Source organism: Sorex araneus, chromosome X (assembly GCF_027595985.1).
Source record: "Sorex araneus isolate mSorAra2 chromosome X, mSorAra2.pri, whole genome shotgun sequence".
Lineage (NCBI taxonomy): Eukaryota > Metazoa > Chordata > Mammalia > Eulipotyphla > Soricidae > Sorex > Sorex araneus.
In genome coordinates this window covers 247,834,906-247,895,853 of record NC_073313.1, presented here as the reverse complement: position 1 = coordinate 247,895,853, position 60,948 = coordinate 247,834,906, and the positions used below count along the sequence as shown (strand labels likewise).

Genomic DNA, 60,948 nt, shown 5'->3' with positions numbered 1-60,948 from the left:
ACCAAGCACGGATTTCAAGCTGACCAGGTTGCTAAGAGACCGTGATCCCGTGTTCACGGAAAGGAGGGCCAACGCTTCACGTAACAGAGAACGGAGTATGTGCTGGCACCGACTCCTCTCAAAGGTCAATGCAGTTCATCGCCCGCCAGGTTCCAGTTTGTGGGCTGTGGACGGCTGTTTGTTCAGGAAATTAAGGGCCAAGCTTTCCATAGCTGTGATCAGAAGAACCTCATGCGGGCAGACTCCCCGAGAGGGAAGCCAGGGGACCTGAGGCAGAGAGCTCCTGGATTTGGTAGTAACGTGCAGTGTCGGTCACTTGCAAGCAGTGCTTCCGAACTAGGTATTATATCGACACCCCCCCCTCCAGATACTACGATGTCACAAGGAGCCATAAGTGAAAATTCCATCAACAGGGAGAGGGCTATAACACAAGATTAGAGTGTTAACCAGTAGAAAGAGAGGGTGGGGGGGGGGGCACACTAAGGAAATGAAGTCAGAAAGGGACACAGTCGCAAAAATGTTACAAAGCGCTGCCTCAAACACCTTGTATCTTAGAGACGAATAAAAATACAAGTCACACCCTGGGACCAAGATGATCAATATTTACTGTTTCTTAAAAACAAAAATCAAAAAAATATGTTATTATTTTTTTTCTCCTACACGGAAGCAAAATCCCCTACAAAAGGCAGGTTGAATCAGTGGTGGAAGAGCCGAAGGCTGGTATGAATAAGGACTATGCCCAACTCGTCGCAAGCTTCAATCACAACTTGGTCAGCCGCGGAGCCGGAAGGAGCAGCGATGTAGGCCACGCCGCTCTGTGGGGAGAACAGACAGCGCCGGTCAGAACGGGAACATCAAGGGACGCCGTCAAGGAACAAGACCGTGTCCCTTGCAACACCACGGAGAGGACATGGTACAACCACGCTATATGAACAAAGTCGGGAGGGGATACGATTACAGGGTAGTTTCACCCATGGCTGGAACGTGCACGACCGAAGAAAGGAAACTGGCAAAACCCAAGAAAAGCAACTCAGACTCAGGGGGAAAAATTAGTGGCTGCCAGAGGCATGAGTGGAGCATTAGCTTGCCTGTGTGACACCAGAGGTCAGCTGTGACATAGCACATGCCACTTGTGCTTTCCAAACCTTTTGATTTTTATACTAATAGCAGGGTCACTTTTCTTTTTTGGAAAAAAAAAAAACCCACAATTTTATGCTAAAATAATAAAAATCAATCCCCTCCCAACAACAACAAAAAAGCACAAGCTGATTAATTCACAGTGCAGACTGCTTCACTCTTTTTTTTTTTTTTAAAAAAAAGCAAAACAGGATGTGGGTTATCTGCACATCAAATGTAAATGGGGAAGTCAAAATAATTCTCCAAATCAGTGTGCATCCATCTTTTTTACACCTGCAGACTGGAGAAAATTGGAGAACCACCTCAAGGACGGGCTGACAGCTAAACCGGAAAAACCAATGTAGGTAGGATTTTATTGATTAAATTTTAAAGTTTAAAGTTATAAAATTACCATGTTCAGGGGCTGAAGTGATAGCACCGCGGGCTGGGCGTTTGCCTTGCACGAGGCCGACCCGGGTTTGATTCCCAGCATCCCATATGGTCCCCTGAGCACTGCCAGGGATAATTCCCGAGTGCAGAGCCAAGAGTAACGCCTGAACATCACCGGGTGTGACCCAAAAAGAAAAAAAAAAAAATTACCATGTTCAGCTAGTGTGTCATCTGCTGCTTAGACTGGAGTGAAATTTGTGGCAGCGCCGGGCCACAGGTTAAAGAACAGGACTGTGACTAATACTGGTATCTGCACAGCCAGAGCTTGGATCCATTAACTCCCAGTGTTCTGAGGCTCCCATTCCGAGGGCTGTGCCTAGGCTTTGTGTGCAGAAGGCTTGGGTTTGATCCCTGGCACTGCACGGGCCTGTCCCCCAAACACTGCCAGGAAGAGCCCAAGTACCTCCCCCAAAAGTCACGCTTGTGTCCAGAGAAAACACAAAGGGGTCTTGAGAGACCCCAGCTCAGGAGCCTGGTAGTTACCAAACTTCCTGTTCCAGCAAGTCACGGGAGCATGCTCAGAACGGAACCCTGACCTTGTTCCCTGCCCTCCCCAGCCCCCACACTGCAGTCCCCAACGCATCTTAGCTTAGATGTTAATGATACATAGAAGACACATGCAGGCTTGTGGTCTTAGAGATACATGCACGACTTTAGTACCACCCCCATTACATTACGTATACACAATCCTTTAGACACGTCCTTCCCTTTTCAGCCCTTGAAAACCCTTGTTCCAAATCGGGGGAGTACTGCCATCCCTTCGGAGTACCCACGTCTCTGGTGTACCCTCTCTTTCACCCATCTCTCTGCTGTCGTCTACACTGCCTTGTCCTTGAATGCTCTTTCGGACAAAGACAGAAGCTGTCCTTCCTTCTGTCTTTGTCTGAGGGGAACCCGAGCGGTAACATAACGAGCAGGGCGCTTGCCTTGTGTGTGTCCAACCTGGGTTCCATCATCCCGGCCTTCCACTTGGCGCCCGGGCACCACCAGGCCTGGCCCCCAAACCAAAACCCAAACAAAGCAACCCATTGGGGGTGAGGGGGGGGCTTTTATCCCTTCTGCTAGAGCTAAATCTCGAGCCACTCTCGGACCCAGGACAGCAGGGATTCAGTAGCAGAAGTGAAGAGCCAGGCCCAGCAGACCAGGCCAACACAGCGTGGCCAGAGCACCCGGGGGACGGGCAGGGCAATGCAATCGCCCGCATGAGGTAGGCCCTCCCAGGGCGCCCCCTTGTTTGCCTCGAGGTTCGTTCAGGTGAGCTCACATGACTCTTCTTTCTGTGGTCTCTGAGCCCGTTCTCTGGGGACAACACGACTTTATGCATGAGAAGAATTTCTGAGACACATTCTACACATGGCCCAATTTCATGGAAATGCACCCAATTTCAGACATACCCTTTTAGCTCTGTCTACGTTATCCCTGAAAGGGAAGAAAGCATCAGAGCTGACGACAACATCACGGAGTTTGGCGATCCATTCCTTCTTCTGGGCTTCGGTCAGCAATTCGGGCACCTCCTCAAAGAGTGCCTTCCACTTTACTAAGTCTTCATCCTTTCGAGGGGGGAAAAGGGAAAGGTAGATGCCATCTTTAGTTAGTTCTATCCCATATAAATCAGAATGCCCAAGAGAATCTGAATCTATGTCCCAGAACTCATAAATAACTCATCGGCTACTTATCTCTAGATTTCCTTTCCTTTCTCGTTTTGATGTGGTTAATATTCATTGAGAAAGAAAAGCTCAAAGTATATCAAATGAAGATTATACCATTTATTTTCTAAATAAGTCATTCTGTATATACTTTGCTCTTTAATCTTTACCTAAGTTAAATCAGTACTCAATTTAGTGTTAAGCAAGCAAACAGATAATGGAGCATTTTATTTCGTATCTGTGGCTTCAAAACAAGTACCTTACTTGCTATACTAGCTCTCGGCCCCAGATGACAGAAAAGTCCAAAACTACATTTATGTAACAGTCCTTTGTGTATAGTAAGACTCATGGATAAACCAGAACAGGATTCACAGAATTCCTAGCTTAAAAAAGGTACTTTCACTCTGGATAAATATCATGGTTAAAAAGATACTTTTGTTTATTTAATACATTTAAATTTTCGTTAACTATAAAGACTGCTGGGAATATTATCAGATTTTTGGTGGATAATATCATATGGGAGCCCTTAAGTACTGCAGTAAAATGAAACATTTTAACAAAGGTAAATATTTGTTGCACAGAAAAGGATGAACAAACCAACACAGACGACCCACAGCCTCGTACCTCACCGATGGTTCCAGTAACGTACTGGTCGATGGCATTGGTGATTTCTGCTCTCTTTACTCCAGCTTTGAACTTCATTGAAAGCACCTGTGGGTGGTGCCGAAGCCACCAAGCGTTTGCCTTATCCCCCGCAAGGCGAGTACAGTGTATCCGAGACTGCTGTCCGGCTCCCATGCCGATAACCTACAGATCAGGCACAAATGTCAGGAACACATTTTTCTCAATACATCCTCAGCACATTCCATTCTGCGGAAAAAACAGTATCAGGCCACACAGCAGGAGTCATTTTAGTTGTTAGCAGGTATGGACGACTCAAACTACCACCTGTACGATTTACCCTGCGTGGGAAGTTTCTACAAGTCCTGGATATATCAGCAGTGAAGCACAGTTTGATGAGGGTTTAGGAGAACCTGAGCTTGGGGCAGTGACCACATTCTGCCAGGTAGTTCTTATCAGAGACTTGCAGCCGTCTTTTAACAGCGGAAATCACAGCAGCATCAAATGTGAAAGGGTCTTTGGGTCATAGATTAATTAATATTTACTCTTAAACTCCCACTTATAGGCTGAGTGATTTAACAGATGCCAAGACAAAAGGGTTTCCGCCAAAGCTGCTGGAGACCCAGCAAAACCAGACCCTAGAGCAGAGGGCTTCAGTCCTACTCTGGATAAGCACAGTGAGCCGGGAAGGAGACCAATCACCTTGCTCGACATCAGTTAAGATAATGTTCAGTATCTCAACTGCAACCATGGATACAATCATGTAATAGGAACACTGATGAAAGCTTTTAAAAGGGGGCAGATTTAACTGTACACAACTTATGCCTCAGTAACACAATTAAAACAAACCATTAACTCCTCATCCATGAATTCTGGGTAAAATAGCACAAGAAAAAAAAAACATGAAAATACCCCACATGCTGCAAAACTAAGGGTGGTGAGTGGAAATCCTCCTTGATCTGGTATGACTAGCGGGAGTGAGGGGAGGATGGGGGAAGAGGTGAAAAGTCAGTTACGTAGAAGCCACTCGAGTCCCCCTGATGCAAAATATGCCACTTCACCTAGGCGGCAGGCAACTACCAAGACACCTGCTCATCATCACTGGCGCTATCAACAGTGAAACAGTTTCAGATTTACTGAGAGCCAGAAAACACCCTCTTTCCAGCATCCTGGGACTCCAGGCAGACGGGTGTTTGCAGACCCCTGTACAGAACAACCGTCCCGCGGGGGAGAGGACCAGGGCGTTACCTGGCCGTTCTTGACGTAGCACACGGAGTTGGACTGGGTGTACTTGATAGCCACGGTGCCCACTATGAGGTCTCTGAGCGCAGACGCTGGCAACTGAAGAGAGAGGGAAGCGCCAACTGGATCAGTCATCCTGGAGCTCACGTTACGCGTTTTACGTATCACTTATTGTAGAAGACCGAGAATGCCGTTACAACCCTCGAAAGGAAGTGAGTGAAAGGAACTATCCAGGCTAAGACTAGGGTCCATCGAGAAGCTCGACATTTCAGGAATCTGCGGGGGACTCAGGTCAAGCCGAAGAGACTCAAAGGGAGGCCATCGTGTGGCTACTGAGTCTGTTTACGTGGTACACAGGAGATACAATGACCACTCCAACATGGACAAACCGTGTTTTCTTTGCTATGGTACTAACAAATATCAGGAGACATAACATACACGTTCAGGGAAAAAAAAAAAACCTCAAAGACAGAAACAAACAAAAAACACTTGAGAATCATTTTTAGACATTAGAGGCAACTGGCAACTGTGATATACCAAAGTCCTTTGGGTAGAAAATAAAATCAGGACATTTTGTTGTTCTGCTTAGAAATATTCTAAGTAAAAACTACTGAAAATCACACAGTAAACAACTAGCTCACTGTATCACTGTCATCCCACTGCTCATCGATCTGTAACAACTAGCTCAACCAGAATAAAATAGCAAATGTAACATTCTTGAGGCCCAAGTGACAGCACGGTGGGTAGCATGCCGCTCTATAGATGGCTGACCCAGTTTCGATCGCTGGCACCCTACGGGGTCACCCGAGCCCCTCAAGAACAATCCCTGAGTGCCGAGCCACTAGTAAGAAAAGATTAATAATGAAGGCCAGTCTCCTATCTTGGGACTGTGAAGTGATTAACATTTAGTTTTATAAATGGCACAAACAGTCAAACATTGGGGGAGAAAGAGTCTGTTTCATGGGAACACACACTCTTTACACTTCTGTTCTCCTGGTTCAGGAAAGTGTTTTAACCTATTAAGACATTCTGATCACTTTGAGGTCAGAATGGTCACAGGTGTCTAAGTTAAAGAGACAAGAGAGGAGGCTGGAGCAATAGCATAGTGGGTAGGGCATTTGCTTTGCACGTGGCCGACCCAGGTTCGATTCCCAGAATCCCACATAGTCCCCTGAGCACTGCCAGGGGTAATTCCTGAGTGCAGAGCCAGGAGTAACCCCTGTGCATCTCCCGGTGTGACCCAAAAAGCAAAAAAAAACCAAAAAAACAAAAAAACAAAACAAAACAACAACCAAAAAAAAAACCAAGAGAGGGCGGGGCCAGGCCAGAGAGTGAAGCTCTTGCTTTGCACACAGCAAACCCAAGTTTAATTCCTGGACCTGCAGAACCAGGATTAAACAATGAGCACAGCTGATGTGATGCAAAACTGTAAAAAATGCACCCAAATTGATACAGCCACTGGCACGAGATCTACCAAATACAAATGAATTACTTACCAGTCTAACACGGACAAATTTTAGTAAGAAAAAGATCTAAAGATTTTTAATAGCTAAGTACAATGTTTAACCTGGAAGAATGGAACCTAAAAAATTACCTTTATTAAAGTGCTTAAAAAAAAAAAACATTAGCCCAAGTTAATTTGGGGTGCTTGAGAGAGCATAGGAGCTTGGGCACTTAGCTTTTTTTGTATGCTGCCTATCAAGGACTTTTTAAAAATCTGAGGCATCTTTTTTTTTTTTTTGCTTTTTGGGTCACACCTGGAGATGCACAGGGGTTCTCCTGGCTCTGCACTCAGGAATTACCCCTGGCGGTGCTCAGGGGACCATACGGGATGCTGGGATTCGAACCCGGGTCGGCTGCGTGCAAGGCAAATGCCCTATCCACTGTGCTATCACTCCAGCCCCCAAAATTTGAGGCATCTTTTATTTCCTTTTTTTTAAAAAAAAAAAACTAGATGATAGTGAATTACAAAGTTACCAAGATACTTCTGATTGAGTTTCAGGCATATAACATCACTTCTTTCACTGGTGCTAACTACTCTCCACCAATGCCCCCAAATGCCCCCAGCTTCCCTCCCCTCACCCCTGCCCTAGTGGCAAGCTCCCTACAGAAGGCCAGTGCTCCTGCTCTTCGTTTCTATGGCCACAGGGCATTAGATGTTCCCCCAGGAAGTTTCTTTATATCCCATATTCAGAGTCTGTTCCTTTCCCTCAGACGGATTTCACTCTACATGATACCCTGATCCCCAGAACCACACTATGGTGCCCGAGCACCGCCAGGACTAAGCCCTGAGCATTACACCCAGGCCTGCGGAAATCCCAGTGGCTGGGAGGAGACTCAGGCCTTTCTAGGAGCAAACAGAAGCCAGAGGCAGCTTCTTAGGGGTACAGATCCCAGAGATAAACTGGAAAAACCAGCCTCCAGGCACTTTCTAAGCTGCAGGCAATAAAACCAGCGCTGCGTGATCAGTGCAGATCTGGGCATCCCTTTGGGCTGAGGGTCAAAGCAGGGTTCAGATGATACAAGGGGAAAAACCTGAGCCCGACAGACACCCAGGCTTTCCCGGGCCCAAAAGAACATCAGGCTCCACAAAAACCGAAGCTTAAAATCCCATCAGTTCAGCTCCTGTCAGGATGAACATGCCTCCTAAAATGTAAGACCACTCCTTGAAGGAGAAAATAAACATCATTCAAACTCTCGAAACAGCTCCATGTTTTATTCATACCCAGTTCCCAACTTTCGATCAAAAAATAGCAGGCACACCAGCAGACAAGAAAACAGTGGGGTGACACGGCTGAAGTACTGGGAAGAAAAAAAGTATGGACAGGAAGCAACATTAACTGAGCAAAAAAATTCCCCCCAACTATGGCATTTCAAAAAGCCAGCAAAAAAAAAAAAAATCATCCATTTCCTTAGCTCTGTTACCTATGCCACAAATCTTGGCGTCTTTAACAACAGAGACACCCCCCGCCACACACACACCCCATCTCCTTTGCAATGTTGTGTTTTATATGATCTAATTCCTGTAATTAAAATTTTAATTTGGGACATGAGATAGTACAGTGGGCAAGGTCCTTGCCTTGCATGTGGTCCTGTACCCATGAGGTCCCCTGAGCACAGCCACGAGTGATTCCCAGAATTCGGAGCCAGCAATATGCCCAGAGCATTGCAGGGTGTGGCCTCGGGACAAATAAAACAAACAAAAAAAAATCAAAACAAAAAAAGCCACCTTATTCTGGGAATAGCTCCTTTGTAAAACACAAGGAAAATAAGAATAAAACATACCTACACAGGAAACCACCCAAATATCCATCCTGGGACCTCAATCTATGAAGATTCAGGTGGCTATCCATCACAGTACCAATCTACACAGCGACCCAAAGGGTCTTTGGACAGATACAAATCTGTAGTAATTAATGTAAAAATATACCAATAGCTTGGGGTGTGAAAAAAAGGGCATAAAAGAGAACATAATTATTTTCAGAAATGATCCTATTTATGTTCACTGGATTTTTCCTTTTCTTCTTTTTGGGTCACACCCAGCGATGCTCAGGGGTTACTCCTGGCTCTGCACTCAGAAATTAACTCCTGGCAGTGCTCAGGGGGCCATATGGGATGCCGGGGATTGAACCTGGGTTGACCCCGTGCAAGGCAAACACCCTACCTGCTGTGCTATCTCTCCAGTCCCCTGGATTTTTTCATACAGTACATATGCACAGAACCCTCTATTATGGCTTTTTCTTATTTTTTTTTGCTTTTAGGACACACCGGCAGAGCTCGAGGCTTATTCCTGGCTCTGGCCTCAGGGCTCATGTTGGGGGGTGCAGGGCCCACACGTGGTGTTGGGGATCAAACTTGGTTTGCCACAGAGATGGCAATCGCCCTGCCCACTCTATTATTACTCTGACCCCGTATGGTTCTTTCATTTGTAAGCTTTCAAGTTTACTTGATGACTTAATGCATATTAACCACTAAAAACTGGGCTTTGAAATCAAACAAAATGACTCCTATTTGAACAGGCCTTCGGAGTCACTTGCATTTAGGTGCTTACAGATTCAAAACTTACGTCTTTATTCTTGGTAACAATATTGCTAAATAACGACTTGTCGATGACACCGTTATTTCTTTTCTGGCTCAAGCGAAGACCGAAGAGAGTGCGCTCTTCATTCTCATCTGGCTCATAGGATGGGTCCATCTAAGGAACAAATTTACAGAGTAGAAACTCAATTAAGCTGTTTTGGATGGGAGTTCTGTGATTGACCCTACCATTAGTATGGCTTCACAGGTACGTAATGCCAACCCCACACCCATCAAACGGGGCCCACGTCCCACTCTGCAGAGCCCTATAGCCTCACCCCCGAGCAAACCCCTTTCAGGTCCCCTCACAAATTCAGGTGCGTTCTGTGGGGAATCATTCCCCCTAACAAAACACTCAAGACTGGGCTAGTCCCTGGGTAAAACAGTTTCTGTCTTTTCGGATATAATCCAGGCAAGCAAAAACTGCAACCGGGCAAGAAGAGAATATTTAGTCCAGATGTGGAGGGCAACAGAGAACAGAAATTTTTCAGGGCCTTATACTGGACGGTGCCTGCTGACTAAAGGATGCTGGAAGCTCTGCTCGTCAAGCAGCTATTGTGTGTGGATGCACTTACTAATTACCTTCAGCAACGTACCCCCTGCAGGAGCCAGGGTGGGGGAGCAACACTGTGCTAATGACAGCCATCAGGAGGCACCCACCAGGCTGCCCAGGTGCTGGGCAGTCCCTATGTACTTGTCTTTTCTGGACTAACCCTCCCTCCCTCCCCCCCCATGGAGGTCGAAGGCCAACCACAAGTCCTCCTGTCGTTCCGCCTTTGGCCCTTTGTTGCAACCTTGTTGTGTATTGAACAGCACAAATTTAAAGTATAAATGAAAGGAGAGAGAAGAAAAGGGAATGTCCTGCCGAAGAGGTGGGGAGAGGTGGTGGGGGATGGGATGGGGGTGGTGGGAGGGATACCGGGAACATTGGTGGAGAGGGATGGGTAAACGATCACTGTATGACTGAAATGCAAACATGAATGTTCCTAAGTTTGCAATTGTACCTCACGGTGATTCACTAATTTAAAAAAATTACAATATAGGTGGAACTTCTGTAAAACAGCAATTAAGTGATATTCTAAAGAATAAATAAATAAATAAAGTATAAGTGAAAAGGAATGTGTCTACATCCCTCAAAAACCTTATCTCTGTGTGAGATTTCACTCTAAGTGCATGTGCTTTTCTAATTTAAGCACATGTAACAGAATCACCAGGCGCCAATATTTTCCTTCGAGATATTTCATAGATCTTATTATCACATGAGGCGTTTGAATTTAATATATTCAAACAAATGGTCCCAGCGAGTACATCAGTTAAAAGTACACTAACTCAAAGGACCATCTTCGTAACCCTTTCAAAAGAGCAATTTTGAAAAAAAAGGTTTGCTGAAAACAAAGAAACTAACTTTAAAAAAGGTCACTGGTACAAAGATTAGATTCCAATTTCCGGCTCTTTCTACAAACCTAAAATGCCTGGCTAACATTTGATTTCAAGAAAGTTAAAGGGAGGTAAAGAGGATTCATAGCCTGTGTCCATTTTAAAGGGAACAGTTGATGTGATGGATCCCTTCCTCCTGAACTGTGAACTCCAGAAATATGAAGGGCCAGAGAGGTCTGGCCGCAGAGGCTGGGATGGAGGTCCGGAGGCCCCAGCAAACTGCAGGCACACGAGGAGCTGTGTGAGAGGCCCCAGGGCCTCCTGAGCACTGCTTATGGGGCTCCCTTCCATTGTTAGGACAGAAATGTGGGGGCTGGAGCAATAGCACGGCAGGTAGGGCATTTGCCTTGTACGAGGCCGACCCGGGTTGGATTCCCAGCATCCCATATGGTCCCCCAAGCACCACCAGGAGTCATTCCTGAGTGCAGAGCCAGGAGTAACCCCTGAGCATCGCCGGGTGTGACCCAAAAAGAAGGAAGGAAGGAAAGGAAGGAAAGGAAAGGAAAGGGAAGGGAGGGAGGGAGGGAGGAAGGAAGGAAGGAAGGAAGGAAGGAAGGAAGGAAGGAAGGAAGGAAGGAAGGAAGGAAGGAAGGAAGGAAGGAAGGAAGGAAGGAAGGAAGGAAGGAAGGAAGGAAGGAAGGAAGGTGTGAGAGTGCCTAAGTACACCCTCTCAGACCGGGCATGTTTCTAACAGTTCCTTCATTCATTCTGCAGCTGAGCCGAGTCAGGATGCACTGGGTTGCAAGTCTGTAAGCCAGTCACCCTATGACTTCCACGCAGTTCATTTTTTCCTTCATTCTAAAACATTCCCTTTGTCTCTGGATCACAAAGTTTCTGCAAGTGTGATGTCTCCATTAAATGTGGCGAACCAGCCCCAAGACAGGCAGAAGAGGATTAAGCGGCCTCATGGTGGCAATTATGTGTCCCTGTGTCAAGAAAAATTCTCAAAAAAAAAAAAAAAAAACCCAACCGCCCAAAATAAGTAAAATCAAGCAAAAATCAATACTGGACAGAGCAGCCCAGGTAAGTGTTTTGACATCCTTATGTATGCGACTGTCGGGTGCTGAAGAGGCAGAGATGAATGAGGGATCTGAAACACACACCTGCCCCCGCGCCCCTGACAGCCCACGTAATCGTAAGCACGCCATTCTCCTAACAGCGGCGGGAACTGCACGATGAAGAAACTGCGGAGTCCAGTGATAACAAACGGACTTGGGTAAACACGTGGTCACGTGTCTTTAAGACAGCCTTTGTGTGCCTCCCGTATTCTTAGTTTGGGATGGGAGGCCTCTCAGGCAGTGCTTGGGGAACTCGGGGCCACTCCTGGCCGCTGTCGGGTTTGGCTGTGCGGGTGCTGCTTATAGTCACCTAGTCACCACTACTGCAGTGCCCACGTGCCACCAGGGTACACATTCTGTGCACACAATGCCCTGCACGTGCAGCCTGGACTCCAGCCCTCCGACGCCCTGGATCTCCCCCGAACGGTATTTATATTCAGTGTGAAACGATTTGCTCTTTCCTTGGAAAGCCAACTCGGAATCCATAACACCCACCCCGGGAGTGAGAGCCTGCGATAAAGGCCGTGTACCTATTAGCTTCCGCGCTGCAAAGCTGGAATCCCAGACGCTCCAAGGCCCCAATTACCTTCTGATAAGCAGCATTATGAATGTTTACTTTCAATTCAAATAGTTCCTTTCTTTATCCGTCTTTATCTTAAGATTACGTAAAACACAAGGATTTATGAAAATGAATAAGGAAATAATCTCAACAGTTAGAAAAACAGGCAAAGAACATGAATAGACTGGGCACATAAAGGAAGTGAAAAATCCCCTGAAATGTAAGAGGGCTCCACATACATAGCGAGATAGTGAAAGCAGAGATCCCATTTCGCCCCTTTCGTCTGGGCCACGACTCACCGTGTTCGGGGCATACCCCTGGCTCTGTTCTCAGGGATCCCCTTTGGTGGGCTCCTGGAATCATATGGGGTGCTGGGGATTGAACCGGGGCTGGCCACACTCAAGGCAAGAGCCCCACCTGCTGTACTAACATTCTGGCCCCTCATATACCTTAGTGTTAAGCTTACACACTCCTAGCAATGGTGCTTGGAAATAAAAAACGAGCTCCTTTACACATCCTAGACATAAAATGCACTGCACAATCTCTAGGGGGCGGCATCCAGCAAAATTACCAACACCGTCTGCAATGGAGTTCTAATTTCACTCCTACAACTTTCCCCCTGAGTTATTCAAGGAGAGGATATATGTGACCACTAACACCCAGTGATGGGTCACCTAATTGAAGACAGATAAAACAACAATAGTGTAGCTGTGTGCACGGGTGCCACTGAAATAAGGGGGTGTTGGGGTGGGAACCCACAAATGAAAATACTTACTGAATCTGGGTAGAGAATTTAAGAAGATAAGTGAGAAAAGTATCCAAAAAGGGAAGGGGTGGGAGAAATGCTACCAGATTTGCATAAGGGAAAGACAAGAGAGGTTTTGATCACATTACCTTTTGGATAGCAAAAAAAAATGTGATTAAAAGCATTTAATGAAGGGCAAGAAAGGCACCCTGATCTTAAAACAAAACAAAGCAAATGCAGGTTGGGGAGTGTTTGTGGCTGGGGTGGGAGTGGGTGGTCTAAGAAAGGTTACCATAAGGGAAAGATGGAATGGGGTGGGGGGGGAGACACCCCACACCAATGTAGGCGCACACCTCCTTCAAATCACACTAACCTGAAGAACACAGTAGGCCCCTTTTTTCTTTTTGGAGAGGATTTGCAAAGCTTCCTTTTCATAGCCGGGGGCGATGATACCATCGGACACCTGCAAACATATCATCAACGTCTGTTTGAGGAAATGCAAACCAATGGCGAGGGACAAGAGATGAGCTCAGAGATGACCTCAGAGGCACACGCCTTCGGTGCCCAGTGGTGGTGGTGGTGGTGGTCGGGGAAGGGGAGGGAAAGCCCTGGCTTATCCAGGACACTGCGAAAGAGAAACCAGCGAACATCTCTTCAACAGCCTAGAGAACTAAGTGCCCTCAAGGCTGTGAGAACCTTCCCCTTCCCCCCCCTAACAGAGAACACAGGCTCTCTCTCAGAGCTAAGGCTGTGCAGCAAACGGCTTTCTCTTGACCTCACCCGCCACCCTACCTGCTTCCTTTCCTTCGAGGTTTAACTGCATAGAAGCAAGCAGCGAGCCTGAGTACATGTTCCAGGGTAGGAAAAAACAATCCCCTCGGCCCCCTTCCATTCCCTTGGCGAGCGCCCCTGTCATCATCAGTGTGTTGGGGGTGCTGGGTGGGGGTGGGGTGGGTGGGGGTCACACACCCGGACGAGGTTCTCTCGGGGAGGGAAGGAGCCCCGGGGCTCTGCCGGGATGGGGGGGGGGGGCTCGGAAGTGGCGTGCCACATAGCTGTGCCCGCTACTGGCAGACTAATAACACTGGGAAATCAACAGCACTGAAATACTCTTTTTTTTTTTTTAAAGATTCATCATGCCATCCAAGGTGGTATCCCTAATTCTTCAAAACAGAGTTAACACTGGCATTAAGAAAACTACTGTGGGAGATAAGAGAATGAAATATATAAACTAATTCATATTAGTCAAATACTCATTTGGAATATTCACTAAATCACATAATGCCACGCGGTTGGTAATTCACAGTCTAGAGAAAATATGAGCACTCTACAGAGCACACTGAGCGAATGAATCTGCTGGATGTATATGTATAAAGGTTCTGAACTCAATAAACGTCTTACTCAGTTATGAGACGATCAGTGATCACTGGATTCCTCTTTTAGGAGGTATGTGTGTGACAATAACTGCCGTGCGCACGGATGGATCACCATGGGGGTTGGGGGAGGGGTGTGTGTGCAGAGGACGGAGCCCAGGTTGGCTCCACACAGGGCAAATGCCCCAAGTGCCGTCACATTTCTCCAGCCTAATCCATGGAATCCTGACCCATGGCTCACCACTCACCTCTCTGGAGATAATTTTGGCAGTAGGAACATCGCAGACTTCAGATAAGGCGATAAAATCCCCAAAAGAAGACATCCTATCAGCCCCTATAAATAAAAATCAAAATAAGATATTCATCATACATTACCTTTCAACAACAACGGAAACAGTTTAAAAGCTGCCCAGTATGATCTATCTGAACACATTTCTCTAAAGCTAACATTATTATGGAAAAAGACAAATCACATGTTTAGGAGTCATTTCAACCGAAATAACCACTTGGAATATATTTTAATTTTACCTTCTACAGTAGCACTCAGCAAGCTTTTTCTGTGACAGTAGAAAAATTTGAAACTTTACAGTCACTTATCTGTGACAGGAACTCAGCTCAGCGGCTGCAGGGAATCAGTCACTGAAGATATATAGCAGACTATATTCATAAAAACAGAATTCAGAACTATATTGATAAAAATAAAGTCCCAAACTATTTAAAGGAGTAGGTGGCAGACGACATTCAGCCCATGAGTCAAGTTTACCAAACATGTGTCAAAACATTTTACATGTTAAACTCATGAAACAGGTATTTCTGAAATACACATTAACTCTCACTATAAATTTGCAATTCTACGCACCAAATTCCAACTACGCTTCCGTTTACTGGACCAAAATACATTTTACAGATGAATTTACTTCTAAGCATTCACGTGATTATTCCTAAGTACTAGAAAATAACCTAAAGATCTGCAGCCTTCGACTGAAACCGAGGACAAGTTATTGCACCTAGGCTAACACACCGCTCTTGCTCCAAAAACCAAACCCGAACCCGCACCCAGAGCCCTACTGCTCTTCTGACCTCTCGCTCTTGCGTACGCCGTGGCTATGGGCGTGAGGGTCTGGAAGATGTCATCGACCATGCAGACTTTGGCCTCATCTTCACTGAGTGGGATTGCAACAGCAGCTCCTGTACAGAAAAACCACAGGACACGCCCCAAACCTCAATCACTGCCTGTCGGTGCCTGAGCCAAGACATCCCCCCCATAACATCTATCTAGTCCCTGCAGCAGTATCTCGGGGGCCGGTTCCGAATCAGACAGAGGTCTATTTCTTTTGGCTGGATGCATACCAACAGCAGAACTAGAGGGAAGGCTGAGAAGCGGGGAATCTCTGCTCCCTCGCCGAGCCCGGGCCTGGCTATCACTCCAGCCCCTAGATCTTGACTGACTATTGAAGTGATCTTGGATAGTGATCTGAGAGACAGATAAGCGCTGTGTGCCAGTAACCGGGACTTTGCAGAATCAGCACGAAGGGACCTGGCCTTCACTGAGTGGGATTGCAACAGCAGCTCCTGTACAGAAAAACCACAGGACACGCCCCAAACCTCAATCACTGCCTGTCGGTGCCCGAGCCAAGACATCCCCCCCGTAACATCTATCTAGTCTGGAACGATAGCACAGCCGGTAGGGCATTTGCCTTGCACGCGGCCGACCTGGGTTCGATTCCCAGCATCCCATATGGTCCCCTGAGCACCGCCAGGGATAATTCCTGAGTGCAGAGCCAGGAGTAACCCCTGAGCAGAGCCAGGTGTGACCCAAAAAGCAAAAAAAAAAAAAAGTCAGTCAAGATCTAGCCCCACGTGGACGGTCCGCAGAAGGCGGGAAATTCGGCCCTGGGAGGGGATGCCTTCCACGAACGCATGGAGGCTCTACGGCTGCAGCATCCTTGGCACAAGCTCCCTTCGTCTGCTCCGTCACGCTGTCTGGAGGAAGAGGACCGGGTCTAATCGCTTTCATCCACGTAACTCTCTAAAGTGCCGTGCGTTTACTCCCCAAACACTACCCGGCCTTCCTCTCTCCTCGCGTCACACAAACCTACGTAGTAGGGAACCGTGATGCTGCTGAGATTTTCCTCAGGCTACTCCCGTGATGCTGGCTCCCGACCCATCTGGCTTCCAATTCCATAACCTGGCAACAGCGGAGTCGGACTCCGCCCAGCTCCTGAGAAGCCCCAAGACAAGAGCCAGGCAGCCCGTCCCGCCGCTCTCCTTACCTGCCGGGCTGACGTGCTTGAAGGAGGCGGCGGCAGGCATGCCCAGGGCGCCCTTGAGCTCTCTCACCAGCTGCCAGGCGTTCAAGGCGTCGCACAGGTTGATAAAGCCGGGGGCTCCGTTTACCACTACAAACGAGAACAGTCACATTTCCCGGCTCAAGGCGAGCAAGGACAAGCACGCGCACGTGCTCACTCTCCCCGAAGAGAAACAACATACACACCAAGGCCGGACGGACACGTTTTGTTTTATTTATTTACTTATTTTCTTATTTATTTATTTATTTATTTATTGCTTTTTGGGTCACACCTGGCAATGCACAGGGGTCACTCCTAGCTCTGCACTCAGGAATCACCCCTGGCGGTGCTCAGGGGACCATACAGGATGCTGGGAATCGAACCCAGGTCAGCTGTGTACAAGGCAAACACGCTACCTGCCGTACTCTCACTCCAGCCCCCCAAAAATGTTTTAAATCTAAGAGGCGGGGTTGGAGCAATAGTACAGCAGGTAGCGGCTGACCCGGGTTGGATTCCCAGCATCCCATATGGTCCCCTGAGCACCATCAGGGGTGATTCCTGAGTGCAGAGCCAGGAGTGACCCCTGTGCATCATCAGGTGTGTCCCAAAAAGCAAAAAAATAAAAATAAAAAATTAAAGTGCCTTAAAAAAAAAATTAAATCTAAGAGGCACACAAGCATTGATGAAAAAAAAAAAAAAAGGTGAACCAAACACCAGATTCCCCAGCCCATTGGACACCGGAACTCGAACGACCCATGTACGAACATTCTCACACCCAGGCGGAGACCCCTAGTGTACACCCCAAGGGTACCATATCTGGCCAAGCAGACAACCAACTGTGCAAAGAGCCACTTCATACATGATGACGACGGAGTGAGGCAGCGAAGAAGAAAGATCATGTGAAGCTGGGCTGGTTAATTTAAGGAATGACCCCATCTAGGCGGGACTGATAAGCAGAGCTTGCTTTGAACAGAGCTTTGGCAGGCTCAATCCCCGGCACCCTGGGTGGTCAGAGCTATAGCCTCGCCCCAAGGAGAAAACCAGTAATTAAGCACACCCCCACCCCACCACACACATTTCGACTCTTAATTCCATTGTTTCTATACACAGACAACCACCATCGATTTTATTAAACTGCCCCAAGTGACCAATACTCAAACTGCAAAGACAGAAATACACTTCTGCTGAGAAAATGCGTGTGTTCGGAAGAAATCCTGTGACTTGCTTACAAGACATCCAAACTTATGTGACTGGACCAGCCTTCCGTCCAGCAAACACACCTGCGTGCTTGCCTTTCTCACTCTCACCCAGCCCTGACCCCTCGACCAAAGCCCAGGTCCTTCTCGCCGCCCCCCCCTTCTTCTCCTTCCAGACGTGGGGCCGGCGGAGGGGGGGGGCAGTCCAACCTTACAAACGCAACACAACTGTGCAAGTGCTGACTAAGCTCTCGGCTCAAGGCGTGGCACTCAGGAACTGCCGTTTCCCCTCTAACCTCACATTCCTAACCTCATCCACTTCGTCCCCGAGGCCAGGAATCTGCTTCTGATTGTCCCTGACCAGTCGGGAGCATTCCACAGCTGACCCGGCAGGCTCTCCTATCTGGTGTCTGCAGTGCCGGCCCCGGGCGTGGTGGCCCTCAGACCCCGGCCATCCACAGCCCAAACCGCGGGGGATTCTGCCTCGCTCTGCCTGTATACCGGCAGCTTGCCAACCCGGCCTTCCGCCGGTCCAACCTGACGTCTCTCCAGAACCCGAGACTGGCAGAATGGAAGCAGACACGCCTTGTGCATGAGATGAACCAGCGCTTCAAGCTCCAGGAGGTCATCACAGTATCCCGTTAATCACCGATTTCTCGGGCGGGCTCAGTAACCTCTCATTTCGTCCTTTCCCTGAGATCTTAGCAGTCCATCTCGACTCAGCCCTCCTAACGATGTCGCACTGGGGGCTCTCCAGGGTCAGGGGAATGAGATCCAGTTTGTTATTGGGTTTAGCATATGGCTACACCATGGGAAGCTTGCAAGGCTGTCCCATGTGGGCAGGAAACTCTCAGAAGGTTGCCAGTTTCTCCCAGAGGGAGAAGTAGGCTACAAGATATCTCAGAAGCTAAAGCTAAAGCTTCCGAGAGCTTGCTTTTAAGTCTCTCTCTGGATGTTGGCCATTGATGGGAGGTCATATAGGCGCTATTATGCAATTTACTTTCTCTGCCAGTCACGAGTCGTCCAAGAAAGGAAGGACCCCCCCACCTCCCACCCGCCACACACACACACACACACACACACACACACACACACACACACACACACACACACACACACACACACACACACAAGAAAGTGCCCCCGATCATGGCACCTAAGACTCAGCCTTTACCTGTGATGGGCAGCTTCGGGCTCATTGTGTAGAGCTGGGCCGGAGACTGGTGAGGGTTCATTCCGTACCTCAGGGGCATCTGAGAGACCCCTTTACTGTACTGCTTCCGGAAGTAATCCGAAATGGCTTCGTCATACCGCGCCGTGTGAGTGAAAGCCTGCAGGGAAATCTAAGTCAGGGGGTGCGCCGAGAGCAGCCACTTCCCCAGGTGCAGACAAGACCGTCGGAGGGGGAGCGAGGAGACCACACCCCACCCGTGCCCGTGCCGAAGACAAGGCAGCTGATGCCATGGCTCGGGGGGGAGGGAGGGAGGGCGCCTTCCCTTGCCACCTCTAACAGCCGCTCCGGTCACTGACAATGAGAGGACAGAGGCAGGCAGCGGGTCCCATCCCCCGAGAAGGGACCGGCTCCTTTCCAAGGCTGGGGGACGGGGGGAGGGGGGCGCCCACCTTCAAGGCTAACTGGCGCCTGGTCTCCAAGGAGGTGTCTTTGCTGTCGGAGCTCTGCATCTCGGCAGCCACGGCAGCGTAGTCCGCAGGCTCACACACCACGGTCACCCGTGCGTGGTTTTTGGCGGCCGCCCTTAGCAGGGTCACTCCACCTTGGGACCAAAAGACCATTTAGGTACCTTGATGAGTTTGGCCAGCGCTCCCAGACTACTGCTACCACTGCCGGAATTTCCTGTAACCGCTCTTCCTGGAGAACAGTACTGCTGACAACACTACGGATCAACATTTCAGTGCCTCCATCCTTCCAACATTTACATCCGCCACCAAGGTCTGTTTCCCTCCAGCACGGGCGCCAGGGGTCCGGACCCCACCCCCTCCCCATGTATGCGCAGGAAAATAATCTTCAGTCCTAATCATTAGGACTTGTTCTAGTGATTTGTTCTTGCTTTACTGCTTCTTTCTTATCCCACATAAGAAAAGAAATAGGGCAAGAGTTCTCGCGCCCCCTTTTTAAAAAAAACTGTGGCGGCAGTGACGTCTACGCACATACAGATGAACAAAATTAATCTCCTGGGATTCCACAAAATTGTACATCAATGATAAAGTGGAAAACTGTATCTTTACAGGCAAGTACATTGAAACAATATTATAAACAATGCTGTGCTGATACCTTTTCAAATTTACATGAAATAGTTAAATCCTATAAACGTACAATTTAGTAAGAGTGAAGATAATTAAGAAAAACCTAAACTTTAAAAATAAGGAAAAAGGGGCCAGAGTGATAGTACAGTGGGTAGGCCGACCCGGGTTCATTCCCCGGCATCCCATATGGTCTCCCAAGCACCGCCAGGAATTATTCCTGAGTGCAGAGCCAGAAGCAACCGCTGAGCATCGCTGGGTGTGACCCAAAAAGCAAACAAACAAACAAAAAAAGGGAAAAAAAGAATATAAACTCTGCACCAAGAAATTCCTTAGAAAAACACAGGCATATGACAACCAGACTAGAAGAAACGATTTTCTACTCCCTCCATGAACATCAAAAGAAAATCTCACTGAAAATGGAAATCATTCTTTCCTGCGTTCAGAAATGATCCTGTCCAACTTACCTATATCAATTTGCTCAACAGCCTCCCCAACGGTGACATCTGGCGAAGCCACAGTCTTCACAAAGGGATACAGATTACAAACCACAACTCTGAAAGAGAGAGGGATTTAACCAGCATTCAAAATTTAGAGCTGGGGGCGAGAGACAGCCCGGTGGGCAGGACACCTGCCTTGCAACACGGCCGAACCTAATTTAACCCCATTACCACACACGGTCCCCTAGTCACACCAGGAATGACCCCCAGGTACAGAGACCAGAGTAAGCCCTGTGCTACACCAGGTGTGGTCCAAACAAATAAAAGTTCACAGCTAGATAGGTGAAACAAGCCAGCAGCCCTGCACACATGATCCAAGTCCGGAGAGCCCCACAATGCTAAGCCTGACGTTTGAGAGTTACGACAACCCGGTGGTTATGATGAAACGCCAGGACCTCCTTCCGTTGCCAAAGTCGGCTTCCACACACTGGCCATAGTCAGCGGGGCCTAGCGTCCAGCTATTCCCGCCAAATCATACTGCAACGTGCTGGTTAAGTACCTTCAGCCACCATTATTATACTATCAAGTCATCCGAAAATTTTTTTAAAATATACATAATGGTAAAATATTAGGATACAGGCCACACCCCTCATCTTGGAATACTATTTAGATTTTTATTTCAGAGTCTACTTAACAGAAGGTGTCCAACAAAGGGACAAAAAAAATCAATCATTCTTAGGCTGAAATATCTGCTCTTCAGACAGGTCATAACAAAGATTTTTTTTGCTTGTTTTTAAATGGCTGAAAGAACAATTTAAAAGTACAGAATTAGTGGGGTGGGGTGAGGGGAGGGAAAATGGGGACATGTGTGCTGGGAAATGTACCCTGGTGGAGGGATGGGTGTTGGAATATCCTCAGTATGACTGAGACCTAACCATGAACAGCCTTGTAAGGGTCATTCTCACAGTGATTCCCTAAATAGAAAAGAAATAAAATAATAGTACAGAACTAATCCAAAATGGCAAACAAGAAGACACACCCACCCCCAAATCATGAGCACCCACAAATAAATCCAACAGGTTAAAGGATATACAATGAACTGAACTTAATATATACATCAACAATTCAAAACTGAAACAGAGTAAACAATTCCATTTGCAAAACTATCTGAAAAAAATTAAGAATTTTTAAAAATCTAAGGATTTTTAAATTAAAATTATACTAAGGCTTCTATACACTAAAAATTTAATTTTTATATACACTAAAATTATACAAAGAATATAAAACTGTTGAAAAAATTTTTTAGTTTAGTAAAAGCAATTCCAGCTCAGCTATATAAGCTCAAAGCCCCTGCCCTTCTCAGAGAGCCTGGCAAGCTACCCATGACATTTTTGATATGCCAAAAACATAACAACAACGTGCTCGTCATGTTCCTTGAGTGAGCAGACACCATTGGGCTACACTAGCACGAGACAGGGACAAATGGAGACGGTACTGGCGCCCACTCCTGCAACTGATGAGCAATGGGATGACAGTGATACAGTATAGGTGGACTGGAAGGCTTGTTAAGATGGCAAGATTCCCCCAAACTGACCTACAGAATCAAAATAGAAACAAATTTCAACTCCCTTGCTATACAAGGCATCCTATATATCCAAAACCGTCTTTAAAAGGAAGAGGACTGGAAAAATAATATAGGCTTTTGCACATAGTTGACCCTGATTCAATCCCTGGGTGGCACGGACATTCAGACAGTTAAATATATGATTTCAAAAGTAACATGAAGAAAAACAGGGAACTAAGTAAAATATAAAATTCTTAAAATTTCAAAGATACAGGTATCAATGTTCATTACCTACGACTATGCAATGGCCTCTTGAATAGCAAACAAAAGCACCAACAAAAAAAATAAGTAAATTGAACATCATGAAAAATTGTTTATGATGAGCTAAGAACACTACAGAATAAAAGCAATTCCAGCTTTTATAAAGCAAATATAGGGGCCAGAGCAACAACACAGCGGGTAGGGAGTTTGCCTTGCACTCAGCCAACCCGTGTTCAAACCCCAGCATCCCAGATAATCCCCTGAGCACCGCCAGGGGTAATTCCTAAGTGCAAAGCCAGGAGTAGCCCCTTTGCATTCCCAGGTGGGACCCAAAAAGAAAAAAGAATAAATAAATAAATAAATAATTAAATAAATATAATGCACAGAAGAAAATGAACTCAGCTCAATAAAAAAAAGCAAAATAACTAAATGCAGGAAATAAGAAGATCTGAATACACATTTCCAAACGTATAAAAATGGGCAATGGGCTTAAGAGCATTGGTGTCCGAAAGAAAACACAAATCTTAAATACCCATAGGGTGCCTAGAAATTTTTTAAAAATATACAACCTCTGTACCCTGCCACAGGAATTGTAAAATGATTATTGCCTTGGCAAACAGTAGGGTGGATCTCCTCACGAGGGTCCAGATACCAAATGACCAAAAGGTTCCACCCTGAAGTGACAATGAATGTCCATAGAAAAACTTAGAAATGAATATCCACAGCTATTTTTTGGATGCCTATCCCCCAATACAGTCCAAACATGAACTGTAGATAGAATAGGTCATATCCATATGACGGGTGACTTTCCGCATCAAAGAAGGCACTGAGATACTATAGCTCTCGATGATTGCTAAGAACAAATTAAAACTAAGCAACTAATGACAAAATGCCACATATTATCATATTTCAGTGATATGTAGTATCAACACAGGTATATTCAGAGAGGGGGGAAAAATAAGACAATTGGTGGTTTTGTAGGGCTAGAGGGTGAGAGAATGAAAATGAACTCAAATGAAGAATGAATGCTAGTGGTGGGGGGTTGGGGAGGGAGGGTCCCAGAGGGAAGAGGGATGAGATACTTTTAAATGGTAGAAATGGTGGGGCTGGAGCAATGGCACAGCGGGTAGGGCATTTGCCTTGCACGCGGACGACCCGGGTTCGATTCCCAACATCCCATATGGTCCCCTGAGCACTGCCAGGGGTAATTCCTGAGTGCAGAGCTAGGAGTGACTCTTGTGCATCACCGGGTGTGACCCAAAAAGAAAAAAAAAAATGGTAGAGATGAGACACAACTCTCAATAGGCTAATAATCACTGAAATATAAAGTGGGGAATTCTATGTGAATAATATCTGAACAAAACATTGCGTGTATTTAAAATAAACAGTGCACAGCTTCATGCAAATAACCAAGTTGCCAACAAGCAATACAATTCAGATTATAACTCCTTAAAATGCAAAGTTTATTCTTTTGCTACTATAAAATGAGCAAAGTCTAAATGCTGACACCTGAAGGTCACACAAAAGGTCCTAAATAAAAATCTATCATGATCGATCAAGAAACTCAATCTAACATCAATGATGATTCTGGCATACTCTTTCTATAAACTTAATCTCTAATATATTGAAAACTCAACTTTAAAGATTTACCTTATAAGATTGAAATCAAGTCTGGCCATGTCAGCACTATCTTCTGGGATGTTACGAGCCAAGATTCCTAATTAATGAAATGAAAATATTAGTTCCAAAAATCAGTAGCAGGAGACCTCTTTCTGAGGTAATCCCACTAGTTAGAATAAAGCCTTTAGCACTGTCTCATGAGAGCACCTGAATAAAAAGGAGAGCCACAGGCCAGAGAGGTGCGTGGAGAGGGGTAAGGGCAGGTGCTTGCCCTAACGCAGTGAACCCGAGTTCCATTCCCGCACTACAGATGCCTCCACGAGCACCGCCACAAATGACCCGTAGACAAGTCAATGGTGCCCCTTCTGCCAAATAAAAAAAAAAAAGAGGCCCAGGGATATAACAAGTGGAGTGCATGGCTCACAGATGTGAGTCCCTGGATTTACATAGCACCCGAGCACCAGGAAAAATAAATTAGTAAGATTAATAAATATATTCAAAATTTTAAAAACTTGGGGCTGGAGTGATAGTACGGCAGGAAGCGCATTTGCCTTATACACGGCCGACCTGGGTTCGATTCCCAGCATCCCATATGGTCCACTGAGCACCGCCAGGAGCAATTCCTGAGTGCAGAGCCAGGAATAACCCCTGAGCATCAATGGGTGTGACCCAAATAGAAAAAAATAAATAAACCTTTTGGTGGTAGGAGGCCATGCCCAAAGGTGCTCAGGGTTTACTCCTGGCTCTGTGCTCAGGGATCGTGCCTGGCAGTGCTTGGGGGACAATATGGGCTGCCACGGATCAAACCCAGGTCCAACATAAGCCAGGCAAACACCGCACTGCTGTACTATCACTAGGGACCCTTTAAAATATTTTTGTATCAGTTCCCCAATCTTCTTTCCTTGAGCAACAAGTAAAAGCAAGTTTCACAAAAGCTATTGCCGGTCCCCCTAATCACATAGCTTGTCTGATGACTCTTCGGGGTTAAGCTTTTTATAATGGATTTTATTGTAATTGCAAACATTAATAATACTGCCATTTGTTGCTATTATGGTCAAAATGCAATTTTTCTCTGGACAGACGAAAGTAAAGTGTTTTGAAAAATAACTCTTTTGAAAGTCAGTTACATTGGAAGCTTTACTCCAAGTCTCAACTGTGATGGCTTTTTATGCACAAAATCTAAGTAACTTCATTAACTCCAGCAAGAAAGATTTTTAAATTAGTTATCAGGTCATGACCAGTAACAAACAGAGGAAAACAATCTAAATCCACCATAAAATAAAGGACACCAGATTTTAAAGAGGGTCTTAGGTGCTATGAACTTCAGCAGTGCACGTGAAAAAAAAAAAATACAAACTCCAAAGATTTTGTTTGAGCTCATGACTTTCCTTTCCCCCTCATTTACTCTTCAAAGCAAGTGAATAAAATACTTCTAAAACCCACCAACTCTTCTCAGTTGAAAGCAGCAGACACTTACCAGCGTGCACTGCAGGATGCAAGGTTTTCACACGCCCGCCCAGCATTTCGGGAAAGCCCGTCAGTTCAGAGACGTCTCTGCGAACAGATGAACAGATCACAGCTTTGTTTCTGCCCGACTGCCACTCCACGTTACTCAAAAGCATCTTCCGCTACTATCCACTGCTCTCCTTTAGAGATTTTTCAGTTTTCAAAAACTGAATCATAAGCCACATGAATGAAATATTAAGACATAAACTCAACCGAGAAGCAATCTGGCCATCTATAATAAACATTAATGAACAAGAAATGTCCGTATCGTAACAACAAACGGAAGTTAAAAGAATACAGAAGCCTGAAAGCGAGTTCGATGGGTTAGACCGCATGTTCCACACGCAGGAAGCTTGGCTCTGACCCCCAGAACATATGAAGAGACCCCCAGCACCAGCAAGCAGTGACCCCCACCTTCCTACGCCCAACAAGGAGTTGGGTATAACCCCCTGACAAAAAGAACAAGAAAATTCTTTAATAATCAAGGAAGCTTAAAGTCGGAAAACCAAACAGGTGGGAAAAACTTAAAAGATTGCCAAGAACTGCTTATATTTGGAATATAAGGTTAACTTCTTCGTCAAAACCCTGAATGAACGATTTGAGGCTCTTCCTATTCCTGGAGCTAGCAGGTATCATTTGGGCTACACTAGCACTTGACAGGGACAAATGGAGAGTTACTGGTGCCCACTCGAGCAAATCGAAGATCAAGGAGATGACAAGTGACACAAGTGATACAAGGTTAACTGCACACAAAATTAAATGTTCAATGAATCAAAGGCTTTGAAATGCAAAAAAATAAACCAAAATAAATATATAAAGAGCACTTTCAAAGCATTAAACTGAAACCCAACAGATCTGACTCTGTCATATTCAAGTCTATTACAAGGGGAGAAAAACTAAGCTGAAAAAAATACTATCAAATATAGACATATCTGAGTATCTATCCAGATCATCAAAGTGACCTGGCCCCTCTCTCTGGCATTATTTTTAAGTAAATTCAGTTACATTTAAAAAAATGCCTCAGGGCTGGAGCAATAGCACAGCGGGTAAGGCAAACTTGCCTTGCATGCGCGCCAACCCAGGCTGACCCAGGTTTGATTCCCAGCATCCCATATGGTCCCCTGAGCACCGCCAGGAGTGATTCCTAAGTGCAGAGCCAGGAGTAACCACTGTGCATAGCCAGGTGTGACCCAAAAAAAGCAAAAATAAACACAAACAAAAACAAACAAAAAAACTTCAAAACATGCTAAGCAAAAATAAAAATCAAGAAGTAAAACATCTTCACCGTGAACTGTGAAAAACAATGTACTTGAAAAAAAATAGGATTTTTTTAAATCCTTGGCATCAACATGCTTAACAAATTAAGTCACACTACTATCTTCTAGTTTCCACAACTTTCAAATTTCCTGCACTGTACTGACCTAATTTATAATAAAATAATATAAACATTTCAAGCATCCAATTATGCCAGCTCTTTTTCCTGGATAGAGTCTACTGATGTGGGACTGTGACGGAACAAGCATGCAAGAGGCTCCCATCAACTGCTGACACTGATTCCCAATTCAAAATTCCCCTGGTCAGAACTCAGAAAATAAAACCCAGTTTTCTCCAACTGAAAACAATTAAAACTCCTAAGGCAGATCTTTTCTTAAAATGAATGAATGACTGGCATAACTGAAAATCTCATTATTCCTTAAGATAGAGATGTAAAGTTAACATTTTTCAGAATTGTCTACATACTCACTGAATAAATTTTCGTCAGTTTACCTCACATCTCAAGGTTCACTTCCTGAGATAAAACCCGGACTCTTCAGAAAGAGAGGGACAGACATAGAAAGATTGCACTCATCTGTGGAACACAGAACAACAGAGTAGGAGACTAACACCCAAGAATAGTAGTATATAATACCAGGAGGTTGGCTCCATAGCTTGGAAGCTGGCCTCACACGCTGGGGGAAAGGCATCCCAGATAGAGAAGGGAACACCAAGTAATATGTGATTGGAGATCCTGCGCGGGAAGGGAGATTCGTGCTGAAAGTAGACTAGACACTGAACAGGATGACCACTCAATACCCCTATTTCAGGCCACAACACCCAAAAGGAAAGAGAGATATCAAATTGGAATGCCCCGCTACAGAGGGGGAGTGGGGTGAGGGGGGATGGGACTGGGGGGTGGGAGGGATACTGGGTTCATGGGTGGTGGAGAATGGACACTGGTCGAGGGATGGGCTCTTAAACATTGCATGAGGGAAAAACAAGAACAAAAATGTGTGAATCTGTAACTGTACATACCCTCACTGTAACTAATTAAAAAATAAATTTTTTTTAAAAGTCTCTTATTATCTGTGTAAGTTGTATGGGCAAAAGTTATTTCTCCATGCTTCAGCTGCGTTATTATTTATCCAATGGGTTAATGCTGTAGCACTGTCGTCCGTTGTTCATCAATTTGCTCAAATGGGCACCAGTAACGTCCCCATTGTGAGACTTCTTACTGTTTTTGGCATATCAAATATGCCACAGATAGCTTGCCAGGCTCTGCCCTGCGGGCCGAGTGCAAGGCAAACGCCCTACCTGCTGTGCTGTTGCTCCAGCCCTAGGTTAATGCTACCTACAACAAAAAGCAGTAAGGCTGACGTGGGATTTATAGTACAACAGGTACAGCACTGGCTTTGCAGAGGCTGACCTGGATTCTCCCCAACATCCCATAAGGTCCCCTGAGACGGCCAGAAGTGACCCCTGAGTGCAGAGCCAGGAGTTAAGTCCTGAACACTGAAGGGTGTGCCACACACACACCCCACAACAAGTGGAAAGGATTATGAATCTACATTCACAGTCTGAACAATTTCTTACCTAACAGGAAACAGTTTTACATCGCCCATGTTAAAAAAAAAAAAACTCAGCCATGGTGGAGGTGAATGCACAATGCTGGCTACACCTTTAAAAAAAAAAAAACAGCCATGACGGAAGAGAGAGCCTCAGACTAAACACGAACAAACTAACGGAATGTGCAGGTTGGGTCACAGAACAGTCTGAAGGGTGAACTGTATTGTCTCCTGGTTTATACCTAAAATGCTTGCAATGGGGCTGGAGCGATAGTACAGCGGGTAGGACGTTTGCCTTGCACATGGCTGACCCAGGTTCGATTCCCAGCATCCCATATGCCTTGCCTCCCAGCAAGGTCAAGAGTAATTCCTGAGTGCATGAGCCAGGAGTAATCCCTGTACATCACCGGGTGTGATCCAAAAATCAAAAAATAAATAAAGAAAGAAAGAAAAAATAAAATAAAATATAATTTAAATAAAATAAAATGCTTGCAAGTTTAGTAGGCAAAGAAAGACGGAGGAAGAGGCTCAGGCTTCATCTGCGGGTTCCCAGTGGAACACGCCCCAGTGTGGTCCAAAGGGAAGCACCATGGCCTAGATTTTGGATTCCCAAGCCCCGATTTCAAAAGAGCTGCCTGGCCTTCCACTCTAGTTCTCACTGGAGCCTTAGAAAAAAAACAGGCAAGAGGCCAGAGTTTCAAAGAGTCAAGAAATAGAAAGCATTTATTCAACAAAATGAGGCGTTCTGGCCTCAAGAAACCCTCAAATTTAGAGTAACCGAGAACTGCTCACTCCAGACAGGGATTACAAAGCAGAGAAGGGAATTTGCCCGCACCCGGGTCTAGAAGGCAAGTCTTCCCTCTCCGCTAGACAAGAAAGGCGGCTTGAACTTTCATTCCTTCCCTAAAATGCATTCGGAGAGAGGGGTGTGTCCGTCCTCTGATGTCACTTCTGACAACTGTTCCCTCTGTGGCCTTTGTGTTGTTATTTTTTGCGTCATACTCCGGAGGGGTTCAGGGATCTCTCCCGGCGGGGCTGCTGGAGGGGTGCCTGGGATCAAACTGGGCCGGGCGCCGGCAAAGTGACTGTGCGGTGACTCTGGCCCCTCTATCTTCTCTGAGAAGCTTCACATGCTCTCACCAGAATGCCAGCTCCTGGGGCCGAGGGCGGACACATTCCTCCTACCCACACCCAGACAATGAGCAGCCTGTGTGTTGCGGAGACCACAGGTCTACACCTGCTGGTGGCCACCAGGGATGCTAAGGCAAGACAGAGAGGGGGGGATCTGCATGTCAGTGGTTTTCACCTAAGGGCCCTCAAACTTGGAGGCCAGGAGCCCCTCACTCCAGTGTTTCCTTCTTGCACCGCACAAGGCCTGGCCTGTAAGAATGTGTTGAAGGGAGCCACTGAGCACTCTGCAGCGAGGCCTCCGGGCCCTGGATCATGTTCTCCGTCCTGAAACTGCAGCAGCCCCGTGCCGCTGGGGAGAGGGAGTGGGGTGTGGCATGTCCTGCTCCTGCCCTTGCAGGGGGGAGTGTGTCCAGCACACACACCAGGGCGAGGTGGCCTGGGGTGGCCGGATCTGGATCTTACCTGACGGCCAGCTGGGCCTCCCGGAGGGCTTTGGCGGTTCCTCCCGAAGCCACCAGATCCAAACCCACCGAGGCCAGGCTTCTGGCAAATTCCACCAGGCCGGTTTTGTCAGAGACACTAAATAAGGCTGCGAACAGAACATTTTCCTCAATCAATCAATCGATCAATCAATCCCTCACAGTACAAGGCACCAAAGTGCTTCTCACCAAAGTGGAGAGATGGGCGGGAAAGGGGGTGCGCATGATAATGAGGGGGTTTGCAGGGGCTAATCGTGATGCACGGGAACCCCCCCACCTCCCGTCCACGCCCCCATCCCGGGGAGTTTGCAGGAGCTGATCACGATGCAGGGAATCCCCCACCTCCATCTCCCTTCCACACCCCCCTCCCATCCCCACCCCACGCTCGGTCTCTCGGGCTGCGCAGCTGCGAGGCCGCCCGCCCGCACGCCCCAAGGCCGGGGGGCAGAGGCGGGCACGCGGGCGGCTGCGCGCGGGGCTCACCGAGCTGGCCGGGAGCCATGGCTGCAGGCGGCGGGGATCCGGGGCGAGCGGCGAGCGCGGCCTGGACGCCACGTGCAGAAGACGGCGGCGCGGGTCGCTGCCGGGACCAGAGGAAGCGGCGCGGGCCGGGCGGTCACCTGACCCGTCACGTGCCCCGCCCGGGCCCGCCCCGGCCCCGCCCGGCCGCGCCCCCCCGGCCCCGCCCCTCCCTCTAGCCGCGCAACCCGCCTTCCGGGTTCCCGGGCGCGGAGCGCTGGAGGGGCGGGGCTTCCCCGGGCGAGGTTTCCTGGGCGCGGGGCGGGGCGGGGCGGGGCGGGGCTTCCCCTGGGAGGGGCGGGGCTTCTGCAGGGCGAGGCTTCCCGGGCGGGGCGGGGAGAGGCGGGGCTTCCAGGGGCGGGGCTTCCCGGGGCGGGGCTTCCCTGGGATTTGGGTACCAGAGCTGAGTGGGGATGCACCTGGGCTTCTATCCTCGGACGCGACCCGGTCCCATCCTGCGGTTCACCCAAGGCGGCCTCTGCGGAGTCGACCGAAGGGCGAGGGATGCCGTATAGTTCACCGAGGGGCGATGCTCAGGCCGAATTGGCTGCTAACTTCCTCCTGCCGTCCTCCAGGGTTGTGTACAGAGTCACCGGGCTGCGCACCTGGGAAATGGGAAACGGCTCTACAGATGATCTAATAACAGCAATCAGTCAAGTTGACATGCGAGTGCTTATTTTTTCCCTAAGAGAAAATTTATATATATAAAATATGTATTTATTAATTTTTCAATCGGTGTCATAGTTTTAGTTAAAACTACAGGTTCATTTTATAAATTTATCCGTCATTTAAAACGACTCCTCCAACCGTTTTAAGATTTATAAATCAAGAAAGTGATGTTTTTTTCCCGAAATTTGAAAACAAACAACTGAATAATTTATTTTGGACTACTTACAATGATAGATTTTTTAAATTTATTTTATTTTATTTTATTTGCATTTTGGGTCACACTCAGCAATGCTCAGGGGTTACTCCTGGCTCTGCATCCATGAAATACTGGCTCTGCACTCAGTCACATTCAGCAGTCTCAGGGGTTATACTCCCGGCTCTGTGCTCAGAGCACTGGAGGTGCTCTGGGCACCTTATGAGATGCCGGGACTTGAACCTAGGTCGGTCACATGCAAGGTCATGTCCAATCTGTTGTTCCTCAGGCCCCTCACCATAGATTTTAAAGTACATAATTTGAGTAGCATCTAAAGTAAGCATTCTTCTACTATGCATTGCTCCCAACGCATCGGACCTTTGTAAATATTACTAAATATTAAACCATGATAAAATTAGTAATCTGTTACAACACAATTGGTTCTCACAATTGGCTTTTTAAAAAAAGTTTTATGGTGTAACAAAATTGGGAAGGAATATTTTGTATCTATTAGGTGTGTAGTTTACCATACATTGAGTTTTGTTGTTTTGTTTTGTTTTTTTACATTGAGTTTTTCATCCTCTGTTAGATACTAGCCCAACATCTGGTAATGATTGTGTCTATTTGCAAATCAGTTAATACCTGACTCAAAGGTTAGTTCAGTTTTAAAAATGTGTATGGCAGGAGCAGGGAGATGACTCCCCTCTTGCCAGACCTAGGGCACTGCCTGACTCTGTGGGCACTGCCAAGTGTGTTATTGGCAGGGACAAATTGCCATTGCTCCTCGGAACCATTGAATCTTCCCACCAGTCCGTCCAACTGGCAAAGTATTGGAGGGAGTGAACCCTTTGACTAGTTGAGCACTACTTGGTCGCCAATCCCTCCCCTTCCAAATACTGAGAGCTTTGAGTATTTTTTTTTTTTAAATAAGACCTTGCCATCAGACACATACATACTACTGCCTTTAGAATGGTTTAAATTTTAATTTATTTTTGGTTTGGGGCCACACCTAGTGGTGCTCAGGGATTACTTCTGGCTCTGCACTCAGAAATTACTCCTGGCAGGATTTAGGGCACCATACAGGATGCAGGTGATAGAACCAGGTGGGCCATGTGCAATGCAAATCACCCTACCTGCCTTACTGTCTCTCCGGGCCCCTAGAATTCTGTCACTGTCACTGTCACTGTCATCCCGTTGCTCATCGATTTTTTTGAGCGGGCATCAGTAACGTCTCTCATTGAGAGACTTATTGTTACTGTTTTTGGCATGTCCAATACACACGGGTAGCTTGCCAGGCTCTGCCATGCGGGCTCAATACTCTAGGTAGCTTGCCAGGCTTTCCGAGAGGGTTGGAGGAATCGAACTTGGGTCTGCCATGTGAAAGGCGAACGCCCAACCACTGTGCTATTGCTCCAGACCCCCTAGAATTAATATATATAAAAAATATATAATATATAATATATTAATATACATAAAGGATAAGCCTTCCTAAGAGGTATAGCTTTAGTTGGGTAATTATCTCAAGCTGAGTTCAGGCAAGGCTCACTTTCTTATCATGTAAATTCTAGGTCCTAGAAGAGTGGAAATTGAGGGCATTACCCAAGTTTGGTATTTGCACCTGAAATAGACTATCAGGAAGAAGTAGGAAAAAAAAAACAAACAAACAGAAAAATCTCTCTACCCAAAAGACAGTACAAAGGCTAAAGCACTTGCTCTACATTTGGTAGACCCAGGTCAAATTCCACATTCCCACATAGATCTGGTTCCCTAAGCCTGGCCAGGATTGTTCCTTGAGCAGACAGCAAGGAATAAGCCCTGAGCATCACCAAGGGTGGCCCCAAAACAAAACAGTTGAAGTAAACGTCCTACATGGCAAGACAAACATCTAACACCTAATTATAAAACTGGTTTTCTTCCCATTTTTGGAAGGGGGGAAGTGTTGTTGGATCATACACTCAATGATGTTCCTCAGAGATTACTCCTGGCAGGCTCAGGGGACCATATGGGGTACTGGGAATCAAATGGATGGGGGGAGGGGTGTGTAGGACAAATGTCCTACCCCTCTGGCTTCCAAATCTTTAGGTTTTCATCATCTAAGTACCACTTACTTGGACATGTGAGTTCTCTACCTCTTTTCTGGAAGCCCTATTCCCTAGCACAGTATTATACCCTAACTTTGTGCATCTAGCTTTAGACTTCATTTCTATGTAGATTGTCCATATCATCATATATAATTAAATTTATTCTTTTTTTTTTTGGTGTAGGGAGAGTTCGGGCCACACCTGGTGGTCCTCAAGGCTTACTCCTGACTCTTGACTCTTTTCTCAAGGATAACTCTTGGTGGTGCTCTGGGGAATCATATGGGGTGCCAGGGATTGAACCCAAGTTGACTGAGTACAAGGCGAGTGTCTACCCACTGTACTGTCTCTTCAACCCCTAAATTCGTTCTTTTCTCCTGCTGTAACCTGGATGATCCAGTTTTTCTGACACTTAAGAAGCTCGGTTCTACTGAGAGACAGAGTGACAATCAAACTTTATTAGCAACAAGTCTGCAGATGGGATGATGGTGGGTTCTTCTCCTCAAAAACCCTCTTGCCTATACCAGCACAAAAAGTAGTTTGTGTGTGTGGGGGGGGAAGAACCAACAGAGAAATATAGTTTTTGAAAGTGTGATAGGGGAAGGATAGGGTAAACCAAAAATGACTGACGGACAGGGTTGGAGTGTCTTGGTTGATTTTTCGGTTGATGGTGAAGGTGTAATTTCAAACAGCAATATTATCATTAGCTCTATCGTAAGACATAGTTACCTAGATTACAATAGAAATTTTTTTTAAAAAAATTAAAATGTAAGGGGCTGGAACGATAGCACAGCGGGTAGGGCGTTTGCCTTGCACATAGCCGACCCGGGTTCTAATCCCAGCATCCCATATGGTCCCCTGAGCACCGCCAGGGGTAATTCCTGAGTGAAGAGCCAGGAATAACCCCTGTGCATCGCCAGGTGTGACCCCCCCAAAAAAATTAAAATGTAAGAGACAAGTTGCAGACCAGGAGGAGTCAAGATGATCAACAACTGCTCTTACAGGCTGGTCCTCTGAGACATCTTCAGATGGCGACGCTGCTTTGTTTCAGAACACAGGCTGCTGGCTGCCTTCCTTATAATAAGTGTTTGCAGGGAAGGTCCAAAAGAGGTAAACATTCTATTCATTCTCCACAGCCTCTGCCCAGAAGAGTTCTGCTGGTTTTAAATGTCTGGAGTGAGCTATTAATTCTCTGGGACTGGTTTCACTACTAATATGCCTGGTGTTGATTTGATTGCTTGAACAAACCAAGCAGAACCAAGAGGCAGACACTATTTCTCCTCCCCCCCAGTTCCTTATTAAAATTATATTACAAAATAATGGCATTGTTTGCCTATTTTTCTTAGTCAGTGGCTAACAGGGGCAGAAAGAACTGTCTTTTCTCATTGTCCACTGCTGTTTTTTTCTATTCTACTCTCCTTTTCTCTAAGTCTTCTAGTTCCTTCATTACTTCCCAAAATGAACACCTATTAGCTAGAATCAAGCGCTCTACTTTATCACATCTGATAGGTGAACTCCTTGCTCTTCATATTTTTCACATTCCTAAGAGAAATATGTTAAGATCATCCACAGTGTCTTCAGAGTGAATGTGTTTGCCAACTCTGAATTAAAAAAAGACAAGCCTCATTACTAATAATAAGAGAAATTTCCCTGGCCAGTCACCGTTCGGTTTTAATAGGAAACAGAAACAGACAAAGGAGAAAATAATGCTAAAAGGAAAATAAACAGTTCTTAGGCAATCATCATTTTTCCTGCAGGTGAATTTTAAATACTCAATAAAAATTTAGTGAGCCATTTCTTTCTGAAAGGCAACAATGCAATATTAGTAAAAAGGGGATGACTATCACCTAATTATTACCCGGAGGGGACACATAATGGAATGAAATGATAGGAATAGAGCTAGAACTAGGAAATATGAATACAAAGACAAATGAAAAATAGACTGATTTGTGTGGAGGTCTTTATAATACTGATGTGCGTGTTAAAAAGTAATAAACTGGGTGCATATTCTAGAAAAAACATTTTTTGATTTAAAGTTATTTACCAAAATTAATTCTCCTTTGAGTATCCCAAGAAGTCTTCCTGGGCTCTGGGAGCATTCCAAGTTGGCAGGGCAGTACTGCTCAGGCCCTGCAGTGCCAGAGATAATCAACCAAGGCCTCCCCTGCAGTACACATAGGGTCATGTGGGGCCGGGATTGAAACCAGGTCCAGGGCATGCCTTGCACACACCCTAACCCCAGACTATTTCCCTGGCCCATCTTTCATAGTTTTCAAGTTTGACTCGATAACTTCCTCAGAGGTTAATGGCACGTGTCCTTTGCTAACTAAACTCAACGAACTTTGTGATACTAGTCTTGTCACTCCATTTTCCGGAATGTTCATGGCTGTGTCTGTAATACAGGCAATGTATTTACTCTGAAAATGTCAGCCAATGTTAATGAACAAGTTGATCTGTCCAAAGCACGAGCCATTAAGTGATCAAGGTGGAAAAGAGTATAATTTCCTTCCTAAGTATGTGTCTCTGTGCTTCAGAATATATTCTCCCTATAAATGTGAGTCACTCGCCAGTCGGCATGTTATAAATGACACATTTCCACAATGATGTGGACTCCAAGGGTATAACGTTAGCACTCCTGTTTTACTTGGGCAGAAAAAAACTAACATACCAGACAGTGCAGGAGTGGAGGTACTTACCTTGCGTGCAGCTAACCTCCAGTTCGATTCTAAGTAGCAACCCTAACACAGAATCAGTAGATCCTCTATCCCCCACCAAAGTAACAAACCAAGAAGACATGCATGCACCTATACTCCAGTATTACCTGGGAGAGGGTTTGGGGCCACATCTAGCAGTGCTCTGGGGCTATTCCAGGCTCTGTACTCAGGAGTTACCCAGAGCGGTGCTCAGGAGATCCTTCATATATGGGGCCAGTCATTCAAACCAGGATTGGTTGCACCCAAGGTAAGCATCTTATCCAAACTCTTGTACTGTCCCTCTGGCCTCACTATTGTATCACTGTCACTGTATCACTGTCATCCCGTTGCTCATCAATCTGCTCGAGCGGGCACCAGAATGTTTCCATTGTGAGTCTTGTTACTGTTCTTGGCATATCAAATATGCACGGGTAGCTTGCCAGGCTCCGCTGTGCGTGCGAGATACTCTTAATAGCTTGCTGGGCTCTCTGAGAGGGGCAGAGGAATCGAACCTGGGTCTGCCACGTGCAAGGCAAATGCCCTATCCACTGCGGTATCGCTCCAGGTCTCACTACAATATTACCTTTTTTTTTTTTAATTTTTTTTTTTTATTTAAAGAAATATTTTATTGAACCACCGTGAAAACAAAAAAAATACAAGGCTTTCAGGTTTAAGTCACAGTCAAATACTGATTAAACCACCATCCCTTCACCAGTGCACCCGTTCCACCACCAAGAACCCCAATACACCCCCCTCCCACCCCTCCCCCCATCTAAGTAGCTGATGATATTCCCATTATTCTCTCTATATATTGAGTACATTTCATATTTCCATACAGAACTCACTATTGTTGATTGGAAATTTTCCCCAACAATCAGGCCTGCTGAATAAGCATCATCTAATAATTTCTCTTCCTTGGCAAAGGTGAAGACTTTGAGTCCGCGCGGCCGCTATCGGTTTTGGGTTTCTACTATTTTAGCTCAGTTCACAGTCAAAATGGATGGCTGCAAGAGTCTGCTCTGGTGCCAAAATGGGTTAGGAGACCTCAGGATCACAGTCAGTAGGCGGGAGGCTCTGCTTCTCGTGCCGCGGCTCTTGGTTCATCTCTGGGCGGAAGGCGCGCCGGGAACACCTCCCCTCCCAGGATCACCTACAGGCTACGTCACTAAAGAAAGTCCTACCTCCTGGTGGAGGGGTCTTAGAATATTACCTTTTTTATTTCTTCTCTTTTTACATCTCTTCCTTCTAACCTTTTAGGAAGCTTGAAAACCCTCATATCTTACATATCTAAAATTCAATGTACTCATATAAAGTTTTAGCTCCTTGGATGTGATGTGATTTTTTTTTTTGCTTTTATATTGTTCATTCCTTATTTGTTGATTATTTTCTCCCCAAAAATCTGTCTCACTTATCCCACTCCTGTTACAAACTAATGGTGATTGGCTAGGGAAATTTCTCTTATTATTAGCAATGAAGCTTGTCTTTTTTTTAATTTTTCAATTCCCCACTTCCAATCCTGGGGACTCTTCCTCGGCTCTGAGGAACAGCAATGTTGCTCCGCTTGGGGCTTACTTGCCAATCTGCACTCTCTTGGCTGTAGCCTGCCATATGAGGTTTTTCCCAGCAGCTTGGATAATTGGATTAATATATTAAATATTGTTTGCAAAATTCCTCTCTAGTTCAGAGATTAAACTATTTTATGACATGTTTAGGAATCAAATATTTTCCTTAAAGGTCCTGGGTTATTTGGAAATGAAAAAAAAGCTTATAATGAAATAAAGAATGGATCAGAATAACTGGAAAACCAATTAGAAAGACTCTGCATTAACCCACACAAGTCTTTTTTTTGGGGGGTGGGGAAATTAGGCCACACCCAGAGGTACTCAGAGGACTAAGCCTCGCTCTCTTCAGAGATCATTCTGGGGTCAATCTGCATGCAAAGCAAATAACTTAACCCCTGTGCTGTTTTTCATGCCCCCAAACACTTATCCAAAAACAGAAATCATAGACCCTGACTAGAATTATTTTATGTCAAGCTCACCAGGACTTACTACTTAATCTAATTGCAGTTGCACCATTTCCCAAAAGTGGAGTTTAAAAATGATTTGGCATTTCCTGGCTGGCATTAGTGAGATAATCTGCATGATAAGACACCCCATTATTCCACACATCTAATTTTTTTGCTAAGGGAAGGTAGTAGAAATTGTTATCTGAAATAATCTCGCTAGTAACCTTATTCTTCTCTTTTCGATTATAGAACTTACTTTATACAAATACCTGAAATGCCCTTCTGTGTGCTAGGTGAGATACTTTGTGAAACATGAATCACACCTTCAAAATTATTCAGATGAATATACTTTAGAAAGTAAAAAAAAAGTCTTTTTTAAATATGAGTTAAAACCAACATATAAATTCAAAAGGGAAAGAAAAAAAGAAATGGGGAAAACTTTGGAAAGTTCATCATTTATAGGTTGATGATCTGAGTACCTAGTAAGGCACCTAACCAACATAAAAATAAATAAGAAAGGTTTAGAGCAATAGTACAGCAGGGAAGATATTTTTTTTTGCGTACAACTGACCCAGGTTTTATTCCTGGTATCACATATGGTTTTCAGACCTTCCGGAGTGATGTGTGTGCACAGAAGTCAGGAATAAACCCTGAGTGTTTGGCACATGTGTGGTCCAAGCCCCCCTCCCCACTAAAAAAATAATTCAGAAGAAAAAAAGAAGATTAAAAACCAGTTTTTGCTTGTGTCCACTTTTATTTAAGGTCACTGTTAAAGTTTAGGTAAAAAAATTTCATTCCTAAATGATCCTTCTAAAGTCATTTGACATGCTACAACTCATGATCACCAGATGATACAAAATACAAAATATGCATTCAAGTTTTTAAAGTACTGATGCAAATCACAAATGAATGTGATGCTAAAGATAAATAAAATTGGAGCGTTAATGACACTAAAGTAGTAGTTGAAGCCCAAAAAGAAGACACGCTTGCTCAATTAGGCCTAACAAATAGCCTGAGTACGTCAGAAGGCCTATAAAAGGAAATTTATTCAAGGAAGCATTTAATGCCCTAAGTGCAGGTGGATTTTAACCATTTAGCTTTTATATAATTAATAGAGTGGCTGATAGAGTAATAAAATGTGATGTTATGGCAAGTGTTCATCTAATGAATATTTATTGAGGATAATGTGCACTCACCCATAAATCCATTCAAATCAAAACACACGAAGATCTGGTATGTGCCAGGCATGAGTGTAATGAGAATTGACGAAACAGATTAAAAAAAAAACAAACCCTACCCTCATGGAGTTTATATTCTCAGAAAAGGAAGGGAGATGGTAAAAAAAAATAAATAAAATGAATTACATTTGTAGTGTGTTCGATAGAGACAGACCTCATTTCTACAGAAAAGAGAATCCCCCAGAGGGAAGGAGCTGGAATTTTACATAGATACGCCAGCAATGCTACACTGAGAAGGTATGTCTGAGTGAAGCACGGAGGAGGGGGTAGTGAACTGAATGGGAGAGGGTAGGGTACAGGTATCCCTACTTTTTGAACATTTGGTCATACCACTTGACTTTTTTTTTTTTGCTGCTTTTTTTTGGGTCACACCCGGCAGTGCACAGGGGTTACTCCTGGCTCTGCACTCAGGAACTACCCCTGGTGGTGCTCAGGGAACCATATGGGATGCTGGGAATTGAACCCGGGTCGGCTGCGTGCAAGGCAAACGCCCTACCCGCTGTGCTATCGCTCCAGCCCCCCACTTGACTTTTACAAAACCTACACGAGTGCTTGCTTTCCAATCCAAAAAGAATGAAGAGATTTTTGCCTTTATGGTACAAGCCCAAAAATGTAGGTGGTTTTCAGTATCAGTCTTAAAGCAGCTGTTACAAGCAGCCTGGACCTAGAGCACTGACAGTGAAGTTGTCATTCTCTCTGCCTGAGAACGGCTCTATGCACCTGTGTATTTATCACATCACTTTCACTGTCACTGTCACTGTCACTGTCATCCCGTTGCTCATTGATTTGCTTGAGCGGGCACCAGTAACGTCTCCATTGCGAGATTTGTTGTTACTGTGTTTGGCATATTGGATATGCCACGGGGAGCTTGCCAGGCTCTGCTGTGCGGGCAGGATACTCTCGGTAGCTTGCCAGGCTCTCCAAGAGGGACAGAGGAATTGAACCCAGGTTGGCCGCGTGCAAGGCAAATGCCCTACCGGCTGTGCTTGGAAAATGTATCCATAATTATTAGCTCTGGATCATCAAAAAGAACACACTTAACAAAATTTATCGCATCATTCCTGCTTTTACTGTAAGTAAATGTCATTTTCAGTTTCCTGTGTTATTTTGCAGGATTTGGTGTGTTCTTTTTTTGAGGATCCAGAAAGCATGTTTTTTCCTCATCTAAATAATGGTAGTTGCTTCTTTACACCCTTTTGGCTTCTTAAAGTTTTTGCAGCAACAACCTACTGTCCGATAGTGGGAGAAGCTTGTATTTGGAGAAACCTGTATTAGACAACATAGCCAGTGGAAAGGCCTCATGTAGCAGGTGTGCCTATTCTATTTAAGGAGCAGAAGGGAGGAGAGTATGTCCATAATAGAGGGACAAAGACAAAGAGAAGGAAAAAACTACATCTACAGTGAGATTGCACAGAGCTTTCAGGACCGGTTCAAATTCGCGCCCCGCCCCCCCCCCCCCCATAGCAGGAGAAACAGTCAGCATTAATTTATTTGCTCTGGTTGTGAGAGGGCACAAGTAGAAGCAGGGAGATCCCAGGAGGTTTTGCAATAATATAGAATCTACAAACTGGTGAAATATCAAGCGGGCACGATGTGGCCCAGTGGAGACTATGCGAACTAATTAGGTATCAGATACACTGAGAGCCAAGAGCCACCAAGATTTGCTAAGTAGGACGCAAAGTATTGAGAGGGAGAAAGGAAGCAAGAACGGCCACAAGATAGCTAAGTGTGAACCAACAAATGACTTCAATTGCTATCAGCTAACGTTTGGGGGACTCAAGTGGAGTAGACTTGCAGATAAAGAGATCTTAATAGGGATGTCTGGTGGGCAGTTAAAAAAGTCCCCCAGCAAGCTACAGGCTAGACATTAATTTCATTAGAGAAGTGGTCCTAAGATTAAGTCCCAGAACATCTAACTCTTGATGCTCAGGTGAAGAGAGGAAACAGTAATCTGGGAAAAAATAGTGACAGAGGAGATTGGGGTATACTAGAAGTCAATTGAAGAAAGTGTTTTTGGGAGAGGACAAAAAGTAACCCCCAGAGAATAAGTTTCTGTAACAAATCAAATGAGGATTGGAAATTGAGTCTTGAATCTTGGATTATATTTAGGAAGACATATTGGGTGGCATGTGGACAAAGGCCTGGTTAAAGTGGGCTCAAGAGAGAATAGGGAGGGATTGGAGATATAGAAAATATATTATTCTCTTTAAAAAAAATGAAAAATAAGAGTCTTGTTCCAAAACAAGTTTTCTCAGCTTCAGGAGTATTGCCATTTGGGCAGGATAATCCTTGTGAAGGCGTTGAGCTATGTGGTGGAGGGTGTTTATCAGCATTCCTGGCTGATAATTGTAAAGTAGCTATGCAGAAAAGGATTCAGAGCTGTTTGACTTGGTATAGGGAAATGCCTTAATTTCTATTGGAGAAAATCCCCAAATCTGAAAGTTTGTTTACAGTTACTATGTCTAGAAGACACTTGGTCATCTATTCAAAATTTGATGATTTCCCTCTTCTTTCTGGCAGATTCCCTATTTATTACAATTCACCACTTTCAGAATACCACTTTTAGAAAGGACTATTAGTTGATATCATAATTCTCTTTAAAGTGAAATGTTTAGGGAGCATTGTATGAGAATTTGGAATAAAAGATGTGGCAGAATTGTTTGACGGGCTTCTGAGAAATGTCTTTGTATTTTAGGCTGAAGAGGCAACCTTTTCTCTTCTGCTGCACAAAAGAAAACTGGTGACCACCTTCTAAGTGCTTTTGACCATAAGCTCTGGTAACCATCTTCTCACTACTTTTAACTATAAAATCTATCCTGAGGCTAAAGAAAGACTAGCAGAATCTGGAATGTTAACTCGACTGTGGAATCTATATGTTCACCATGTTTTGAACCACCCCACTTTTAAACTTAATTGTTATTTGAGTAATTGATGTCTTTTTCATTTTAGCTAATTGACTTTGAATTTTCCATATAAGTAGCTTTAAACCGTCATAAAATATCTTTTGAAAAGAAAGAAAAAAAACTATTCCAGAGGTTAATAAAACATAGGACTCATCCACCTTAATAGGATGTGCTGTTGACTATTGAATGATCTCATCTTGAGCTACTCAATATTGTAGCCACTGGCTATGTAAGTATTGAGCTCTTTAAATATACCTAGTATGAACTGAAACTTAAGTAAGCATAAACCAAGCAATTTATCTTGAAGACTTAGAAGACAAAATATAAAATGATTCTAGTAACTCTAATTGATAATTGAAATAAAATGCTTAGAATATTGGGTTAAATAAAATTTACTACAAAAATTTTCCTTTTAAAAAACTGTGATGTGACAGCTTGAAACTCTTAAAATTACTTATATGGGTAGAATTACATTTCATAGAACAACTCTAATGTTCCTAGACCTAGGAATTATCATGTCATTTGAGGTAAGACAATGAATTTATTAAAATGCTTCATTTTTGACACTTCAAATATGTATGTAATAGGAATATATTAAGTATATAATATGACACAAATGTCATATTATAACTTAGGAGTTTAGAAGTTTTCTATAATTATAAATGTGAGAGATTTTGGGAGGAGGTTTACTTTTGAAGGGGAGTTGGGTCATACCTGATTATACTCAGAAATCACTCTTGGTTGGGCGTGGAGGACCATTAGTGGTATCAAGGATCAAACTCAGGGCTGAATGCATGCAAGGCAAGCTCTAAGCCATAGCACTGTCTCTCTGGCTCCAAGGCATAAAGTTCCAGAGATATAGGGTTGATTATAATCTAGTTTAGATAAAGTCAATATTTTGATATCAGACTCTACATTCTTTATATCTTTCTTTTACCTCTGAGATATCAAATAATATACCCAGAGACAAATGCTTATTGTACTATTTCAAGCTTCTTGATAAGAAATGTACATTAGTTTGGCTCTAAAATCCTAGATTTTGGGGCTGGAGCGATAGCACAGCCGGTAGGGCATTTGCCTTGCACGAGGCTGACCCGGGTTCGATTCCCAGCATCCCATATAGTCCCCCAAGCACTGCCAGGAGTAATTCCTGAGTGCATGAGCCAGGAGTAATCCCTGAGCATTGCTGGGTATGACCCAAAAGGCCAAAACATAAACATAAAATCCTAGATTTTGAGTTCTATAATAGGGTAAGTTTTAACAATAGGAAAACAAGTGTTAAGCCCTTCTTTTTAAAATATAGTTGCATGTAGAAAAAGAACATAGATGGTAAAGAGTTATTTTACCTTTCTATAGAAGACCTTGAGGAGGGGTAAAGCCTACTCTTTCCTTTATGTTTGATAGCCAAAAAGTAGAAAAAACTTATTTCACTAAAATATATCATAGTGACGTATAGCAGTAACAATGTGTACAAATATTATATTACACATATTGTCAGCAATGTCTTTTTAGTCATTATAAATATATAGACAACAGTAAACATCTTTTCCTATATGGTATACACTATTCTCGGCACTTTACATAAATATTTCATTTAATTACCTGTCCTTCAAAATTTATTTATAAAAATGAAATTTTTAATATTATATCATATGTTCAGAATTTGAAACTAGTATCCTAAACATTTGGAGAGAAAAGGTCAATCTGCAACATTGAACTAAAACCTTCAATCTAACCATCTGGAAAAGTTCCATATAAAAATCAATAGCAAAAGAAAAATAGTTTAGATCACTGGGAACTATAAAAGAATAATAAAATACCTGGTTGTTTTTCTTGCAGCAAAAAAAAAATTGTATAAACCTTCAGAAATGAAAAAAAGATTTCATCTGCTCAATTGTAAAAGGAAACACAATTGTCATCTGTCATATGTCTCCTTTTCCTCCAAAGAATCTAGTTTAGTATTAAAATCAAATATCAAACCCAAGAAACTGTATTCTGCATCTGTCTATTATTAAACCTAGATATAAAAATAATATCCGAGCAGAAGAATTTTTCAGAATCGTATCATTATAACTCATTATCACATTTTGATTATCAAATGTTAAGGGGTATCGATTAAAAATAAATATAAATTTTGCTTTTCACTTGTGAACCCCCAAATATAATATATTTGGACCCTTTCAATAAGCATTTAAGACTATGTCTTCTCTATTTTTTTTGAGTGTATATTGATTCAACATAGAAAGATATAGCAGGAGAGTACAGTATAAGCAAGGCAAGCACCTCCTTTTCGTGCTACCTTCTGTCTTTTGCACAGTCCTCTCGATAACGTCAAGAATAACCATTACTTTTGCTCAGGAAAACTTTTTTTTTTATTTTATTTTTTTATTATTGGTGAATCACCGTGTGGTACAGTTACATACTTACAAACTTTCGTGCTTGCTTTTCAGTCATACAATGATTGAGAACCCATCCCTCCACCAGTGCCCATTCTCCATCACCAATGATCCCAGTATCCCTACCCCTGCTCCTGCTCCACTGCATCCCCCCCCCCCACCTCTGTGGCAAGGCATTCCCTTTTGTTCTCTCTTTTCTTTTGGGTGTTGTAGTTTGCAATAGAGGCATTGAGTGGCCATTGTGTTTGATCTGTAGTCTACATTCAGCTCACATCTCCCAACCCAAGCAGGTCCTCCAAACACTTCTCTACTTAGTGTTCTCTTCTCTCTCTGGCTCAGGAAAACTTTTAATTTGTCTTGACAAAAGTTAAATCAAGGGAAAAAAACTATGTCTGATAAAAATAATTCTTTTTTTGCTTTAGAGATAATACAAATTAGAAAGAACTACAGATCCTGAAGAGAACAGAGCATACACGTCGGTGACATTGTGCTTATGTACCAGTTACTTTATAGGTTAGCTCCCTCCACGCAAAGTCATGCTCTGTAATTCAAGGAAATAACAACAGATCAAAGGACGCTCCTTAGGACACTAAGCTTAATAAAGAAAGATAAGCGAGGGGGCTGAAGCTATAGCAGGGCATTTGCCTTGCACGTGGCCGGCCTGGGTTCGATTCCCAGCATCCCATATGGTTCCCCAAACACCACCAGGAGTAATTCCTGAGTGCGTGAGCCAGGAGTAACCCCTATGCATCGCTGGGTGTGACCCAAAAAGAAAAAAAAAGTTGTAGTTTTGGGGGCTGGAGCGATAACATAGAGGGTGGGGCGGTTTGCCTTGCACGCGGCTGACCCGGGTTGATTCCCAGCATCCTATATGGTCCCCTGAGCACTGCCAGGAGGTATTCCTAAGTGCAGAACCAGAAGTAACCCCTGTGCATTGCCAGGTGTGACCCTAAAATAAAATAAAATAAAATAACGAAAGATAAGTAAAAAATTTCAAGAAAGTACAATTAGGGACTGGAGCAAAGTATAGTGGATAGGGTGTTTGCTTTGCATGCGGCTGGCCCAGGTTCAATCTCCAGCACCCCATATGGTCTTTTGAGCCCTGCTAGTAGCAAACCCCTGAGCACAGAGCCAGAAGAAGCCCTGAGCACCTCCGGGTATAAACCAATAACAAAACAAAGCAACACAGCCCAATTTTAGAAATGTACTTAAACTACCACTTATGGAACAAATAAAGATCTACATATTCTGCAATTTAAAAATTTTTTATAGTGCTGAGGATCAAAGACAGGATTTGACACTTGTAAGATTAGACCCTACCGCTAAACCACATATCTGTCTTTGCATACTCTTTTGTAGCGAATTCAAGAGTTTCATACAAAAATATCAGACATATCCAAAGGAAAGCATATCTTCAAAAAATAACAAGAGCAGGGGCCAGAGAGATAGCACAGCGGGTAGGGTGCGTGCCTTGCATGCGATTGACCTGGAGCAGATCCCCAGAACCCATTATGGTCCCAGCCCTGAGCAATGCCTTGTATTCTCCTCCATCACCACCACCAACAAAAAAAAAAACCCACAAAAAAAACCCTAAAACAAACAAATAAAACACCCAAAAAACAAAATGACCAGAGCAAAGGTAATACTTATCTAGGACAGTGCTCCCAGGAACATGTTACCAACATGCTACCACTAGGGGGCAGCCAAGATTGTCCCTTGGGTCATTCTCAATTCAGAATTACAGGGTTCGGGAAACCAAATACACTGGCACCGTGATTTCCAGTGAAGAAAGTGCTCTTAATCACATTTATATTAAAACTTAGAGATGGGCATTCCATTTTTAACCCCAGTTTTCAGATGCAGACAATGATAGTATAAATTGAGGTCATAGTACTAGGAAGTAGTGGGGCTGAAATGGCAATTTTCCACTCTAAAGTGTTTGCTTGAAATTATTGGTATGTAGAGAGAAATGGGGAGAAAAAAAAACACCCTTTGGAAAGCATAAATTTTGGTCTAAAGTGCACAATCACTGAATTTTTAAATTCTAGGGGCTGGAGCAATAGCACAGCGAGTAGGGCGTTTGCCTTACACAAGGCTGACCCGGGTTCTATTCTTCCGTCCCTCTCGGAGAGCCTGGCAAGCTACCGAGAGTAACCTGCCCACACGGCAGAGCCTGGCAAGCTACCCGTGGTGTATTCAATATGCCCAAAACAGTAAGAACAAGTCTCACAACAAGTCTCACGTTACTGGTGCCTGCTGGAGTCAATTGATGAACAACAAATGGGATGACAGTGCTACAGTGCATCATTGATTTTATTACCAGGATTTTTGTTGTCAGGTAGAAATGTTATAACAGTCAATTTTAATTTTGAGTTGCTTTACAATTTCAGAGGATTAAAATATAAAAAATAAAATGTATTGTGAACTTGAAATTTAAACTTAAATTATATTTATTTATATGAATAGTCCAAGTTCATGTGTATGTTTATACCTAATTATTTAGGTGCATGTAGTATTGACCTTCTAAAAAAAGTGATGCCATGGGTCTGAGCACTGTCTCATTCTTTTTTTTTTTTTTTTTTTTTTTTTTTTGGCTTTTTGGGTCACACCTGGCGATGCACAGGGGTTACTCCTGGCTCTGCACTCAGGAATTACCCCTGGCTGTGCTCAGGGGACCATATGGGATGCTGGGATTTGAACCCGGGTTGGCCGCGGGCAAGGCAAACGCCCTACCCGCTGTGCTATCTCTCCAGCCCCCACTGTCTCATTCTTGGTCTTGTCTTCCACACTGTCTTTCTCCTTGTTTTACACTACTGTGTTTATTCTGGTCCCCACACCAGTTCTTGCTTGAAATTCAAGGTGGTATTTACTAGCTGATTCTTTACTTACTAACAATGTCAGGGAAGGATACTGCAGTTTCATTCGTTTCTTGAAGGCATTTTTTCATTTATTAAAAGCAACATCCAATTTCAGATCAGATTATAGGGGTAGTTGGTACCAAAATAAAAGGTATTTTGAAAGAGATGGACTTACAATGCCTCTCAATAACTCATAGAGGGTCTTATGTTAGTCCTTACTTCTTATGGTAGATCCTTATGAAGAAACACTTCTTTCATGTCTTACAAGTATTTCTACCTGTCAATTATGATGACACATTTTTTAGCATCATAAAATTGATTGCTTTGGCACTAAAAATGAAAATTTTAGACCAACGTCTCTGATGAACATAGATGCAAAGATCCTCAATAAAATTCTAGTAGGTCAAATGCAACAACACATTAAATACATCGGGCACCACAATGAAGTGAAATTCTCCCTGACTTGCAAGGACAGTTACATACACTCAAATGAATTAATGTGCTTTAACACATTTATAAAAGGAAGGACAAAAATATCATGTGACAATCTCCATAGATGTCGAGAAAGCATTTGACAAGGTCCAACAGTCATTCATGGTGAAAACCCTCAGCAATATGGGAATGGAAAAAGCTAAACTCAATATTGTAAAGGTCATATACAAAAAAGCCCCAGCTAACATCATCCTTAATGGTAAAAAGTGAAAGTGTATTCTTTAAGGTCAGATACAGACAAGAATGACTACTTTCACTGTTCAGCGCAGTATTGGGAATGTGTGACACAATTAGATAGAAAATGATAAATAAAAGATTCAAATAAGTAAAGAAGTCTCACTATTTGCAGGTGACGTGACACTGTACATAGGTAGCTAAAGCTATTATTTATATTAAATAAATATAAAAGTTTAGACTTCAAGTTCACAATACATTGTATTTTTCTTATTTTAATCCTCTACTAAAAACTAGAACAGCAAGCATATACAGTAAAGTAATAGTAAAGCAATATAGAAAAATGCATAGAAATCTATTGCATTCTTACATGTTAAGTAATGTAGAAGAGAAAGACATTTTTTAAAACTCCCCAAACCGTCTCATTTTTTTTTATTGAGGGTCCAGGATTTTTAGAGGACTGATAAACCATGAACTGATACTGGATAATTTGAAAGATTTATTCATTCAGCAAAAATTTATGGGATACCTAATATTTATCTTCTACTAGATTGGCACTGAGAACATGAAAGAAATAGTCTTTGGATAGAAAATATAGCCACTTTGCTCTGGTGAGGCAGAAACAGTGCCAATATTAAATGTAAAATGGGTATCAGGGGCTTGGCAGAATTCTTTCTCCTACTTCCTTATGGAAGGAAGCAAGAGTGAAATATAATTTAACAAAATATCATTATCAGTTCTTTTGATGGTACACAGGATATTGTACAGAAAATGTGGAAATTGATGAAACTGGGAATACGGTTATTAGCCCCTTAAATAGTCCCTATTGATTCCCACCTCCTGTTTCTTACCCTTTCTAGGATCCCATTTCACGGCAGAGCAGGGTTAGTCTGTGGCTTCTAGGAAGCAGAGTTTGAAGTCAGTGGAGAGGTGAGGAGCGAAGGAGGCAGGAGCTATGATCAAGTGCTGCCTCCCTTCCGCTGGACTCCCCTTGGTTTCCTGGTGAAATAGGATGTTCAGAGTTTGCCCCAGCACCTGCAGTGCCTGGATGCTAGGGTCCCATCAGCCCCACTTGACTGCCAGACTATATCTGAGGTCCACTTGCTCTACACAGCAATCTAGGAACTGATCCCCTCTGGTTTCCCGCCAGAGCTTTCAGGGAGCTTTTGCCTTAGGCTGGAGCAAGGGTTTGCTCTTTGCAGGGAAAGAAAAAAAAATCAGTCCTAACTGACGCCTGGCTTTCCCAGGCTCATTGTCTACTCATTGTCTACATTCACAGGAATGAACTTAAGGAGAGGACAAGTCATGAAGTTATAGCTTCATTTAGGAGTTCAAGAGAGAAGTTGGCTTCTCCAGAGAGAGAGAAGAGAGAGAGAGAGAGAGAGAGAGAGAGAGAGAGAGAGAGAGAGAGAGAGAGAGAGAGAGAACTCTGAATTTAAAAATGAAAAAAGAAATTGCAGTCCCAACTTGGAATGTAGACTAAGCCCATGCAGAATGAGAGAGAGAGAGAGAGAGAGAGAGAGAGAGAGAGAGAGAGAGAGAGAGAACTCTGTGAATTTAAAAAGGAAAAAAAGGAATTGCAGTCCCAAATTGGAATGTAGACTAAGCCAGTGCAGAGAGAGAAGGAGAGAGAGAGAGAGACTAGTTTGCTATTACAAATTTGATTTCCTAGGATTTTTCCCCCATGGCCTGTGCTTAGCACTTGAGGCATTCAATGCAGGTGAGAGTCAGTTGCTAGGCTCGTATCAACCTTCAACTTTTAGTGGTTTCTTTCAAATTCTTATTTTAGGGTCTTTTGTTCCTGCTACATTGGCCCTCTCCTGAGGGGACCCAGCCTTCTCTGAGTAGGTGCTGGCACAGTCTTCAGGCTTCTTAGCCTCTCCAGGCCTCCTTCCTGTGCTTACGCGAGGCCTGCTGTCTTCATGCTGTAGGGCTGCTGACAGTAACTTCCTTAGATAGTATTCAGTTGTATTACTTCCTTGGCCAGGAGCCTCCAGTCCAGCTGCGTACTTCAGTGACAGGGCAAATGCCTTCTCACTCTCTTCCTTTCCTGTTTCTTGGCTTACATAATCTTGCCAGAGGCCAGCTGCAATGTTGTGGGCAGCCGGAAAAGAGGCCCCTAAGTGGCTGGAATGGAAGTCTTGTTTTCCTCTCTGGCAGTTATACCTTCAATGGATCACAGCCTGGCAGTGTGGCCACAGCCTCAGGACAAACCCCAAACCATCAATGCCCAGTGTCACCTGAAAGTCAAGGATATTTGGGGGGGGGGGGCTGGAGTGATAGCACAGCGGGTAGGGCATTTGCCTTGCATGTGGCCAACCCGGGTTCGATTCCCAGCATCCCATATGGTCCCCCGAGCACCGCCAGGAGTAATTCCTGAGTGCATGAGCCAGGAGTAACCCCTGTGCATTGCTGGGTGTGACCCAAAAGGTAAAAAAAAAAATAAAGAAAACAGAAGAATATTTGTTTTTTCAGCAGCTGGAAGAGATATATTTGTATAGAGTATTAAAATTACCATCTTGACCAAAGATGGAGCTTTTCTGGCATAATGCCAAACCGGCAACACATGGAGAATGCTTTGTCCCTCTAGGATAAAACAGAAAATGTGGTCATCCAATCCCTAATTCTAGCGCTGGACCTTCTCTCTTCAAATATATATATATATAGATAGATAGATAGATAGATAGATAGATAGATAGATAGATAGATAGATTGATAGATTGACTATATGATCCCAGCCTATCAGAAATTTTCCTCTTGTCTTTTCCTTGTTCTTTAATCTTTATCCTATGGCTTGCTTCCTGCCTTCCATTTCCCTTTGTGGTAGGATACTTTGGAATGGGGTAGAAACTCCTTTCTGTGTACTGGAAGTGTTGACATTTGTTGTACAATCACAATAGGCATCTTTAATAAACATTTAATCATTTGTCATGATGAAGAATGGAATCAGAAGCTGACTGCTGACCAACCATGGAACAAGAAACCCAGTCAAGTGGCCAGTGGCGGACTTTGAGTTCAGTTTCTGGCATGGTGAGCAGGCATTGCAGGCACGTCACTCCACGATCTGACTTCTGCTCTATGATGCAAACATATTTTTGCTGGTATTTACTAGGTAAATACCAGTAAGGGCCATGCCTGTCATGAGCTGTAACATGAGCAAATCAAAGATCAATGGGATGACAAGTGATACAAGTGATGACTTTCCAGTTTTCTTTCGCAAACCCTCTTCACAACCTTCCACATTCTCCCTTCCCTGTCTCTGTAACCTCATCATTCATAAATTCCATATAATAAGTGAATTATACATTTACTAATAAATAAATTCCATATAGCTTATTATATCTTTCACAGTGAAATAAAACTAGCCTCTGAGAAGCCTTATTTGATAGCAAGTAAAATATTTCTTGGAAAAAAAACACATGATCACGTCAAGACAGAAGAGGGCTTTGGAATAAATCAAATACCAAATAAACTTGGGAACCTGCTGCTTGACAGAAATTCCTATGGGATTTGGTATAGAAAATTGATCAACAAAATACCTGATAGGAGATAAGACTCTTTGCCCTTGCTGCTAAAACAGATTTTGCCAGCTGGAGCAGGAAAATAATATTTTTTTCTTTCTTTTGTAAAAAGACCTAGGTACACGGGGTTTCTTACCGCTGAGAAGGAATACATTTTTTAAGCCCCTGAAAGTCTGTGGTTAAAGGACTTTAGGGGTTTTAACATGCTTAGAAGTGATTTAAAGACAGGGAATCAGCAATCCTGGGATAAACCAAGTAAGTCAGTGTTAAATATAAGCTGAGGGTAGGTCAGCATCTGATAAAGTTCCAATTCATAACAACTAGCAGGTAGAGCCAAATCAGTTCTTCTACATGAGAGGAGCCTAGTTATGACTATTTTGATAAGTGAATTATAAAAATGAAAGCATTTTATGATATTTTATTATCAATACCCTTCTTATGTTTCATTAATATAAAAACAAGTTATTGCCTATCATTAGCTCTAGGTTTGACAGGTTTCCAATAACCTCACCTCATGTTGAGGAATGGTATCAACCTGCAAAATCTGGAGTATTCCCGGGGAGTTGTTTGGGGGTGATGGATTTGTGTTGTTTATCCAGATTCTTACAAATCATCAGATTTCTCTTGTGACTAATTCAGCAGAGTTTGCAAGACCGGTCTTGGCCATTTGAGGATCAGTCATGAGGCCGTGGCCTCATTAGCACCAAAACTAACAGGCTGAGCTAATTGGCCACACACTAGAGTAACTTACAAACTCAATATTTATGATAAGCCAAAGATAAAGTCTTAAAGCATGGCAAGTACATTTTTGTTAATTTATAACATTTAAAAATAAGGTCACTGGGTTCAATGGGACTGGGAACGTAAATCCTCTGTCCGTATCCCATGCCACCGACCCTGTGTCAGGCTGTTTCACTTGGAGAGCCCCAGAGGGGGGTGAGAGACCCCTCCCTGCTCCAAGGGACCCAGCCTCGACAGCCAAAAACCTCCAGAACTCAACTGCTGCCCTGCGCACGGCCGCTCTCCACATGTTTGGGCTGAGCCTCACCCACGAGTGAACCTATTCCTGGACAACTCATATCACACACCCTACCCATTCTCTAAGAGTACCGCACCACATTTGATGGAGTTCAAAGTAGGAGGCAACAAATCTTAGAGCGAAATATTTTTTTGCAGATATATACATATATACATATACATATACATATATATATACACACACACACACACACACATACTGTCACTGTTATCCCCTTGCTCATCGATTTGTTTGAATGGGCACCAGTAACGTCTCTCATTGAGAGACTAATTGTTACTGTTTTGGGCATATCCAATATGCATGGGTAGCTTGCCAGGCTCTGCGTGAGGGCTCGATATTCTCGGTAGCTTGCCGGGGGGGCTCTCTGAGAGGGGCAGAGAAATCGAACTCGGGTCGGCAGCGTGAAAGGCGAATGCCCAACCGCTGTGCTATGGCTCCAGCATATATAAAAGCACACAAGGCTCAACCTCTAACAAAATGTTAGTGATCTATTGAAGGACTTAATGGCCTCTAAGTGGAATGCAATAATCCTTACCCTTGTTTCTCTAAGGATACTTTTTTGGAGCATTTTCAGCATTTTTTCATAACAAGCAATACAAAATATAGTATTTTGGTTTTGTTTTGGGGCAGAGATTGGGGTTCAGGATGGAAATACCTGAAATATGATGGTAGGAAGGTATAATGGTGGTGGGATTGGTGCTCAAATATTAAATGTAATCAAATATTGTGAACAACTTTATAATTTTAAAAAATTATTAAAAAATTGTCCACAAAAAAAAATAAGAGCAGTAGTCAACAGAATAGTGTATCATACTTCAGGCATGCGATTCATCATACTGAAGAAGTTCCTCAAGAAATGCTTTGTAATTCTTTTGAATCCATAGTCCCTTTTCTAATAAAAATCAAATGCCACCCTTCATCTGAATATCATTGCTCTAGTTTACATATTCCCACTAAAACACATCACGAGCTTTTATTCACCATAGTCAAAAATATAAAATATTACAATGTTATTTGCTTTCATAAACTATGAGTATATTTTCTATAGTGTCTTTATGTGTCTTTTATTTATCTTTCCCTTCTCTGCCCTTTCTATCTTTAATCAATCATATTTAAAATTGATATTATATTATACTTCAAAATTATTCTCTACAAATTTGTGCAGGTGTTAATATATCATTCCAAAATAAGGATTTGGACACAAATATTATGACTCAAACTTTCATTAAGTGAGTAGGTTAACAAAACCAGTGTAGAAAAAAAATGTGAGATAGACATAGGCTAAGTGAAAATGTACATAAAAAGGAATGTTAAAATTAGATCATAAAGTTATATGCAAATCTGGTTAATGACTTACATAACAGTAAACTATCACCTTCAAGACAGAAATTATTTACAGTTGATCAATTTCTACCACCTAGACACCTAACTTCACAGACTTCAAACCTTCAGAGTATAAATACTCAGTTATGTTCTGTAGTCAGGTGACCCTAAAGTGGACCTATTTGCATGGTATTAACAGGTAACAGAATACTATTTTCTCTGTATTTCTGGTAGTTTTTCTTCTTGCAAGCTGTAAGAATATGAGTGCATGAAACAAAATCATAAATGTAAAGTAGTAATTTGGGGGCAAATAAAACAACGAAGAAGTAACTTCACATTTACATTCCTCTCCATGGATTTCCTGAGATCACTTTTCTCCCCAATATTTAGAAAGTTGTGTTTATTTTACACCAACGCCCAGATAATACTCTTGACTGTGGCCTTTCTTGGCTTTTCTCCTCTTCCCCACCTCCTGCTGCTTGGCTTTGGGTCTGATTGCTAGCTGGATGGATGCTTATAATGCGTCTGAACATCCTCTGTAAAATAGGCTTCCCACGTTTGAATGCAGACGAGAAGATGACACAACAGGCCACCCTTCCCCTCATTACGCCATCCCTTAATTCCATACCTTGTCACACAAGGCGGTACAGATGTATCTGACTCACCTATTGTGCTGGGAGTAGAGGGAATTACAACAGAGAGAAGAATCTTAGCTGTCTGCTAGCTGTCATTATTCCCATTGCCCAGGGAAAGGCTCCCAAGACTGCCCACCTTGTGAAGGTTCTCCTTTGACACAGAGCAGATTCTTTCCTTGAACTCCAGCCTTCAGTTTCACAGTTCCCAGCAATTGCTGTCTTATTCATACCTGTGAATCTCTTCTTTCCGCTTGGGAATCCCCATCCCCATTGTTCACAGGCCTGTGTCATGGACCTCTATTACATGTGCTTTACTTGTAATAATTACGCTGTCCAGGTAATCATAGAGTCTTCTGAGTGTTTCAGAGATTTGCTGGAGAAATTTGGTCTGTATGTTTTCTTTTTTTTTTTTTAACCTATAACAACATCTTTTTATTCTCTTATACAAGGACGTAATGACTCCATGGTTAGATATAACACTCTTACTTTCTTCTTGGGAAACATTTTTAATCATTCTGTTAGCAAATTATTGATAAGTCTGTATATTTTCAATAGCTCCTTTCCCCACGTTCTGCGAAGGGTGTCATTCTCATATTTTTACAATACCTTTTGGAACTTCAGTAATCATGTATTCAAAGGAAGTTTTAGAATGAATTATATCAGTCTCCATGGCTGCCAAAATTCCATATACTGGGTGACTTATACGTTAGAAATTAAGTTTTTCACACACTTCCGGAAGCTGAAAGGCTATAACAAGGTATCAGCATGTTTGGGTTCTGGAGAACTCTCTCTTCCTGACTTCCAGATACCTTTCCTTGCCTTGTAAATGGAACAGAGGGAAATAGAGTGGAGACCTGGGAGAGGGAGAGAGATTTTTCTTCCTTTTTTTAATAAGGTCACTAATCATATCCATTTAGGATCCTACATCTTAAAATTCATAAAGCCTTGTATCTCCTAAAACCCCATCTATAAATGCAGTCACATAGTTGCTTTGAATGCTTTGCGCTGCTACATATAACTTTGCAGGGAGGTAAATCAAGTCTATGGCACATGCAAACAAGTCTCAGGTTCTTCTTTCCTCTTTTTTTCTTCTTTTTACTTTTTGATGACTTTTCAAGTTAATAGATTGCTTGTATTCAAAAGTATTTTGTAATGCACTCAACTGCTACACAGTGAGCCAGCAGGTACTTCTCTAGGTTAGTCCTGCACTAATTGATGGTCAATGAAGTGACAAAGGGATAGTTGAGAAAGTTCCTGAATGTGGACAGGTTGGAGTGATTGTGTATTCAAGGTTTCAATTCTCAGAAAATATGTGCATGCTTTATTCCCTGTCCCCAACCATCTCCCCCCCCTCTCATATTTTACTGAGTGAAACTTTCCACTGACCTGAGGCCTCTACAGGAAACTCGGAGTGAGGTAGGCATTAACAATGGTGTGTTGTCTTTCCAATTTACTTACATATGACAGAGTCTAGTCATTGTCCACGAGTTTCTCTGGGCTGCTCTAGCAACTGGAAAAAAAAATCTTTATAAGGTAATCATTTTGCTTATGACTAATCTTCTTGGCACATCACTGTATCACTGTCATCCCGTTGTTCGTCGATTTACTCAAGTGAGCACCAGTAACTTCTCTATTCCTCCCAGCCCTGAGATTTTAGCAGCCTCTCTGTACTCGTCTTTCCCAATGATTGGAGGCTCTTTCAGGGTCAGGGGAATGAGATCTATCGTTATTGTTTTTGGCATATCAAATACACCATGGGTAGCTTGCCAGGCTCTGCCCATGCAGGCGGGATACTCTTGGTAGCTTGCAGGGCTCTTCAAGAGCTATATATATATATATATATATATATATATATATATAAAAAACAATTTTTTTTTTTTGCTTTTTGGGTCACACCCGGCTATGCACAGGGGTTATTCCTGGCTCTGCACTCTGCACTCAGGAATTACCCCTGGCGGTGCTCAGGGGACCATATGGGATGCTTGGAATCGAACCCGGGTCAGCTGCATGCAAGGCAAATGCCTTACCCACTGTACTATTGCTCCAGCTCCCATGACAATTTTTTTAAAAATTTTGCTTTCTATTAAAAAAATCAAGTTTTTCAACAATAGAGGAAAATGCCTTGGTAACACCAGTACCGTGTAATAGGTTGGAAATTATGCACCCAAGTCATTTTAGAGTCTTTGGAAAATGCTTATATTTGAATAGCAAATAATAACTAAGATACACACTGCAATGCTATGCGCCTTATGTTCTCAACAATATAGAAAAGTACACATAAAGTCCAGGAGATAGGCTAACAGTTAGGGCACATGATTTGCATATTCCTGGTCCCTGTTCAGTACCTGGCACCACATGGTTATGTCACCATTGCCAGGTGTGGCCCTGGACTCCTCTGAGCACTGCCAGGGCAGCCTTGGTAATGCCCGACACCACAGGACCTGAGAACCATCTGAGAAAGCAGCGCTTTCAATTAACTCCAGGTTCAGTTGGCTGAGAGTCAACCTCTGAGACCCTTGCGCGTCACTTAGAAGACCCCCTCTCACACCAGGCCCCAGAAAAATGAATGTTATGTTTTTCCTTATACCACATACCTATGCTATTAGTTTAATATATAAATTAGGCACAGTAACAGACAAACAGCAACAAAAAATAGAGCAGTTTTAAGCAACATAACAGATCAATAATACAATTCATGTGAACAAGGCATTCTGCTGTCAAAATATCTTTTTAGAGTAAAATGTTCCGCCTGCTGTTGACCATCAGTAACTGCAAAGAGCAAAACCTGGAATAAGGGAATTAGACTATAAAATATTTATTTCTAAATCCAGTAAGACGATAGATGATTGGTTTTGCTTTCTAATTATATTATGCATTTTTATTATGAACCTGTATTTTATAATCAAGAAAAATATAATAAAAATGTTAACCCTGGTTAATAAGAGAAAGAAAATACAAAGCTTGGTTTCTACAGTGAAAGGAGTTAGTGTCTGAGAATGTCTGTTTGCCATTAAAAGGTGCAAGCAATTCTGTGTGAGATCTGTTTCTGACATGTATGTTATCAGATATTCAGATACAATGTGATATTCTTCTGCTTGCAGAATTCTCTTTTTCTCTTTGCCTTCGTTGGGAGATAAAGTGAAATGGGTGTGTTTCTCATTGGAAAGTTGGCATTTGAATGTGATTGCTGCTTTTCTCGTTTTCAGAAAGATAAAAGGAGTTATCTAAATAGTGTTTTTCTTTCACCTCAGGATGTTGGTCCCACTCCAACAATTGGAATTGATTGAACTCCAGTGCCTGCAAATTTAAAAGCCGAACACATGGGATCTGCTCACTCTGAATTTTACAAATCAATGGATAAACTCAAAACAACAGCCCATTACAGAGCACCTGAGTGTTGATCTATTTGGCTAGGCAAATACTTGTAAACAAGCACTGTTAAGCAGTGAGCTTCAATAATAACACTATGAGACCTCTATTGGATGTTAGGATTTGCATAGGACTATCAAGACAGGATAAATCCAAAGGAAAAACTAGATTTTTAAAAATTAAGTCTTCTGATCCCTATTCTCAATCAAATTGTGTTTCATTCATCTAGAAGAGTCACTTCACTTGACTTTTGTTAGTTTTTTTATTATTGCTTATAAAATGTGGCATCATATAAAACAAGTGTGTCCTTCGCATTTGATTAATTAGTATTGCTTCATGGAAGCCTATAAAGCATTGAATCAGACAAGAGAAATGATATTAAATAACCTTATGTCTGATTGAGCATGGTGATGTTTAATTTGTTTATAATTTAGCCCCAAGTTATCTAAACCTAAACACTAAAGTTGGAGTTCAGTGGGATACTTACTGAGATGAACCAAACTGGAAGAAACTTGTGAAAAATATCACACCCATATGGAATCAGCACTCTTGCATAAATGCTTGCCAAAACATTATTAAGTTTAAGTTTAATCAATAGACCTGAGCAATAGGCTGAGTCTGCCAAGCTAACTGTGGTGTATTCATATGCCAAAAAGAGTAATAAGTCTCACAATGGAGAGGTTACTGGTGCCCGCTTGAGCAAATCTATGAACAATGGGATGACAGTGACAGTGCTACAGTGCTACAATCAATAGCCCTAAAGACCTTTCCTTCTTGACCAGTGCTTTGTAGATAGTCTTAGATGATGAATGAGTAACAGACACACCTATTTATTACTGATCAGTACTTTTATAGAATACAGTAAAATTGGAAATAATGGAACAATGAATAATTGACATTATTTAATTATTAACTTTAACAGACATGCGGGCAAGAGACTCTGTGCCCAGGAAAGTCTCTTGCCCACACGCCTGGCTGTCTTCCCCGGGGCCCCTCAGAGGGGATGGGCTCCAGCTTCCCTCCCCACCCCGAGTAGAGCTTCCGGCAGCCGAAGACCACTGGAACCTAGCTGCAGCTATGCTGGAGGCTCCTCTCTACACGTCCGGACAGGCCTCATGCATGAAGGTACGAGCAGAGGAATCCAGGTGTGTGTAATCCCATCAACAGCCAACATCCAGAGAGACTTAAAAGCAAGCTCTCAGAAGCGCAAAGGGGCCACGCAATATCTTTAGCCTACTTCTCCGTCTAGGAGAAACTGGCAATCTTCTGAGAGTTTCCTGCCCCCATGGGACAGCCTTTCAAGCTTCCCAGGGTGTATTCATATGCAAACTCCAGTAACAAGCTGGATCTCATTACCCTGACCCTGAAGAGCCCCCAGTGCAACATTGTTAGGAGGGTCAAGTCCAAATAGACTTCTAAGATCTCAGGGAAAGGACGAAATGAGATGTTACTGAGCCCGCCCGAGAAATCGGTGATTAACGGGATATTGTGATATATTGTGATATTGAACAGACATGCAATTGTCAAAATTTCTTAATAATTTAGATAAGTTACTTACCCACAGTAACTTATCTTACCATGAATTTAAGCAAACGCTTCTCTATCAGTCCCAGCTCCCTTATCCACAACAAGATTAGCAACTACAAAGGAAGTTGATAGTCCCAGGAACTTATCCCAGGCCAGAAACACTCCCCTAACCTACTCTACCCAAGAAAATGTCATGGTATTTCTGAATTTGCCATAAAAGACTGGAAAAGTAGTGGAAACCCTTTTCCAGGTCAAGAAACAGGTTGAGTTTTCTAAGGAAGGACACATAGTAATAACCCTAATGCAATTCTCACAGCCCTTAATTATAGAAAACCAGTCCCGATGTCCACTTGGAACTCCCCACTCTTGAAAAAGTGGACTGTTCCTGTTTTTTCATGAGACTAACTTGAGGCCTGAGATATAACACAGCAGGTAGAGTGCTTGCCTTGTACGTGTCTGACCTAGGTTTGATCCCAGCAACCCATGTGGTTCCCTGAGCACTGTCAGGAATGATCCTTGAGTAAACCCTGGACATATGTACCAGGTTTGGCCCAGGAACCAAAACAAATTAAAAAAAAAAAAGAAATTTGTTTGAAAACCTCTGGAATGTTTATTAATTCCTTTGTGATTCACCCCAAGAGTCTATACCTGCCCCAACAATTTCATATGATCATGCCAATGATAAGTGGACCACTTTCAGGACATCCATGAACACCGTACTCAGGTCATCTAGGAGAAATATCTACAGGGTGTTTGCATCTTGACCGATAAAACATTCAAAAGTTGCACTGAGCATGGCAATCACATTCAACAATGAGGTTAAAAGAACATTGTTAGATCCTTATAAAATTTCTGACACTTAGACCAATGCTGGGCTGGAGCGATAGCACAGTGGTAGGGCATTAGCCTTTCGCACGGCTGACCCGTGTTCTATTCCTCCGCCCCTCTTGGAGAGCCCGGCAAGCTATTGAGAGTATCCCACCTGCGCGGCAGAGCCTGGCAAGCTACCCATGGCGTATTGGATATGCCAAAGACAGTAACAATAAGTCTCCCAATGAGAGATGTTACCGGTGCCCGCTCAAACAAATCGATGAGCAACGGGATGACAGTGACAGTGACAGACCAATGCTGGGACTCGTGCAGACAACTTTATTTGGTTGACATAATTTCTTCTAGCTTTGAATCTTTGAGTCAAGTCATGTATAAGAGGATTCATTCATCATATCAAAGTTGCTTTTCCTCTTCCCAGTGGTTGATCTTCATACCTCGGGATATGGGTGTCTCCCAGGCTGAAGTCTGGGTGGGGGGCATAAAGGGGGAAGGGTGGGACCAATTTCATTGGTCTTCAATCGGAATGAAAGACATCAGCTACTGTGCTGTTCTTGGTAAAGTTAGTGCAGCAGTTGATGCAAGAAATCAG

The 60,948-nt window shown here is 43.6% G+C and overlaps 1 protein-coding gene across 1 annotated transcript; it reads right to left on the bottom strand.

Moving 5' to 3' along the window:
* Positions 1-586: 586 nt before the first annotated feature.
* ATIC (5-aminoimidazole-4-carboxamide ribonucleotide formyltransferase/IMP cyclohydrolase) lies at positions 587-30,607 on the bottom strand. The gene is made up of 16 exons (XM_055121661.1): positions 30,377-30,607; positions 29,877-30,003; positions 25,433-25,509; positions 23,986-24,052; positions 20,538-20,626; positions 19,432-19,583; positions 18,983-19,139; positions 16,598-16,723; positions 15,405-15,512; positions 14,573-14,658; positions 13,325-13,414; positions 9,142-9,270; positions 5,082-5,174; positions 3,837-4,019; positions 2,961-3,116; positions 587-815 (listed from the first exon to the last, which is right to left on the bottom strand). Exons 1-16 carry the CDS (start codon positions 30,393-30,395, stop codon positions 696-698), a joined length of 1,779 nt encoding a protein of 592 aa, XP_054977636.1. The 5' UTR covers positions 30,396-30,607; the 3' UTR covers positions 587-695.
* Between the last annotated feature and the right edge of the window lie 30,341 nt (positions 30,608-60,948).

Bases quoted from the DNA above. Each gene is read 5' to 3' on its own strand.
- ATIC (XM_055121661.1), bottom strand. The intron at 9,271-13,324 runs GTTAGTGTGATT...TTTGTTCCTTAG, and splicing joins GGGCCTACTGTGTTCTTCAG to ATGGACCCATCCTATGAGCC. The intron at 3,117-3,836 runs GTACGAGGCTGT...CCCCCTCGAAAG, and splicing joins TTACTGGAACCATCGGTGAG to GATGAAGACTTAGTAAAGTG.